The 70809-nt window shown below is 36.6% G+C and overlaps 8 protein-coding genes across 13 annotated transcripts in view; 3 read left to right on the top strand and 5 right to left on the bottom strand.

Moving 5' to 3' along the window:
- Positions 1-7836: 7836 nt before the first annotated feature.
- Positions 7837-9483, top strand: LOC116201633 (SWR1 complex subunit 6). The gene is made up of 4 exons (XM_031532923.1): positions 7837-8098; positions 8196-8301; positions 8842-8945; positions 9032-9483. The coding sequence occupies exons 1-4, from the start codon at positions 7994-7996 to the stop codon at positions 9233-9235; spliced, it is 519 nt and encodes a 172-aa protein (XP_031388783.1). The 5' UTR covers positions 7837-7993; the 3' UTR covers positions 9236-9483.
- A 31-nt stretch (positions 9484-9514) lies between these two features.
- On the bottom strand, positions 9515-12781 carry LOC116201632 (laccase-13). The gene is made up of 6 exons (XM_031532922.1): positions 12559-12781; positions 12187-12338; positions 11453-11697; positions 11137-11265; positions 9995-10951; positions 9515-9887 (listed from the first exon to the last, which is right to left on the bottom strand). The coding sequence occupies exons 1-6, from the start codon at positions 12697-12699 to the stop codon at positions 9757-9759; spliced, it is 1755 nt and encodes a 584-aa protein (XP_031388782.1). The 5' UTR covers positions 12700-12781; the 3' UTR covers positions 9515-9756.
- Positions 12782-16461: 3680 nt separating this feature from the next.
- Positions 16462-26005, bottom strand: LOC116201182 (N-terminal acetyltransferase B complex auxiliary subunit NAA25). The gene is made up of 19 exons (XM_031532317.1): positions 25571-26005; positions 25179-25335; positions 24957-25075; positions 24749-24823; positions 23431-23524; positions 23228-23346; positions 22804-22874; positions 22120-22261; positions 21825-22000; positions 21342-21541; positions 20907-21037; positions 20154-20230; positions 19719-19793; positions 19376-19568; positions 18856-18975; positions 18630-18768; positions 18363-18403; positions 17762-18013; positions 16462-17610 (listed from the first exon to the last, which is right to left on the bottom strand). Exons 1-19 carry the CDS (start codon positions 25715-25717, stop codon positions 16915-16917), a joined length of 3024 nt encoding a protein of 1007 aa, XP_031388177.1. The 5' UTR covers positions 25718-26005; the 3' UTR covers positions 16462-16914.
- Positions 26006-26229: 224 nt separating this feature from the next.
- LOC116201183 (sorting nexin 2B) lies at positions 26230-29664 on the top strand. The gene is made up of 5 exons (XM_031532318.1): positions 26230-27756; positions 27911-28120; positions 28385-28645; positions 28970-29056; positions 29332-29664. The coding sequence occupies exons 1-5, from the start codon at positions 26650-26652 to the stop codon at positions 29410-29412; spliced, it is 1746 nt and encodes a 581-aa protein (XP_031388178.1). The 5' UTR covers positions 26230-26649; the 3' UTR covers positions 29413-29664.
- A 631-nt stretch (positions 29665-30295) lies between these two features.
- On the bottom strand, positions 30296-31873 carry LOC116201184 (GDSL esterase/lipase At2g30310-like). Of its 2 annotated transcripts, none has more exons than XM_031532319.1 (3): positions 31162-31871; positions 30779-31040; positions 30296-30664 (listed from the first exon to the last, which is right to left on the bottom strand). In XM_031532319.1, exons 1-3 carry the CDS (start codon positions 31795-31797, stop codon positions 30453-30455), a joined length of 1110 nt encoding a protein of 369 aa, XP_031388179.1. In that variant the 5' UTR covers positions 31798-31871; the 3' UTR covers positions 30296-30452. The 2 variants fall into 2 exon arrangements, with proteins under 2 accessions (XP_031388179.1, XP_031388180.1); XM_031532320.1 differs by having other exon boundaries at positions 30499-30664; positions 30784-31040; positions 31162-31873.
- Positions 31874-51782: 19909 nt separating this feature from the next.
- Positions 51783-52969, top strand: LOC116201362. Its single transcript, XM_031532583.1, has one exon. The coding sequence runs from the start codon at positions 51971-51973 to the stop codon at positions 52475-52477; it is 507 nt and encodes a 168-aa protein (XP_031388443.1). The 5' UTR covers positions 51783-51970; the 3' UTR covers positions 52478-52969.
- Positions 52970-60663: 7694 nt separating this feature from the next.
- Positions 60664-68280, bottom strand: LOC116198587 (cation/H(+) antiporter 4-like). 5 transcript variants are annotated; one of them, XR_004155348.1, is made up of 3 exons: positions 66292-68280; positions 64252-66123; positions 60664-61104 (listed from the first exon to the last, which is right to left on the bottom strand). XR_004155348.1 is itself a non-coding variant. In XM_031528772.1 (2 exons), exons 1-2 carry the CDS (start codon positions 67225-67227, stop codon positions 65029-65031), a joined length of 2031 nt encoding a protein of 676 aa, XP_031384632.1. In that variant the 5' UTR covers positions 67228-68280; the 3' UTR covers positions 63767-65028. The 5 variants fall into 5 exon arrangements, 1 of the variants encoding a protein (XP_031384632.1); XR_004155349.1 differs by lacking the exon at positions 60664-61104 and adding an exon at positions 61814-62134; XR_004155350.1 differs by lacking the exon at positions 60664-61104 and adding an exon at positions 62733-62884.
- A 654-nt stretch (positions 68281-68934) lies between these two features.
- Positions 68935-70809, bottom strand: part of LOC116200650 (cation/H(+) antiporter 14) — a 2784-nt gene continuing 909 nt past the window's right edge. Inside the window, exons 2-3 of the mRNA XM_031531475.1 lie at positions 70274-70809; positions 68935-70101 (exon numbers count right to left, since the gene is read on the bottom strand). The exon at positions 70274-70809 is cut by the window's right edge and continues 460 nt beyond it. Of these exons, the coding sequence (XP_031387335.1) occupies positions 68935-70101; positions 70274-70809 (1703 nt within the window). The remainder of the gene's footprint in view (positions 70102-70273) is intronic.

A 70809-nucleotide genomic window follows, 5' to 3' on the forward strand; every position in this document is an offset into this window, starting at 1 on the left:
AGTTTCCATAAACTATGTAGGACAACAATATACAAATAATTACGTCGTCATTTTATACATAAATTAATTTATTTGTTATATATAATATAAATTTTATTTGCTATAATAAAATTTTCAACATAAATTTAAAATCATAGGAGATTTGTATTGTAATAGTCTAATAATGTATTGAACTCTATACTTATAAGTTTTAGTTCGTTTATAAATTGTACAGTTAGCCTATCACTTGAAAATTAATTTTTTTACAAATAAAAATTTTTAGATTGAGGGTAAAAGTACCTACATAAACTAATTTTTATTTTTAAATACAAATAAAATTTTTTATATTGAGGGCAAAAATACTTAGATAAATTAACTCAAGTAAATTTTCTTTTCTAATTTGATTATTTTTAAATTTAATTTAATTTAAATTAGATATAGAAGTAATTATTATTTAGATATTGACATTTCTAGCCCTATATCAATAAATATTTACCTTTTTAATCCTACTAGTAGAAAGACGCGTGTGTTGCACGCGAGACTTTAGAATTTAATTGTAAAAATACTTTTTGTTTTTTGCTAAGCTAATGAACTAAGAGTAGAAAATGTTGGAAAATTAGTTATGACAAGATTATTATGATTAATGGTGTTAATAAAAATGCACTATAGTATTGTATATATATAAAAAAGCTGAAACTTTTCACATGATTTCAATTGTTACTATTCTCAAATTCTTGTTAACCACCAAAGTGAAAAAAACAATACATATGGTCAAATAACTAGAATAATGAGAATAGCCTCTCACAAATTGTTTATAAGATTATGCTATTGATATTGCCTCATTTAGTCGATCCGTATTGTTCATAGTCATCATGCTCTATAATCTCTCCGTAAGTACGATTCCTTCAATTTGCCTTGTTAAGACGGCGAATGTGTAAGTTTTTCTTACCAAGTCATACAAATATTAATACCTTGTCCATGCATATATGAATTATGTGCCAAACATAAATATTTTTTAATTGAAAAATCATGTGTTTAGTCCAGGTACTCATGCATGTTATATTGCTTTGGTTCTGGAACTTATCATGCTTACATCTAAAGTAAACAACATAGAATGACTCATTGAAGATTCTTGTATGATGGAACTATGTAGATCATTATCCATTGATTATGGTTGTAAACAAAAAAGGTACTTGACGCATGCACAAATAACATTTGCTACCTTTGATTATACTAGTCAGAAGGCCACGTGCTTTGCACGTAGGAGCATCTATAGGAAACATTCATATATGTGGTTTCTTTAAACATGAAAATGACATTAAGATACTTTCATAAATTTAATAAGGTAAAATTACATTTTTATTTTACATTGCAAAATTTATTACAATTATTAAGGACCAGGTTCTGGACCGAGTATTCTATGGGCCGAATAGGCCCGCGTAGCCTGTTGAGTTGGGCTCACTTGGGTAGGCCCTGGTCTGCCCAGCAAAGCGGGTGGTTGGCTCAACATGGATGGGAGAGTTTATTGGTAACTTCCTAATTTACTTCGATATGGTATTTGCTGAACATATAGAGAATCCCACAAGTTAAGGTAATTGATATTCTTATGATCATCCATAAATGTCAAGGTACACCCATTTTTAAAGAGATTAGATACTCCTTATTCTCGTGAAACCCTAATTGACTTGAGCGTCGGAGAGGAAATCGGGCCACCACCCCGATCTGCCCCTTTGTGCAGGCTAATCGAGAGCACGAGGATTGCACTTGGATTCAAACCGATTCACAAGTCTGTAACAACCACCATGTTTCTTATCTATTATTGAAGTGTCATATATTTAAATTGGTGTATGCTATCCTTATTTTTTACTTAACAGAGAGCTTTTTGTAAAAATATAATGCTGGCTAGACACTTGAGGAGAGAAGTTAGCAAATACGGAATAACAATGCAAAGTAAACATAGGAAATTGAGTTATTAAAACATTCTACTTATTCCGTCAAGGATCTTTAAAGATATCACGTCATTGTCCTATAGTCCACTCTCGTTGCAACCCCAACATAGCTTGAGGAGAGAAGTTTGGGAATGCAAACCATTTTTATCCTGAATTGAGTCCAAGCAGCCTTGGATGGGAAAGTTGACCAATTGGTACCTCTCAAAACAACCCCTGCAGGATTGATATTATAAAGCGACCAAGATAATTTGGAACTATGAACCACTATCAATAGAATATTGAACGAGGAAAGAATTTTGGACAATTTTCGGTGCTCGAATCATAACCTCTTCCCCAATATTTTGTTGGGATTCAACATCGACCCTTCACTTTCACTCTTCAAGAAACAATAATTCCAGTTGGAACACCGGCCATAAGAGCAAGCAATCAATGCCAGAGTGGCAAACCTCAAACCATCCAATATCACTAATTGAAGAGGCCACTGACATTCACCCTAATCCCTGTAATAATAAAGAAGAAAGTTATCTATGAGGCTTCTTGCCTCATGCTCCTTGTTCATAAGAGCAGTGGATTTTCTTCAGAAAAAAGGTCTTCATTTCTATGTCATTTATTCTCATCTTTTATATAGCAACTGTCAGAAAGTATTAGATATCAAGAAGAATTTTCATGCACTTCACGAGAGAGAGAGAACTTTATTATGAAACCAATAACAATGCTATGGGAAGCATCGCATGAGTCTAATCACCAGTAAATGCCAGTCATTCCAAAATAAATATCCAACCATAAAAGGGAAAGGGAGAATAGCTATTTCAACTCATATTACACATATATAAGATAATATAAATCTTTTACTTTGATGATCAGCTAAAAAATTCCTCTTTGAATGCAATTTGTTAGGGTTGCTAGTTCAATGTAACATATTCTTACCAAGAAAATACTGTCTTTTTTATCTTTGAGATATATGTAACTTCACCTTTTGGATAGATTTTTGAAATGGGTGATGTTCCAAAAAGAATTATAAAAAAAAAAAGGAGAAGAGAAGTTTAATTGAAAGAGGGGCAGTTGCTTCTTTAGGCTGCCACCGTTGTCAGCCTGTTAAAATAAGCAAGCTCACTGAAAAATGGCACTCAAAGTGCAGCTATAAAATGGAAATTTCATTCCATATGGAATAGATGGTCAGGGCAAGATCATCTGATCAAGTCCGTACCTTCAAGTGATGAAACAAAAGAAAAGCAAGGTAGCTTTTCCAGATCATTAGGGTCGTAGATGTAAAGTCATCTTGCGGAGAGCCATAAGCAGGCAATAGGAATTCAATGCTTTTAATTCTGATCGCAAACTCTCGAGCAAGCTTAATACAAAAGTGCTTAATTAGCAGAGATGAATGTGGCACGGATATATTAATGACCACAAAACATGAGATCATGAATCGCTCAGAACCCCGAAGAATGTGAAAGAACACCCAATTGTTATCTTAATCAGGGAGGAAAGGACAAAATATTTATTATTTCAGCAATCTTTGAACAAATTTGCGGGGGTGAAATATTTATATAATAAAAATGAAGTGAGATAATTCCTATGTTCATAAGTCCTTGTCAGTTTTCCAACTTGTGGTTTATTCTACTTAGAAAATATATATTGAGACAACAATAGCAATACAATTTGTTAAGTATGTACAGATAACTTTGAAATGCACTGCAAGTAATGGTACTACTCAACTTACCTTTTGAGCTTGATAAAGCCACTGAGAATCACTGAAGAGTAGCTTTTTGGCAAAAATATCCTCAATCCAGTCAAAATGTTCTGCAATCAAATAAGATTCTGACGATAATAGGATATAAAGGATTACATGTTAGAGCTTTACTGACTTTGGCATAATCCCACAATGCTTTTAGAGCTGTAGAGCTGGTTTGAACATCAGCAACGACATTCAAGTTGAGAAACCTGATCTCATCACAAGAATTGACAGTTTCCAATTTTCAGTTGCATTCGTGAGAGAGCTTCTACTTTTTAGGAGGAAATTTCTCCACGATATTGGTATATAAATTCCTCGATGTTTCAACATACCTTGATTCGTTCACAAGAAAAAGCACTCTTCTATACTTTTTAAAACGAGCAGCTGAAAAACAGTTCAAACATTGGGAAGTGCCTATATGAAAGTACAAGGATAATAACATAATATCATGCCTTGACAAGATGAGTTCCGAATTTGATTATTATGGACAGCTCATATCCAAGGTGTTTCTCAAAAAGAGTGCATCTCTGATATATGACGACCGCCCCTAGTCTCTATATCCCCGGTGTCAGGATGATCAGTAAATCCTATGCAATATAGTGAAAACAAAACCGAACCAAATAATTTATCGAAAAAAATGAAACCAAAGAAAGAATATCTTCAACTCACTAATTATAAAACTAAAAATCGCATGCTGAGTGTTTATTTACGTATATAATCATGCATTTAGTTTTTCCTTCATAGTAGCTACACAAGGAGACAAAGGCTGAAGTGGTTTATCTTTCAGATCTAAAATATATATCTATCTTTGGCAGGCCTAGGGTCTATATCTGTGGCAATATATGATAAGTGCCCGTGAACGGAAGCAAGGCAACTGTTGGAGGCGTTTTTAGACCAATTTGTATGCGTAAGAAAGGAAATAAATGTGAAAGAAGAATAACAAAGAACAGGGCGTTATATGTGTGTGCATAGTTTTCATGCTACAAGAAGGATAGGCCATGTAAGAGTTCTTCCAATTTTGAGAGGAAAAGAGAAGAAATTCTTAGAACTGTATGATCTTATCCTCAAATTTTTTTTTAAAATTTTTTTGTTCTGATAAAACAAACACCATGTGCCACGGTTCACAGTGGAACAATGCATTATAGGCTTTATAACACGATATTAATTCATGGAGAAACACGACGCATCTGTGATGAAGTTTGAGAATGCTCCAAGGATACAAAGTAGTATTGTGTAAGCAAATTTAAAGTGCATAGGAGGTTTTCAATATCCCAGCCATGCGTTTAGTTTCATACATGAGGAATAATTTGAGCATTTAACGGAACACAAGCATGGTAAGGACAATCACATCAACTTCATACGCAGTCTTCAGAAAAGCACGAACTGAACATAAGGCGATCTTCAATGGAAGTGAGCACGCACAAGAAGCAAAGAGGAACCAAACCCGAGGAACTCCTTCAAATGCTGCAACACGATGTCTACCAGGCTGCAGCGATTGGCGGTGATCGGTGTCATTGAAAAGAAAACAAAGGTGCACCGGCATTTGAACAAACAGTTTGAAGGCGCACGAACCGGGATGAAATGCATAAGAGTGAGGGAAAAGGCATGGTGATATGGGACCACAGTCAATGTCTGTTCGTAGAGGTAGCAATATGTGTCGTGTCTAAACAGGTTCGTGTCAGAAAACTCTAAACTCGAATACTACACGTTTAATAAAAGTGTCGAGATTTTCAAACACGAACACGACTCGTCCAAAATTACGTAATTGTACAAACAAAACCCTTACTTATTACCAAGAGACATAGTAGAGAGAGAAAGCATGTGTATAATATCACACTCTTGAAGTTTTACATAACATATTTTTATTTTAATTCTCATTAATACTTATTGAATTTTTGTTGTAAATATAAACTATGCCTTTTGTTCGTAATTTTTAATAATAATTAACCTAAACATTATTTTAGTATTTACTATTCTAACCTCATTTATTAGGGTGTGATACAACTTTATATATATAAATTAAACATAATTAAATGTAGCATTACAAGAAACTAAATCCTTAATATTATAATAAACTTAAAAACAAAGAATGATAATTAAAAATATTTAACAAGAAATAAATAAATGAAAATCATTATATGTAGTAGAATCGACAATATTTTGTAGTAAATACTATTAAAAATGCACTGTTTATACTTAATTTTTTTAAACGACAAAGGATCTGATAAATAAAATAAAAATACATATTAGAAAAATTCATATTTGAAAAATAATTAATTAAGTATATGAATAAGTTATCAGAGCCGGACTGGACTGACCGGTTCGATCGGTTGGACCGAAAACCAGCGCTTTCGCTGACTCAAAGTGTTTGAATGAACCCATGAATTGAAAGAAACGGGTGATTTTTTAAGGAAACTCATGTGAACCAACTGGTTCTATGGGTTCTCTTTATTTTTAAAAATTGTCAAAATACCTATGCTTAGAGAAAGAATCGAACCTTAGACCTCCAACCTATTACTTCACCTACTAATCCATTGAGCTATCAACTTTTTATTGTGCACATTTTACCATTCCTTTGTGATTTATCTCAATGACATTCCTAAATGTTTATTTATAACCATATTTTAATTGTTTTTCTTAGTAATATTGTAATTATTGTATATTTATCAAGTTATAATTATTTTCATCGGTAATATTATTATTTATTTAATTTTTAATTAAACGTGCGGTCCGACCCATCGAATCCCTGGTTAAATCCATAAACCCGTGAACCCATGTCTCGACCAGTTTGATATTCGGTCAGGTTCTGATAACACTGATCAGAACATAATTAATTGGATACAAGCATATGGAAAAGTAAAATTTAACATGTGAAATAATGATTTAAATAGTATGTACAAAATGAAGTTTGTATATTTGAAAGAAATGTTTTAATATATCTTTAGGGTTAATTGTAACGGTGGTCCAAAAAATTTCATGAATGTTTCAGGTTGGTCCAAAAAAATTTTTTGGTAACTTGTTGGTATAAAAAGTTCCAAACCGTTTCAATGTAGTGCATTCTATCAATTGCCCTTAATGTCGTTAACATTTTACCGACGTGACACGTCCTATGTGTCACTTTTATTACGTGGAACCAATCATAGTGTACCATGTCATTTAAGAGAACATAAAATCTAAAAAAGTCCAATAAAAATACAGAAAATAATAAAAAATACTAAAAATATAGATAAAAAATTTAAAAATTTAAAAATTAAAATAAAATTATTTAAAAATTAAAATTAAAAATAATAAAAAATATTTTTAAAATTTAAAAGTTTTTAATTTTTTTAAAATTAAAAAATTAAAAATAATTTTCTAAAATTTTATATTTTTTGTATTTTTATTGGACTTTTTTTTAGATTTTATGTCCTATTAAATGAAGTGGCACACTATGATTGGTTCCACGTAATAAAAGTGACACATAGGACGCGCCACATCAGCAAAATGTTAACGGCGTCAGAGGCAATTGACGGAATGTACTACATTGAAACGATTTAGAAACTTTTTGTACCAAGTTACCAAAAAAACATTTTGGACCAACTTAAAACATTCATGAAACTTTTTGGACCACCGATGTAATTGACCCTATATTTTTATACTATATTACTAGTTAAATAAATATCCTACGTATATTACATAAAATAACTAGTTATATACATACATGATTTCTAGGAAAAAAATCAATTTTAGACACCAATTATGCGATATAAAGGGTCACATAAAAAAGTAAAAAAAAATATAAAATATAAAATAAATTTAATATCAATATAATTTAAATAAGAGAATCAGTAGTAAGTTGTCACTAAACTATTTAAAATGAGTCTAATAAAGATTATTTTGTAGAATTTTTAGCTACAGTTAAGAATTCTAAAATTATGAATAATTACCATTAAAAACAAACATGTGCAATACACGAGTTAGAGCACTAGTAATAAATAAGTAAAAAGGAATTCATGGATAATGGGAATTCAGTTCACAGCCGGGGAAGATTATAACCAATAGGCTGGGCTGATCTGTTCTGAAACACAGAGTGCCCAATTAACAGAGCTCCAATCCATGCAATTGGCCCAATACTCAGGCCCACAAAAAGAGGGACACTTTCCTTGGGCCCGATCCCTCTTCATCTTCTCCGACCTTCTCAAACTCGGTCGGTCAGTCAGACGGTCGGTAGCTCCTGTCCCTTTTGTCTTCGCCGTCGGAGTTTGAGCTGCCGTTGAGCGACCCACTACTGCTACTCCGACCGAGAGGCGAGAGAGAGCGGCCGCCGAGCAAGCCCGCGAGAGCTGCCGGAGTCATGGACGAGGATAGTTCCAACCCGCTCCGTCGGATGTCGAGCCGGACTCGTAAGGTTGCTCCGAAGATGGCTGCTGCCCTCGCCAGCAGCGATAATCGAGCTCAGGTTTCTTCTCTCTCTTTCCAATTTTATTTTTTGCTTGCGTGTCTGAATTAGGATAAAATTTTGAATGAGACGTACATTTTCATGATTGATGGTATAGGCCGCCCTCGCTCGCCTTGAAGCTCTGGAAAATGATTATACGGGGATTGAGACAGAGAATCTTAACGATGATGACGAGGCTTCTCTCGACGACGACGATGATCAAGGTCCATTTCATCTTTTATAAATCTTAATCTCCAATTTCTCTCCCTTTATCCATGTTTCTCGGCAACTCTTCATCTTGGCATCATTCAGTCAATTACCTGTCACTTGTCAGTCACGCTGATGGTCTGTTGGGTTCGTGATTTTGCCTAGGTCGGGTCTGTGTTCGCATTGTCGTTTAAATGTAGCTTTGATACTGGAAAAAGTAGACAAGATATCATTCCTCAAGCATTACTTCTTCTGCTGGTAATTGTTGTCCGGTGATTTGGGAAGCTTATAGCTTGGATGCCCATAAATAATGACATCATCCGGTTTAGAACTTGAGTTGAATCCTGATATGATCGGACCTGATTTTCCATCGGGTACTTACACGATATGCCCATCTCCTTCCTGCGTAACATTGTCTGTGTGATGTTCACTAATACACCGCAAAAACAATGAAGTCTCTCTTTATTGTAAATCCGGATGAAGCATAAAGTAGTTGTTCCACACTGTGCAGTAGAAGCAATAAATAAGGGTTTCTATTTGACCTTGATGGGCTGCAGCTTATATCCAGAAGAAGCAATCAAAGAGCACCAAGCGTAAAACCCGACAGGCAAAGGCTCTTGAAAATGCCAGGAAGGCGACGTTCCTTGAGCTCCTGCACGAGGTGAAAACGACAATGCCAGTTGTTCTGATCTTTTCCCTTAATTGGTGTCATAACTGAGGTCTACCGTTGCCCCTTTGTGCTTACAGGCGAACCTGGAGTCCTTACCTCCACATGTACCGTCATACTTGCGAGCAGCAGTTGGGCCTCCAAGCTCCACCTCTCGCCGCCATTTCTGCACTGTCTGTGGATGTACTGCCAACTACACGTGTGTGAGGTGTGGAATGCGCTTCTGTTCATGCCGATGCCAGAATATTCACAACGATACTCGATGTTTGAAATTCGTAGCCTGAGTTGTAACAAACGAATTCAAGTTGTTTAACATGTGCATATCTTGTGAAAAGTCAAATTAGTCTTGCTCTAGGAGTGCTGATATTCCGCTACAAGGTCCCATCCCATGTACTGTTTCTCTTAATGTAGTACCGTTGGAAGTTAAATCCAATGGACTCTTTCATGACAAGGTCCAGCAACATTGTTGGCTAATTCAGTTTGATCTGTATGTGGAGAATTCAGGGGCCATATGGTGCTCTGTTTCACTTAATGGTTGATCATATATCATGCAATGCATTCACTTTGAGGGTATAAGCACAGAGTCGCGAAATCAATTGTATATCTAGAATCACATTCTTAGTTTCAAATGGCACTATTCTCCCGTCGAAATGGATCGAGAGTTTTTACAAATATGAAGTAAATGCTGGAAATGGAAGGAAGAAACACAACTGATCAAGCAAACAATGGGACCATATTTGGTTGAACAATCACTACAATCACTCATAATAAATCTACTTATTTTTGGGATTCTGCTGATGATGCTTTAACAGCGTGGAAGATCCAATGGCGGAGGCTGTACTGTCTGCAACTCCCCGACCCCGTTCTCCACCAAGAAAGACATAGCGAGACCCCATATTAGATGCGAATCAAGATGACAATGCATCAACCACACTCCTGTTTTTCGCACATAAAAATGGATCAAAACGTTATCAATCCGATTGCCTTTTTCAGATATAAATTTGGACGGAAACTTGCTGGAAATAGTAATCAAATATACTTACCGGGGTTATCGGCCACGAATCGGATGGCCACCCATCCGCCAGGAGGGGTGCCGATGGTGTTTCTCATTGGCGGGTCCACGAGATTGAACTTGGGAGTGTCCCTCCTTGCATCGAAGTTCCCAAATCCCATCCCGACCACTGCAAATTGGTATCCATGGAGATGCATTGGGTGGTCTTCAGTAGTTACGATGCTCGTGTCCTGCATCACAATTTGTACTTGGGACCCGTACTTCAACTTGTACAGCTTAGTCGCTTTCACGGGTTGCCACAGCCCTCGGCTCACGTTTCCAGTGTAATCAAACTTGATTGGGGGTGACGGAGGGAAATCAGTTGTGAAGACTCCTGGCATGTTCTGATAGTAGGCCTGCATCAAGGAATTGGCTCTTGGCAACACAAAGGAAACGTTGTTTATGCTGGTGGTAAATCGGGTCCCATTGGGTCCTTGGCACCGGGGGCTAGGCCGGGAGCAGTTGATCAGCCCAAGCCCAACGGTGAAGAATAGGTTCTCGTCAACCTGTAAGGGCACTTTGACCTTCCAAGGGCTTCGGAATTGCGCGGTGAAGGCTGTTGCAGTGGCTGTGTCATTGAAGGCGGGTAGGCTCGGGAGGATTGGGGTGGAGGCGGGTTGGCCTTTCTTGCCACCGCAAGGGGCAGACTTGTATTGGAGGATAGCGGTGGTGGTGGTGTTATCGAAGGCAGCATTCTGAGCTGTTTGGTAGGCCCGTGCAGCCATGTAGTAGCGGCCGGGAGCCTGATTGGCCGTGAGGAGGACATTCGTGGTCTGGCCAGGAGAGATCATGATGACGTTTGTGGTGAAGGGCTTGGTGTAGGCTGCGTCGGCTGCGACTACTGTCAGCATGTGATTGGCCACAGAGAAGAAGAGCTCTTGTTCGAGTGCAGCATTGATGATTCTGAGGAGAATCGTCTCCCCTGCTCCCACTGGGAAAACTGTGGTTTCTGCATAATATGAAATGAAAGTAGAAGAATTATATATGGGCAGATAGTCTTTTAAGTTATGTATGACCATCTCAAAGAGGAAGTTAATTCGCACAAGGACTCGAATTACTTAGTGAGCGAATAATACATATATATATATATATATATATATATATATATATACACACACACACACACACACACACCTTTGCTGGAGCACCGGTAGAGATCTCCGGGTTGGCCGTTGATGGTGTATGCATCAGAGACATTGGGAGCAGCACCTGTGAAGAGTGCAAGCTTCAGCACGTCCATCGGGTTCCGGTCCCACCATTCCCCTGTTTCATTTCAGCACCAAAACAAGAGAGAAGAGAAGTTTGTATCATTCTTTGCTGGCGAATCAAATCAAATCAAATCCTGCATGAAATGCAAACTGGCTTGGCTGACTGCATTAATTTTTATTTTACTTGGGTCTGGGCTGGGCGTTTTAAAGACGAACGATAGTGTGCCTGTGTTGGCTCTTACCTAGGAGGACTGGGAACTCGCGCTTGGGCATGGGGAAGGGGTAAGGTTTGCCCAACCTAGGATAGATGATGAGGGCTCCATAGACGGTAGCTCGGAGCCACTGGCTGTGAGCGTGCCACCATAGAGTCCCCTCCTGATTCTGGATGGTGAAGCGGTAGGTATAAGTTGCACCAGGTTGGATTGGGCACTGGGTCACGTATACGGGGCCATCTGCCCATGGGTTGCGCAACTGGCGAACACCGTGCCTAGTTGTTCATAAAAAACATTAACCAACCAAAGTAAGAAAATCAGCCATTCATTCATTTGCTTCTGTCTTTATAAAATCAATCATTCATTCATTCATTTGCTTCTGTCTTTATCATTTTACAAAATGTAAAGGGGGCTGATATTTGTGTATTTGGTATCAAGTAGTATAACAGAACAGACATCTTAATTCTACAAATTAACTCCCTATAGTGTCTTCTAGCTAGAAGTCACACCAAGCCCCCTTTTTTTCCGCATTTCTTGAAGGGTAAGCTTCTCCGCAGGAGAGTCATACCAAAACGTTATAAGACATTAAAAAAAAAAAAGTGTTGCATAAAAATAAATAAAAGCAGAGACTCGACAGTTTGGAAAAGCCAAAGTCTTACTTGCCATTAGAACTTGGAAATGGAAATGCATTTGATAATTAGAGGACATTTTAGAAATTATTATTCTGGTTTTAGTCATGGGGGTGGTGGTGGTGGTTTTATTACCAATGAAGGGTGATGTTATAACGAGCTTGGTTGATGGCTTTGATGACGAGGGAATCTCCGTCCCTCACTTCCAAGGTTGGGCCAGGGAACTGCCCATTCACGGTGATGGTACTATGAGTCCTGCACAGCCTCTTCACTGGAGTTGCTTGAATCTGTATCAAAATGCTTATTTGTTGTTAAGTCATTCGATCAATTGACCGATCACATCTCTTATTATTATTATTATTATTATTATTATTATTATTACTACTACTAATACTATATTACTATTACTAGCATAGACGATAATAATAAGGAAGGAAAAAAAAAAAAAAAAAGGAATGTAGAGGAAGGTCGGGATGGGAGTCTCGATCAGGAAGGAACATAACATACCACAAATTCATGATAGTGAGTTTCAGCGTCTGAGAAGGAAGCTAAAGAAAGAATCACCACCACAAAGAGAAGGCCGAGTAAGGAGTGAGCAGAGCTCCTCCACGGCCGATTCGAGAGCTTATGATGATGAGCAGCCTCCATTGCTCGATTGCGCTCCCCTTCCTCTTCTCTCTATGCTTTTGCTTTGGAGTAGTAATGTAATGAGTTGGGAGTTGATGGTGTTTAAGCGGGCAATCAAGCTGCTCTATTTATATGTAAAGCTCAGTGCACGGAAAAACGGAGGGAAAAAATAATCTTTTAATTAATACTAATTTCATATATATATATATAATATTAGTAACCCTAATACAAATTCCCTTCTTTTAATCACCTCACACAGCAAAGAAGAGGGATGCCTATATTATGATTATATATATATATATAAAATATAAGTATAATGTACTATGTTTTCGGTAGATATGTTAAGAACGTACTGTGTTTAATTTAATTTACTTTATTTATTTATATTTTAATATTTTGCTTGCTCTGGGGGCAAGTTCAGTTCCACACCACCCACAGCACAGAGCAGAGGGGGATTTGTTGCACCCACACCCACTACACAGTGGCCAAAGGCCCAAAGCCCCAACCCATATTATCCTAAAGAAAGGGAACTAACTAATCATCACAGTCAGTGTAAATTGCCATTGGAGAAATAAGTAAACCCAAAAAAAACGAAGATATGCACCAAATTTTTAATTTTTGCTTGTATTTTTGTGTGTTTTCCTTCTGGTTTTGATCTGCCCTAGCTTAGCTAGTTAAGCTTCAATGGGGTTATATATATGGAACCAAAATCTTCTTCTTTCCCCATTCCCGCAGCAATCAACTCATCCCCGTCGCCGCATTTATCTCTCTCTCACTATTTACCTAGCAAAAAGGATCATTAAGTTAGACACGAAATTAAATTGTATGAAATAGTTTTAATTCTTTTTTAAAGAGTCTCATCGTACATTCTATATGGTGTCAACAATAGGAGACACGTCTCCTAAAACATCTCATTTGATAGAAAATGAGCTCGTATTCGGATCTAATATAATTTTTCAGGAGGACATTGAATTACAGCTTGCAGGACAACGGAGCCATTGCTTTTTGATGATCTTGCAAACTAAACGGAACGATTCAACCTTCCTTTTTTTCTTTTTTTTTTAATTTCCTTTTAAATGTTTGCGTAGTCGTCATCATCTATATAAAATATTTATATGCAAAGCTCCATTTATTTCACGTAAATGGTTTTTCGGGGGACAATGATTTCCGGGAAAGTAATTTGTTTTCGGGTGTTTTGAACGATATTGAAAAAAATTGATTTTATATGTTCGGGTACACTATGAAAATGAACTCCCGGAAAAGGACCTGCACCGAAGAAAATAAAAGAAAAAGAAATAGAGAGATTACCTATGTGTGAGAAATGATTTACCTTTTGCGCTTCGTTAGTAGCTAGACACTATACCACGCATGCATGGGATTATTACTTAATTATGATGCAAAAAATCTTTTTAATAATTAATTTGATTTAAAAAATACTAACACATTGAATTTTATTTTTATTTGTGATTATATCATATTGGTATTAAGATGGCTCATTTAAAAAAAAAATTAGAAACCTTTTTCCATTTTTTTCTCAAAATTAATTTTTAACTTTTAAAGTAAAAATTTCTATGGGAATTAAAATCCGTTATTAAATAATAAATATTTAGAGTTAATTCATGATAAAATTTTCTTGAAATTAAAAAATATTAGTGGGTAACGTAAATTTGTGATTAATTAATGTTAAATTCAAGTATATGTAAATATTTTAACTTCAAAATTTGTATTTCTTTTATTTATTTATGTAATTAAGATTTGATTATAATTTTATAACACTTATATTTATGTTTAACTTAAATTTATTCATTAGAATTTTTTTGCGACCAAAAGGTCGGTTAATGAGAAATCCATTATACTAACAAAACATTTTAGTTATTAGATATACTGCATAGAGATTATTAGGTGACAATTTTATTGGATTTATCATGCGTTAATTGATATTATAAAGATAATTTACTTAAGTTATTTATTGAAAGTCCTTGATGTCGTGACTTAATTAATGTTAAGTTAGAAATGTGGAAAGCCGGAGATTGAAAAACTGAGGATTTGAGCTTTTAAGACAAATGGAGACTACCGGCGAATTGTCCAGGCATTACATATTATATATAATATATATATTTTTTTAAGGGTCTGTGAGATACTAATTAATTAGTTATTAGTCAAAGCAGCTGAAATCATGTTAGCTAAACGATCAGAGGGGAATGTGGACCTAGCATATTCTTTCCTCTGTATGATGGAGGAGATCTCTTTCTTGTGTAGCCAAGATTAGTGCTTCGGATGATCCTTCTTTGATTTCGGTTCTGAAGGTTACTAATTAATTAAAGCTTATGTTATATAATTTTATTATAATGATGATGATGATGTTGGTGGTGGTGCCGGTCATAAGCGATTACGGGGAGGGGAGAAGAATGACGAGTGTTTCAGTTAGGAGTAAGTAGAGGGTTGAATTGTGGGTTGGGGTTGGGTAAACGAAGAAACGATCCACTCTATTATTTTTATATATTATATATGTCTTCGTCATGTGTATAATCTAATCTAATAAAGATAAAACCTATCAAAAAAAATATTCTAATATATATTTATATAAGATTAGTTTGATGGATTTCTGTTAAGTGTTTTGAAGTCAGACAACTGTTCCAAGTACTATGACATTTTATTTTCGACCATTGACGACGTTGTTAACATATAATACATATACATCTTCATAACTACACGCCACTCCACAACTCTATTACTATCATCCTTAATATAAATAATCAATAATAAGGTATAGCTCAGTTGGTAACGCCTAGTATTCCAATCCAAGCATTGAGCAAATAAGGTGGGAAGAGTCCAAGGAAAGTCCCCTTATTTATTGTTGAATTCGCTTACGCTATTAGTACTCTGACTATAGACTTGCAGATGGGTGTTGTTATCTCTATACCTCCTCATTATGGTTGTGATGATGAGTTTAGGCTCTCAAATTCTAGTGTAATTATGACTCAAAAGGAACATTTCATAGGGAGATTTGGACCCATATAATTACTTCCCATGGGAGTTACTAGTTACTATGCCGGTTGTGTCCGACTCCTTTTTCTCATAGAGGAAAAAAAAAAAAAAAGAGAGAATAGGATAATCAGCTCCAAGTCCCAAAAAAGGCCTGATGAGATGACATTATACCCATATTCATCCATCAAACCATCCGAGGTCTGTTGGGCTGAACTTTTCGTTCCTTCATTAAGAGCACACGAGATGTCTTTTATTCATAGGTTGAGACTAATAGGCATTGTCGTGGTGACTTTTATCTTAGGTTCGGAGGTTGAAAGAAGGCATTTATTTAAGATAATTTGCAGAGATTCGAAGTCACTCTCATCATCGATCAAGGCACTGATTAGTAATTGCAGCTGTACTTTTTTATTAGGCGTTTGAAAGGGTAATGAAGGAAGGAAAAGAAGCAGAGCAGGTTTGTTCGAGTCCTCCGTCGAATTGAATTTGAATTGAAAGTCAAGGCTTACCATGAAAACCATTTTCATTTTTCTCTTTTCTTAAGAATTGATTGATGAAAATGGTGGGGAACGGAACGAATTAGAAGTAGGAGTGGTTAAAGGTCAGGTGCGTTGTTGGCTCGCTCACATTCAATCTCTCATTGATATATTATTATCATTAATAAGATTTCCATCACAACGCAACACCGTTTAACAATCACAACACTTAACTAAACATCCCCGTTCACTAATTCATACTATCACGCCAGCAATTAACGATATCTGTCATGTCCTGTCCTCCTCCATCAGCCTTAGCATAGAATGAAATTTCTCTCTGTTGTTGAATAAGCGGCGTACTACTGCTATGCTTTGATGTTTCGGTGCAATCAAATCGGAGTCCACAACACTTTCCAAAATTCATGATACAAAGAATTATGCGATTCATCTGCTGATCACAAAACAAAAATCCCCACCCTGAATAAATAAAGAAAACCCACACCCACATTAGACGGAGCAGCAGCAGAACAGTTTCGGGTTTTATGTCCGTCTACACAACACACCTCACAAAAACGTCACGCGTGCGAATTCCACTTCTGCTCATCGACCAACTTCTCACTCCGATGTTTTACCGGAAGAAGACCCCGCCTGACATCCTCCATACAAGGACATACATTCGGCGTCTTGTCGACTTTCCAGCTCAACTCCCAGGATCTCGGGATCCTTCTCCATCCCATTAACGCAGAAATCCTCCCCCACAGCCACCTTCCCAGGCTCAGGAGTTCTGCTTCCTCAGCGTCTCGAATGTCTTGTGTTTTGACTCGCAGATGGAAAGGAATTCACGCAGCATTCTCCGCTGCCCTGCAACTATTTTCCGGGAGACCTCAGCAGGGCTCCATGACTTCAAAGCCTCAGTGATCCTATCACCGAGTTCCACATTGCTAGCGGAAGATACTGTACTCTCTAGAACCCTGAAAACTCGCCCAGGGCCACCATCTCGCCCTTCCTTCGTAAGAGAAGACAGTAACTCTTCCAAATTTTCTTCCTCCAACTTCTTCATCTGATCTTTTAACTGCTTTATAACTTCTTCTACAGCAGCGCACAGAAGCTGCACAGAATCCCTAACTGCAGCCAACAGTGGAGAGGATGACTGATCGGCAGGGCCACCCTTCTTCTTCTTTTTTCCCGACGGAAGAGACACTCGAAGAAGACGTTGTATTATAAGACCATGCCAAGCTAATGGTTCTGTTACTAGCTGCACCAAAATTGGCATCTCTTTACGGGGAAAATCTACCCGAGAATCTACAGGCCTAATTCTCTCCAATATACATTTCTCAAGAAGAGAATCCACAAGCCAGCCGCCACCTTTCAATTCCTCTCCACTATGCAGGCTAAATTCAGTTGAGGTCAGCTTCCACGCATTACAGAACACAGCTAAGTTTACCCAGTCTATCAAGTGTGAACCAAAGACCTGCCAAAGCAGAAGATTTTCAGATGAAGCTAGGGGAAACTGTCAGTGAAATGCTCCTAACTTCATTTCACGAGAATATACTAGCACCATATTTCAATGAAAGGTCCACAAAGAAAAGCAGCGGATGGATCAATTCAGTAACCAAACTTACCTCGGAGCTTCTAAGTCCCCGACAGACTTCCCCAATCAGCTGAATTGCATGTGATAGAGAATAGCCCAAGATCTTTGCATAGCGTTCAAGCAAAGATTTCAGTTCCAATGAAGTTTTAGGCTCATCACAACCGTTGGCTTCGGGACTTTCCTTGACCGCTGCTGAAGCATTCTGGATAGAGAGGTAGATCAATCGTGGAAGAAGGGATCTTTTCTCTATGACTGTCCGTGCACGTGCTTCCCTTTCTTTCATCTATTAAAGAAAAGGGGTAATTGAGTTAATAATTGCATCACGCCCACATGCATGATTTAAGAAACAGAGGAAGCGACAAGCAGATCAGCTTCCAGCCACATGAGGGAGAGTGAAGGCAAGCAATATAACGAAACCAAATTTGAGAAAACACCCTCAACAAAAGAAAAGCTCGGAACAGGAGAAATCAAGACTAACGTCACACTAACAAAAGTTTTGTCGACCAGATATATTGCTCATAAGTGTCATGCTTCACGTCAGATGCATCATTGATATACAGAAGGAATTTGCACATCACTTAATAAAACACAAGAGGCGAAAAAACTCATAATGAATTATGAAAGTTAAATACCAAGTCATCTCTAGGAAAGTGGGAGAGCTCTTCAAATGGCCCTGCAAAACAGAATTTCATCATACAGTAATCAGTCGCAGGGCTCAACAGACTTGATATCAGTTTGTTATCATTGATCAAAAGGAAGATGTCAAATGCCTAATACTACTCTGGCTGTATAACAAAGTTACAGAACAGAGCTACAGGCACAGAAAGATTCCTCCAAACTCCTGACCAATATTACACTCCCCAACCAACAAAGGAACTACTAATGCATCTCATACCAACCTAAGAGACGATTCTTCTCTGCAGTTGGTGTCCACCAAGGTCGTGACTGCAAATCTTCGTTAAAGGTCAGGGATTTTGATCGAATCTCATTAGAAAGATCAAGGAGATCCAAGCCATATTTCAAGCTATCAAGAATCACCTGAAATAACATTTAATAGACAATGAAATCAAAGCATCTATGCTAAAACCATGCCTCCACATGGTGTCCTGAGAAGGGAAGTTTTACCTCTTCTTCTGCAAGGTTGCCCGCATTCTGTTTCAACTTCAATAGGGATACTTCGATCCCAGCAATTGTGTGTTGATTAGAGCGCTGCAACCTGTCCTTGAACTGAACAAATTCAATAACCTGAAAATTCATTCCAACTAATGGTAAGTTGAGAATTGACATATTCTCAATGCATAAAGAATCCACATAGGAAGTATATCAGCATAAGTGCAACGAACATAGCATAGTTTTTGGTTGTTTAGTGTCTGGGATCATGCCTGATGCATCACAATCACTCCATTATATGGTGGAGACTGATGAGAGGTTTGGAATGAATAAGAAGGGATTACAATATACATCATATTATAGCATTCGCACGTATCCAAGCATATATAATGTGCTTTGGCATTTTTTTTTGTTTATATGCAGTGATAATTTTCATGAACCATTGAAATTCTTTGGAGAGAGCATAGAAAAAGAAATATCTCAATTATAGCAGAAATGCCGGAGAAGTAAAACTTATTAAGCAAGAATGGCATACTTTGGAATAGTTTCTGTGGCGATATGCAACAAAAGTAAGATCTGCAGACTCTCTAAAGTGGTCATCCATAAACTTGAGATATTCCTTAAGCAGATTATTCAGTTCAGGCCAAAGTGGGGACACCAACATCTGTGGAAAAATGTGGTGGGAAACAGTTTCCAACAAGATGTTCTTCACTTCCAACGATTTATACCTAGATAGGAGAATAAAGCACTTCTATGAGGAAGATGTTAAAAAGCTGCTCAATAGGATGATTAACAACATGCCTCATACAGAATCCCTCAGCTATTTGTCTTAATTAAGGAACAGACAGACACCTTGGGAAAAAAAAGGGGGTACTTACCAGTCATAGGCCAATGATATGATGCCTAAGTGAGAATACAAGTGCAACAATAGAACCTTGTATTGCCAAACATGCCTGCGAGAACCATGAATGCCCAGTAAATGTTAGGTTGATTGCAAGCAACTTTTTTTTTTTTAAATCAACGAATGCTTTTTCATAAAGAAGATATATTTAGGCGACAAAATAAGTATTGGATTTAGACAACTTTCTGAGTTTCTAATTGTAACTCTTTCACAAATTCCAAATTATTCATCGTCTAAGTACTTTGTAATCTATCTTTCAGCCAACAGTTCTCGGTATTTTGAGTTTTGCATGAAAGGAAAATCACCAAGTTACAAAAGAAAACAACATAGTGTACATACTATGTAAGAGAGTTGCATGCTTTGAAGCATGTAGATCAATCATAAAAGGCATATGAAGTCAAAACAGTTGCACCTTCTGATATTCAATCCAAACTCCAAAACCATAATTGCCTCCAACATATAGCCAAGATTGCCCGTATGCCAGTATAACTGCAATGAATACCATAAATGAGATGTTTGAAATAACCACCCAACAAACATGAAAAAGCAAAGGCAGAAACACCAGAGAGCATGTGTGCCCAAACAGAAGCGGCTCAAAAGAGACCTTTCAGACATGCTATGAACATTTCCATAAGCATTAGGTTATTACTACATTGGAGGCCTCTATCGACTATCAATTACCAAAAGCCAATATCAGACCCTCCAAAGTCACAAGTTTTTCAGCGAAGAAAAGACTCTACTTTTCACGCTTATCAAAACAAGTTTTTCCTCAATATGACAAGCAACGAACAGCAAGCAAGAGTCCAATCTACCGCTTTCGCCACTGAACAGGACAACAATAAGATGGCTTAAGAAAGAGCCCGTAATATAACAGAAAAGAAATTATTTTCTCTCTAAGATATTCCATCAGAAAGAATACATCTTGCAGGACAAGTTTAAGTAGCCAACTCACGGGAAAAAAAAAAGAAAAAAAAAGAAAAAAGAAAGAGATAAAAGAAAAGAAAGGGAGCAAAAAAGAACTTCGGGACAGAGCTGAATTTTCCTAGGCTTCCCCTTCTAATGCCTCCTAGTACCGACCTTGACAAGAAAAGCAGTTACTTCTAATCAAATACAACATCTGTACCAGCAAAAGACATGCTTGCAAATGCATGCAGAGTCTCATTACCTGAACCAGCACATTGCTTGACATGGATAAAAGCTCTTCTCCAGGCATACTCTCTTGTGGATCCAGGTCCTTGGAAAGAGTAAGGTTATTGCAATACATCTCCACCATTTGCCGGGAAGAATCCTCAAGTCCTGGGAATGAGCACAATTAAATCACTGACAGTCTCTCTTTTCCATTTTCCTGCTAACTCCCCATATAATCTAACCGACACTCACAGACAACTCAGCACATTTGTTTGTGCAAAACAATAATATTTATTAAACATTTCAAATAACCAAGTATTGTGTAATGTTTGTAAAGAATAGCAGCAAATATACTTCAAATATATCAAATATAAATCAATCACAATTACCAGATAAACTTGCTATGAAGTTTCTTCAAGATCTTATGTAACAAATTAGCATAAGTACAGGCGGTTTGTACATATTGGCGTACCATCCACGGGAAGCCTGTACATGCTTCCAGTCAATTCTTGAATTTTTAAAATGGTAATTGACTGGCCAAGTGCTTTTATTGGTGTGGGAGAAATATATTCTGAACTTTTCATCAACTTCATAGTGAACTCCTGTTGGTCAAAAGATAAGACCAGAAGAAACTCCTCAACATCGGAAGCGAAGCAAGCTAAGTGACCAAACCTGCCTCGAAACAAAGAAAGAAACAGGCAAATGAAAATCAGGATCCTGCATCCAAATAACTTCTAAGATGATTTACCAACAAAATTGTCTTAAATATTCATATAAATAAGAGCTAATGAAACAATTGGCTAGCAGAAGATGCTGATGCCATGAGAAGCATGAGTAATAAAATGTCATTTGATTAAGCTTTCTCAAAGTATCACCAAATAAGTGGAAAGGATATAGAACAGAAAAAGGTCAAAGCAGATTATTGCAATATCAAACTGGCAAGATTGTATCATACCTTAAAAAGTATTTTACGAGAAGCTCTATCAAATTGTCAATGTTTCCCTTTCCATATAACTGCTTCCTTCTTTCAAGCTCAAGGTTAGCCAGGTAGGGGCACCGTATGAGGTTATCACCAGTATGTTCCAGTAACTTTTGCACAAAGCTCGATGCTCTTGCAATACGAGAATTAAACTGGAACAAAACTAATCCAATCAAACTCCACACGAAATATTGTGGCAAATGATAATGATAAGAATTACAAACAATGAGATCATGTAACTATCAGAAATTTAAAAGACATAGGCATGCACCACTTCATCTGCCAATGGTAATGAATGGTGCTCCGCACGTCCTGAAGCATGTGATCTATCCTCAGCAGGCCCATTGCTCAAGCTTCTGCCATCCTCCATGAGACAATCTAGATAATGTTGAAAACACTCCCAATCATCAGGGCTGCCAGATAGATGAAAGAGAATTAACCCAGAAGTTCACGAGTAAAAACTCTTGAGATAATTATTCCAAGTAAAGAGGCTAGGGCATTTTCACAATGATCGGAACATTCAAGACAAGAGGCTGTTTCAGTACAGAGCTTTAAGTAGTGCTACCTTAATAAGTCTAAACATCATGAGGCAAGGAAAGTACATCTGACCAGTTAAGATAAAAAGAATAGGCAAGAGCAGATGACTAAGAGTTGGCAACTACCCCAAGATAAAAAGAAAATAGACAATTATTTCCTTGGATATGCAACTCATTTCAGCAGTCTAATACCATGCAATCATATTAACTTACATCATTGCATATGGTTATGCATTTATTTACATGCAGCAGGAAAATATCACAAGATAACAATTCTGATTCATATTCCTGTGATCCATGAGACAAAAAATAATTTGTCGAAGAGGTTTACCAAATCATATACAAAGACCAGCAATTTGCAAGAAGTTCGCTTTACAAAATGTATCAACTAATATCTACTCCGAGCTTAATGAGCATACCACAATTCCAAGATTTTCTCATAAACACCAGCAGCAGCATCATAGTCAGCAGACCGAGCAAGAAGTCTCCCCTGTCAACTTAGATACAATGGAGCAGATTTATAAGTAGGCAAACAATAATCACAACCGACAATTTTTACACCACAGAGTTGAAACTATTTCTAATCCTCAAAATATCAACTGTCAAGGTAGGATTTCTCAAACTATTTCAATTCTTTAGCAGAAAAGCTAATTCCATTTACACTGGATCTACATGCTGCAGGTATTCCGCTTTAAATTTCCAAAGGGGATTCATTTTATGTCCCTCAGAGTGGAAAAAACACAGAACATTTGAAAGGCATTATGAGAAATAAGCAATCCACTCTAATAGTCAGCTGACTACACAAGATCAATATGTGGGGAAAAACAAAGGTATAGAAGGTACCAGTATCCGTAGCTTATCAACTTCAACCATTAAAAGTGACCCCAAATTTCCAGTGAGAATTTCCAGAGCATCACCATACTTTTCTTGCTGTTCCAATATGGATATGTAGACCATAACAGCTGCCAAAGGTCTCAATTTAGCAGAAAATCATTATTAATAGTAGAGCAACATCATTTCTTGTAATCCCAATTCACAAATAATACCCTCTGGTTCATGCAAACTATGGGCTGCAACATGCTTCCTAAGCAAACCTTCAGCTAACAGTAACAGCTTCTCCCCTCCATTGCCACAGAGAACCTAGAAAAGGACCCACCATAAATAATAAATAAAACAACGCATACCTAATTTTCTTTTGCCTAAATCACCACATTCATATTTCCAGCTCATATTAGTTTACAAAAAAAAAAATTGATAAAAGGAATGCCACATTCTATAAAACTTGTTGGTAAATTTGCAGATGAAAAAGAGTTAGAAGATGCATTCGAGATATTACTGCAGACGACATCACTTATAACTTATAATTCCCGCATTAAATCCAAAAACTGAGGATTACCCAGATTTATGAACTAACCGATCATAACCTATGACAGAATCTAATTCCACAGTCTCTACAATGTGCTTAACTAAAAGGAATTACCTAATCAGACAGCCATATCAGCAGGTATAACATATTGCGAAGGATACATGACAAAAAAAATCTGTTATATCAGCAGATACAACAGATTTATGTTGTAACCTTTTTTATTAGGGTCTTATCGGACGTGTGCCTGTGTGCCTTTGTTTGGTCTGTAATTTTGTATGTCTGTTTTGGAGCCCAGGTGATATGTGGGCTCTAGAGTTTTGATATCAATAAGAGCATTTACTGATTCTGATTTTAAAAAGAAAAAAAAAAGTTTAAGTAGCTTTCCTCTGCCAAGAAAAAAGAAAAAAGATAAGCAGCTGATCTCCAAATTTGATTTGTTAAAAATACAAGTTCACATGCAAAAGATATTTCTATAATTTACAGTGGAGGCCATATCGGGATTAAGAGTCATGTTTTCTTTCTGTCTCTCTTCTTTCTTCGTTCCTTAGAGGCAAAGAATTTTAACAGCTTAATTAGCCATAGCACTGGATCCTACATATGTATGAAACTTTTTTTTTCCTTTTAATTTTAATAAGTAGAGAGATTTAACTACGTGAGCCACCAATGCTGTACCAACCTCTATAAAGGTAAGGAAGGAGACAGAAGGTATATGAAAGGACCTCAAGAACATAAGAGATTGAGTGAGCTAATAATATATGATAGGATAAGTATATCCAATCTATCCCATCTAATCAAGCGGAAGTTTACACTTAATATGCCCATCTGAGAATGAAGAAAGGATCTGAAGATCAATGCCAGGAAAAGCATCCATATTTTCTCCCTCTATGTAATGTGAAGGAATCGAATTGCATGGAGCAGCATCAGCTCAGAAAGCAAAATGGGGAAAAGTTAGAAAAGGAGAACTTAAAGCAGGATGCTTTTTGGTAATCAAACGATACCTGCAATTGGATGCTACAAACTGCCCAGAGCAAAAATCTCTCTTCCCCAGCGACCTTGTACATCTTAATGGCTGTCTGGCCCAAAATAAAATGGATGGATTTAGGAAAGGTTACCTTACATTTATAATTAAAAAATGAGGAGGCCGTTGAACCTCGCAAGTTGGGGTGTAAGGGTTAGGGGAAAAGAGAGAGAAAGAAAGGAACCAACCTGTTGCTGCTTCACGAAAGAGTATTCCCGAACGTAACAATTGAAGAGCCCCATCATTAGGTCCAAATTGTTGGGGAACTTCCCACAGGCATGCTCATAGCAGCTAGTGGCCAAATCCACTGATAGGAATGAATGAATGAATGAGTGGATGGCAAAGTTAAAAAGGATGAGCATAAGCAGGACAGTAGGCGACATTCATTCCAAATACGGGGATGAACTCACAGTGATTAAGCCGCTCGAAGACTATCTGCAGTGTACTGAGAGTGAGATCATCCACCAATACAGAGTCATCGGAGTAGAGCAGTTCTTTAGCATTCAAGCACGCAGTCGATGCCTCGTCCGATTTTCCCATTCTCTCCAAAATGAGAGCTTTGAGCGCCTGCAAAAATAAATAAATAAATAAATAAAAAATGCATCATCATCAACTGAAATTCAGCTCCTTTCAAGTTGGAAAGGAATAAAAGCTCAATGAAAAGGGTGCGCGTTCCCGTCGGGTAGGGTAAGGGAGGGTGTCTCAGGAAATGGATATCATATTAGCAAGTGGGACGTGCCATTGCGTTCCCGTCGGGAGGGAGCTGGAAATAAAGGAGGATCTTTATGCTGTCTAGTCTTACAAGAATGTAAGGGGAAGTGGGGTACTTCCCCAGGAGGGAGGTGACGTGCTTGAGGGCGTTCTTGAATTGGCGAGAATCGATGGCGTCCCAAATCGGCCGCACCCGCCGCTCCGGTATCCCACCGGCCAGCCCGAACTTCGAAGCCATAGGTATCAGCTGCCCGGTTTTGAATGAGAGGTTCAAAAGGTAGAGCGCTTCACTTCAATGTGTCCTCCTCCTCTCGTCACTGCGCTGCTCCTCGTTTTTCAGAGTCCCACAGCTAAACTTCACTGCACTACCCCGCCCCGCCCTGCCCTGCCCTTTGTTTCTGTCAGTGATGTCTACTAGTCGGGGAGTTGGGGGGGGGGAGACCGACGACGGTAAACGGAACGGGAACAAGTCTGAGGCAAACGCAAACCTAACCTAGCAGACTGTTTGGATGCAGGAGCCATTCTGTCCCTGACTAACTCGGCTTTTCTTTATTATATTACTTACTATTATATTATTAATTAATTAATTAATTAATTAATATAGGTGCTGGGCTCAGTGGGCTTCGGCCCAGGTAAGAAAAGCCCATGACTCTATCCATCTGTCCGTCCATCCAAATCCAAATCCAAATCCAAATCTAAATCTAATAAAAAGACCTTGACCTTTCACTTTTAATCAAAGACAGGAGGAAGAGAGTAAAATGTAAAACAAAACCGGACCGGACGTTCCCATCCCATCCCATCCCATCCCATCTGATATCTCCACGCAAAGGCAGGGGAAAGAAGCGTAGACTAGACTCTTTGTTGTCTGTCTTCCCTTCCCTCGATCAACGAGAAGCCCTCCGACGACACGTCGCAGCGCCTCCTCCTGCGGACCACCTCTTCCCTCCCCTTACCATAGCATGAATGATCCCTCCTCCTAGTCCTCCGTGGTCGTCGTCATCATCTCACTTTCACTGCCTTCAGATTGATGGATCGATTGATTGATTGATTGATTTCCCATCAGTCAGTCAGTCAGTCAGTCAAGTCCACCTCTTCCTCTGCTTTCTCGAGGCTCGGCCCCGCTCCGCTTGAGCTCCCTCCGCCAACGCCAACCCCAACCCCAACCCCAAGATGATGGGCGCCGAGAACCAGGGTTTCGAGGAAGCACACCTCTACGCTTCCAAGGAAGAGATGGAGTCTCTCGTCCTCGATGAGCCCCCGTCTCCCAACGCCAACGGCAACGGAAACGCCAACAGCAAATCCTTCTCCAATTACCGCAGCGCCATGTCCTCCCTCCCCGATTCCCACCACCCTCTCTCCGCTTCCGCTTCCACTTCCGCTTCCACTTCCGCCCTGGCGATCCCTGCCGACTCAGATCCATTGCTCGCCCCCCCTCCCTATCCCGAGGAGCTCCATAGCCCTACCTCCCACGACAACTCCTCCTACATCGAGCCCCCCTCCTACGCCGACGTAATCTTCAGCCCTTTCGATGGGGAAGACATCAACGGCCTGGAGAGCCCTAGCAGGACCTCCGACATTACTCCCGCGAGCTTCTCTCGATCTTCGTCCTCCACCGGCGAGTACATCAGAATCACCGTCTCCAACCCCCAGAAGGAGCAGGAGACCTCCAATTCCATCGTCCCTGGGGGTAACACGTACGTCACCTATCTGATCACTACTAGGACCAACATACCCGAGTTCGAGGCCACCGAATTTAGTGTCAGGAGGCGATTTAGAGATGTGGTCACGCTATCCGATAGGTTGGCAGAGTCGTACAGGGGATTCTTCGTCCCGCCGCGCCCTGATAAGAATGTCGTGGAGAGTCAGGTGATGCAAAAGCAGGAATTCGTGGAGCAGAGAAGGGTGGCGCTGGAGAAGTACTTGATGAGATTATCGGAGCATCCCATGATTCTGAAGAGCGATGAATTCAAAGTGTTTCTGCAGGTTCAGGGTAAATTACCGCTCCCAACGAGCACAGATGTTGCTTCGAGGATGCTCGATGGAGCAGTCAAGCTTCCAAAGCAGCTGCTGGGGGAGACCGTGGTGGCACCCCATGAGGTCGTGCAGCCGGCTAAAGGGGGGAGAGATCTGCTGAGACTGTTCAAGGAGCTCAAGCAATCGGTGGTTAATGATTGGAGCGGTTCAAAACCACCCCTTGTCGAAGAGGATAAGGAGTTCCTGGAGAGGAAGGATAGGGTGCACGATCTGGAGCAGCAACTCAGCAACTCTTCTCAACAGGTTGGTGATCTGCAGTTGACTTCTCTGAGCAATAATCAGCATATGCGTGTTCGGGTTTTTTCATGGCTTTGTGCTTTTAACTTTTAACTTTTACCTTCTTCTGTGCTGATCATGGTTTGGCCTTGTTGTCTTGTCACTTGTAAATTGTGCTCAGGCTGAATCACTTGTTAAGGCTCAGCAAGACATGGGAGAAACGATGGGAGAGTTGGGTTTAGCTTTCATCAAGTTGACTAAGTTCGAAAATGAGGAGGCAGTATTCAATTCTCAGAGGGCGAGGGCAGTGGACATGAAGAATTTTGCCACTGCTGCTGTTAAAGCGAGCAGATTTTATCGGGAATTGAATTTGCATATGGTTAAGCACTTGGTAATTGCTCTACCATTAATAAGTTTGCGCTATCTAGATGAAAACCCAGCCATGAAATGAAATGAGCTAGCTAATTGGAGATTCTATATCGATGTTCCTTCTTCCAATTGTCGTTTTTTTTTTTTTTCGGGTCCATCATGGAACAATTTAGATGTTGTTCAGTTTTCCAACTGAAGCTGACTTTGTTGACTTTACGCCATGATGCTTGTGACTTAGATATCATGGAATCATGATCAGTTCCTGTTGTGAATATGTACATTTCAGGATACGCTCCACGAGTACTTGGGGCTCATGCTTGCTGTTCACAGTGCCTTTTCGGATCGCTCTAGTGCCTTGTTGACCGTCCAGACTCTTTTGACAGAATTATCTTCACTACAATCAAGGTCAGAAAAACTGGAAGCAGCTTCATCGAAGATATTTGGTGGTGACAAGACGAGAATTCGCAAGATGGAGGAGTTAAAAGAAACTTTAAGAGTCACCGAGGATGCTAAAAATGTGGCGATCAGAGAATATGAACGCATCAAGGTAGTTCATGGTTACCTAGAATGTGGAGTCTTGAAATTTACAGATCGTAAAAAAGTATGTGGAGGTTTGATCATGTGCACTGTAATTATTCCGTATCCTTGCTTCTGGTGTATTTTCATGCATGCTGGCTTATTCTCGAAGTTTTCGATATCTTGTCTAGACAAAATGACCTCTCTATTTCGGATTCTTCTGCCAGTTTCACCAAGGGTACAGTGGCATCTTCTGATACTACTACATGAGCTGAAAATTGAGCAAAAGCATATTATCATTGTGGGTTTCGCACTTTCACTCATAGCTGCCTTCACGTTAACATATTTACTGCAGGAAAATAATAGGACTGAACTTGAAAGGCTCGACAAGGAAAGGCACGCTGACTTTTTGAATATGTTGAAGGGATTTGTGGTTAACCAGGTACTCTCTCTTCTCATATGGATGCACTATTGTATGATGTGTTGCTCTACTCTCAAGGATTGCCACATATTCTGTGTAAGCACTCATCAGTGAAGCTGGATGTGTTTTTTTGTATTAGTTGAGATTAGTGTTGATTTTACGTTTGCGTGTGAAAGATGAGTTGCTTGTGCAAAGCCTGCCCATGGGTGCCTCACATGCCACCCTAACTGAAGTAAAATGATGCCGCTGTGGATAGATATGTTCATTCGCTAACGATAACGTGCTGTACCTAACAGGTGGGATATGCTGAAAAGATTGCAAATGTTTGGGGGAAGGTCGCAGAGGAGACAAGTGGGTATGTGAAAGAGAGCATCTGAACTGTAAATTCGATCTTAAAACCTTTTCACCCTCTTTACTTGTAATTCTATTCGTGTACTCCTTAGGGATCTGCTCAGGACATTTTGTCATTAATAATGTTTAACACTAGAAATTTAGGCATCCTCTTTTCTGAGAAACGGAACAAAGAAATGGAGATGAAAATTTGTATTTGCAACAAAGGCTGTTACATGAACCTGGCGCTCATTGAAGTTGAGTTGGTATATGTATACATTTTTTGATGTTTTGGGACAGTCAGTTATGTGGATTTAAACTGCATTGGTCACTTGAGATGGTGGCCTTGTTTGAGTTGCCAGAGCTCCTCTTTTCTTGTGGCTTGGTTAGTAAATTGCTCCTGTTCATGTCAATTAGGATAATTTTCCTACTGATAGTAACTTGAGGGAAAGCCGGGGATACAGTTAATTCTGTTGGGCTATAAGATAAGGTTCTTGATTGAGAGGATTACTACTGCTGCTTATACTGACTTGAGAACAAAAAGTGGGGAGGTTCAAATGGAATTCAAGACTCTGATATAAGGGGGGGGGGGGGGGGGGGGGGGGGGGGGGGGGGGGGGGGCAATTTTAGGTGTGGAATCTGATGTAATATTTGGTGGGGATGTGAATGGAGGAGAGAAGGCTGGAATGTCATGGGAAGAACTGCATGTAGGTAGGGGTTATCCATTTGCTAGTAGTTGCTTGTTGCTTGTTGAGCCTGTAGCGTGCCACAGGGATTGCCACATATTCTGCGTAAGCATTCATCGGTGTAGCATGATGTGTATGGAACTGGATTTGTCATGAATGATTGTGAACAGGCTCCTGAGTTCGAATCTATGCAGCATGATGTTATAGAATTGTATTGTACTCTACTGTACTGTGTTATAGGAGCTAGCCATCTAATCGTGTTACTTCTGATTTCTGAATTCTCATATGCACGTGAAGCTAAGCGAGTAGAGCATTGATTGGATAGATTGCATAATTCTTTTACAAAGCAATGGAGCTCATCATGAAGTTGTTTGTTTATCGGGTGTGTGCGAGCCAACAAATCACGTTTGGGATGTTGGATGAAACAACAGCTGAGGAAGGACCTGCTTCTCCAGGTACTTTATCAGGTAATAGTAGGCTGATTCGGTGGGATGGATGGCATCCCAGAATAGGTACTCCGATGCATTTTCACACGTCCGGGTGATTCCATTACACAGGGGACCCACCTCAATGTATCCCTTCCCGCAGCACCCCCTATCTGTGTCGACAAACCCTGTATCATAATCACTTTCTCTTGTTTAATGCCGTGAGTAGAGTTACTTTCCGGAAAGCCTTATATAATCTATATACACGCATATGTGGACTGGGACCAAGATTATGGGCTTACCGTACTTCTGGGGATGGTGGATCATATCAATGAGAGGCTCGTAGGCATCAGCATATACAATCTTGCTCTGCAGCAGCTCTGCTTGTCTCTCTGACAAGAGCTTTGCCAGCTTCCGATTGTAGATTTGAGCATCCATGTTTTCATCCTCAACGCACTTCCGATCCTTGATTTCTGCAAATCTCAACGTCATTTGAATGGGCAGACACCCCATCGGTGGCAACCCGGCTATCACCAACTTCCGGCATCCCAGCTTGTACAGCTCCTGCAGGAAACATACACACCCGTATTGAAGCAGTTAGGATGATACATGTTGAACTGATTATCAAATACATGACTATCGAGCAAAGAAATAAACAGACGGTCAATTATCCGGTTTTATATACCGATACAAAGTCTGAGATTCTTGCTAGCAGAAAATCTTGATACTGGCTGATGTTGAACTCCAACCTCCTCGTAGGGATGTCGTAGAAATTCAATATGAAGTCATTGGTTCCTGCGCTGATGATCACCAGCGCACCTGCAATTATCTTCTCAGCATCCTTATCCCCTACGGCATTCCTCAGCCTTTGAATATACTCCTTGAAGTACTTGAGCTGCTGGGAGACCGGGATCGCGCCAGAAACCACTGTCGTCAGATCATCATACCCTGACCCACCGGACGCAAAGGCCACCCCTGTTTTCAGGTCCTTGTTTGATAGGCCGGGCTCTAGGAATGGGGGGACCGTGTCTTTGATCCCAAGGAACGATGCTATGAAATCGGGAACTAATTTCCCATTGGAGAACCTTCCCGTGGGAATGTGGCCGGGGAAATCACGACCATAAGGTGGGTGGTCGCCCTTGGCAACGGTCACAATGTAGTTGTTGTTGCCAGTATCGACGGTGGAGTCCCCAAATACCAGGACTGCTGTGAACTTTGAGTTTTTTCCCGAGGTTAGTATCGAACCACAGCAACCGGCAGGGATGAATATGATAACGCATAGATGGATTAAGATGATGAGAAACACCAAAACGGGAGCCATTGCATATATTTCCGTTCCAGGGGCAGAGGCATAGGCATAGGCTTTAACGTATCGTTAATTAGTAAGTATGAATCCTGGTGGTGGTTAACACGTTAAATATATAGTGTAGTAAATATGTCCGATTGAAGCTTCCGGTGAAAACAACATGAGGAATTGATGTTGTCTGGACTTGATGGAATTTGAGATTTACTTGACCTAGATGTAAAGGCATTCCAGCTCCTCACTTTTTATCTTAAAATTAGATTAGATGTTATTATTGAGACACTGCATGTAGTATTAGACTTAAATTGTGGCTCAAAAATTGGACCTTATTCATCATGAATTTTTTAGAGTGGAGTAACCTTAAATTTTTATGGCAATGGTTGTGTCACTGTCTTCAACTCCCAAGTGATGTATGCTTTAGACCCAACAGAAGTCTATCTGTTTGGATTGAATTTCAATTAACACATATAGGGTGTGCCTTGGTTCTCAAGGCATTTAATTGCATATGCTTCAACTGATTAATTCTAATTCTAGCTAGGTTAGAGTTATAAGCATATGAATGTCCTACCTAATCAAAGCTAAAGCTATTTCGACGAAAAATTTCAAATCATGTCGATCGATCATGCCGTGACTCGTGATGGAATTTTGCATATCAATCATATCCTGGATAGTTGTGCTCGTGCATTGCATTATATGATATACAGCGCTCGAGCTCCGAGCCAATTAACTAATTAGTAGCTAGAATTAACTGGCAACTGAGAGATGTTTTTAGTGTGAACGTTATCAGCATGCACATCCCCATATCGATATCAAACATCTTCAGATTATTAATGAAACTAAATATTTATACATGATCACACGCGTGGATATGTATCAATCTTGTTCTGCGGATGGCATACGAGTTTTTTATATGGTGATGAGTTGTAGGTACGTGGTAATAATAAGTACATTGGGTCTGTAGGTACAGGAGATCTTAATAATCAGCAGTCATCATAAATAAAAAAAATTGTACACTAGCTCGCTAGTCACATACAAAAGATTCTACTTCGTGTCGGGAGACATGAAACGCGGAAGAAAATATATTATATAGAGTTGGATTTAAGATCGGAATTAAGTGAAAACAATATACATGCATGCATTGCAGGTAGTAATGATATATATATATATACACACAGACACAGACACATATTAATATTTGTATATTATTCTGATCCTCCTTGATCGAATTATCGTGTATCTCACCGATTCTCTGATTTTCTTTCAAATATATATATATATATATCAATGCATGGTTCTAATAAGTACTGTGGCCATAGCTTCACATGATTCTCTCTTTGTTCTGTTATAGTTGAGATTTAAAGAGGATATATCACCAACGTCTTGGTTCAAATATGGTATACTAACTAGTTTTTTTATCCATGCGTTGCACGGAACTTTTACTACAAATATAACATGTACTTACTTATTTTTATTTTTATTTTTTTAGTTAAATTTCAAAATTTTCACAAAGAATTATTTCTTTTTTATATGATATATATAACATCTAATAGTTATGTTCAAGTATCTCAAGACATAATGATTAATTCATATATTACTATTATATTAGAGAAGGAGTATTGATGTAACTTTTTCAAAATTATCATTTCTTTGATTCAATCAAAAATTAGTATGCCAAAAGTTTTAAAGATAAATTTATAATAATTAAAAATAATATATTTCACGTCTAAATATATTTATGTATATATCAAATTATTAAAGTATTTTTGTTTATAAACTCTTAATCTATATGCATTTTATTAATTTAATGCTTTTTAGTTTTAATTGTATTAAATCATTGTAATTATAGATGAACTTATTTATTATTTTAATAATATATAAAATGATGTTTACATGAATTAATTGTATATTTAATTACCATTAAACCCCTATTTACATGTACAAATTTACCAATTTGAACTTATTTATTTGATTGCAGTCAAGTTTATATATATATATATATATATATATATTATCATAAGTTTTGTGAATATATTAAAAATTAGGGGTTTTTACCTAAAATGGCTTATGATTTACCCGTTTTGTCAAGTCTATCCCATGTTTTTTTTGTCAAATTTATCCCATAGTTTACTTTTTGCATCAAATCTATCCCGGCGTTATCTTTTCCATCAACATTTAATTTTCGACGGAAAATATAACGCCGGGATAGATTTGATGCAAAAAGTAAATCATCTAATAGATTTGACAAAAAAAAGCATGGGATAGATTTGACAAAACGAGTAAACCATAGGTCATTTTAGGTAAATTCCCCTAAAAATTATATGTTTCACATCCAAATATATTTATGCACATATATATATTAAAATTATTAAGTATTTTTATTTACAAAACTCTTAATTTATATGCATTTACTAATTTAATCATATTTAGTCCTAACCATATATAATTTATAATTATGCCACTATTTATTACATTGTATCCAATTTATTATATATATATAAAGTTGTATCCTACAATTAATAGGGGTATAAAGGTAATTTCATAAATAATATAAGATCATAAATGTAAGTATCTAAATAATATTAAGATTTAAAAAATACTATGTTGAAGAAAATAAGTACTATGTTAATGACGTATGTACATGAATTAAATACAAATTAATAGTGACACAATTATAAATATTTATAAAATTAATTCACTTTAATACAATATTTGTCAAAAATAAATTATTATTTATAGATCTACATATTTATATATATACTTCTCTCACTCTATTAAATTAGATTAAAATGACAAATTTATATTGATTAATACTTTATTTCTCAAAATATTTAATAATTTTAATTGATACAAACATATATATATGACATTTAAGAAAATAATATTTGATATTACAATTGTCCTTTGAATTGTCTTTAATTTATTATTGCCAACATTTTAACAGTTTTACTTTAAAAGATATCTCTCATTAAACATTTTTATTTGGGATGTCAAATTTTTAGAATTACAATTAAAAATAAACACTAGCTAAAATTCGTGCATCACATAGGTAAAAAGCTAGTTATATATATATATTGTAACTATAGAACATATTTCATATTTTTAAATTAATATATAAACATTTTTTAAGTAATATATGAAATGATATTTATACGAATTAATTGTTCACTTAATTATCATTAAACCCCTCTTTACATGTACAAATTTACCAATTCGACCCAATTTATTAGATTGTTATCAAGTTTATATATATAGAGAGAGATTATCAAGTACATCGTGAATCAAGATTCTAAGCAACCAAGTCAATTGTGTTGTTTCTTGGAGAGCATGATACAAATTGATCATGTATACCTTCTTTTTGTAAATCTTCATAAAATTGATAATTGAAAATATGCTATGAGAAACTTAAAAAAAATATATTTTAATTCATAATTATTATTATTATTGAATCTAATTTCTTATTTTACATTCATAAATTTAATTCTTTATTATGATTTTTTTGTTTATAAACTTGTGGATTGTACGGATCTAAAAATTTAGTATGATAAAAAAAATGAGTAGTAATTGATGCATTAATTAGGAAACTTGGCAGGCAAGTACGTACGAACTTTTTGTACATATATGGAGCTTCATGTATGCCCTACTACATATATGCCATTGCGCGGCACTTAAAAACTGCATCTAGATCTTCAAAAATTGCCACAATATGCATTTGCGGCAGTTTTGAAGGGTGCCGGCGAGTTTGTTGTCAAGAAATATCAATGGCGGCACATTTATGCGGCAATTCATTTTTTTGCCATGGGATGCTATATTTGACAACAGATTTCGAACTGCCGCAAACTATCTATAGCGGCAGATTGGATACTTCTCGCGGCTATTCCTAATTGCCACCTATGATAAATGAACTGTAAAATTAGAATTGCCAAGATGCTCTCCTTCCATGTAACGTTTCACATAAATTAACATGTTCAATTAAGATTTGTGAAGATGCCCTTTAATATCATCTTCAAAGATGTATTTGCCATAAAACGAAAATTACAAATCTCCAAAATATATTAAAATGTTAACTTGTTTTTGAAATATCCATTATATTTGGAGTTCACTAATACTTTGATCCTCCAATTTTTCAATTGCCAACACTTGACTACCTGAATTTTCAAAATTGAGAATTTGGTCCCCGAATTTGTAAAAACCATAACAAAATGGTCCTTTAGTCATTTTTTGGCCAACAGTTTGGTCCATAAAAGGACCGTTTTGTTATGGTTTTTGAAAATTCGGGGACCAAATTCTTGATTTTGAAAATTCAAATAGTCAAGTGCTGGCAATTGAAAAATTGGAGGACCAAAGTGTTAGTGGACTCTTATATTTGAATTGAATCAACGGAATGTTGACCAAAAACACACATTTCTATCTCTCGTAAATATTCAACTTTTTTTATTTAATTATCTAAGTGAGAGAGAGAGAGAGAGAATTCCATATATCTAGCTCGTCAAGGGTTTCTAATGCTACATTAGTTACAAAGAGAAATATCGATCAAACAGTTATAATTTTAATACAAATTACAGATGGGCGTGTCTTGCGTAACCATGTAGGGGGGTGGATCTAGGGATTTTGTGGATTGCTGGGATGTCATGGTGTTGCTGATATTAATCCTACATAGAAAAGATGAATTAAAATTCGTTGGTTTATATGAGACTTGGGTATCACCACTTATCAACTTGAGCTTTTAAGTGGAAATGGACCCAAGCATGTATAAGCTCAATGGAAATTTAATATAAACCAATGGATTTTGATTCATATGTGGGATTAATATCCTCAACACCCGCTCTCACGTGCAACGTGGGGTTTATTTTTTACTACACATTGTCACGTGCCCTTAAACACCCGCCCCTCAATAATTGACCTCGAGTCAGGCTCTTCTTCCATGCTCGGGCGAGGAGGGACTAACACGAGGCGCACTTTGGCTGCACTCGACATACTGGGCCTAGCGTGGTATGGGTGCGCACATGCGCGTAGGCACGCATACGCGTAACATAATCTTTGATACCATATTAAATTTCCATTGAGCTTATACGGATCTAAGCTCATATCCACTTAAAAGCTCAAGCTGATAAGTGGTGGTACCAATGTCTCATATAAACCAATGGATTTTGATTCATCTTTTCTGCTTGGAATTAATATTCTCAACACATGGCTTGCTCGCGGAATGTTGGGCTCTCCCTGGTGGACTCATCATGGCAAGGGATCTAGGCATCTAATCTCTGCTCGTGGTGATCGATGCCAAGATAATTAATGATCTAATTGAGGGATCTTCATACGAGAACCTATATCACTAATTATCTCATTCAGCAATTCGCCGGTTTTGGGATGCAACACAACTATCGGGAGGCTAATATGGTGGCTGACAGTTTAGCTAGCTATCACTAATTAATGCCATGCCTCCCCGTTGCTAGGCTTCTTGTTTCCTTTCGGCTGACTTCGCGGGTGTATGTTACACCTGGGAAAGTTTGTAGCGATGCCTCGATTAGGGCAGAAACTGATGTTCTTTAATTGCTAATCTATATATTTCCTTTCATACCAGAAGAAGGAAAAATGCAAATTAACCAAGAAATGATTACAGTTCCGTCCTTAGGAGAGGGCGAGTGGCAGCTACATTCATAAACGTGCGCATATGTTTTCACCTCCCTTATAGTTCTTTTATTTATTTATTTATTAACACCGATGGTCTAATGGAATACTCCACCTCCATAATGCTTTTATTTTCTTTTGCTAAATTGTCCAACTTCTTCTACCTCTCTCCTTATTAAAATCCACAGCCTTTTATTTTTCTTCAAATAGATAATGTAATATCTCATAAAATCACCATCCTCCTCTTCTCCCTTACTTCATCAAATATTTTCACTAATTAAATAATTCTAAAGTAGCATCATAGAATTTTCACATTCACATATACAACTAGGAATGCCCAAATTATGTTTATTTTTGTATATAGATTGTTTGCTACTCTATCTTAAAAAGTACAAAACTTCTTCTTTTTTTTGATGAAGAAACTTCTTTAGTTCATCTTTCTTTATATTAATCCTTCTTCAATTAATGTTTCCTTTAATTGATGTGAACGATAAGTAGATTAAAATAGAGTTATAATCTGATTTAATTTAAAAGTTTTTTTTTGTCTTTTAAAATTTATAATATATACTGTACTTTTTATGTATACCAAAAATTTTAATACTAGATCATTTACAAAGGTCGACAGATTTCCAAGAATCATATTCTAGAATTCAAATTTTTCTTTTCAATAATTGCATACAATTTAAAAATAATTTATATATTATTGGATTATGTCATATCCCAGAAATAAAATTAAAAATTTCACCCCAATTAATAGTCAAATGGCCCGCTTTACCCCTTCAAGGCCCGGGCCATATTACCTAGTTACAGATTAAATGTAAATATTTTAGTCGGAATACAATAAGTACTTGTTTGTGGAAGAAATAAAATAAGTACTTTTTTTTAATAGTTACAATAAGTACTTGTTGACTCCCTCTTAAGTTTTAACGTAGATCCAGCTCACATATATTGATCACCATCAACACGGGTATCTCGTGTCTCCTCTATCGCCAATATGATCAGCAAGCACTGCCCATGAATGTCAGACGTGATAAGTCCTGTTAGCTAGACAAATCATGCAGACTTTTGAGATCGAGCATATGGTAATTAAAATTTCTTAAAATTAGTTAATATGGATGATGGCGAAATACTTTTGCTTGATTGCTTGATTGATCGTCGGGCGGAGAGAGAGAGAGAGAGAGAGAGAGAGAAATAGGGCACGTCATGTGAAGACATTGATAAGGGCTACCTCCAAAACTTAGTCCGGTCAAGTCCAATCCAATCCAACCATGCACTTCATAAATGCCAAATGATCTATCCAATAAAAAATTAGATTCATTTTATGTACTTATGTGTGCGGCCGGGGAGTGGGTTGGGGCCTTTTTTTAATAAAAATTAATAGATGAGCCGATGGAAGGGGGCCCACTGACACGTTGGCCTGAAAGAGAGACCGACACAGACGCTTGCTGACGTTCAATTTTGGCAATTTTTAATGGTGGGATCCGAATTTTTCCAGTACGTCCTAAGTATTTGAAAGCTGATGAGTTTGGATTAATCTAATTTGAATTATATCGATTCATTAAAAGTATAAACTCTTTCAATCAGAATTTTTTTATTTATGAGATTTAAATTTAAAATTTCACTTAAAAAGCTACGTATCGACCAATTTGAATTAACCATATTTAAAATTTAAATTCAAAAAATCTTTCACTTTGGAATCTAATCCCCTATCACACTCTCTCTCTTCTCAGTACCCTCATATATTAATTACATGAACACACACACACATATATATATGTATAGCTCACCTCGTCCGCGCTTCTTTTGGAGAATAGTTGGGAATACCAAATACTCTATTTCTGGGTTTTCTTATTGATATATTCAAGAATAATTACATATATAATAATTAGCTTTTTGATAATTTTATAGTGTAATTAATGGTTTATTCCGTTTTGTACTATATAAGCTTTTATATGTGTGTCTGCGGTGGTCGGTGCCCGAAACCTCCGTGCTACGAAGCTTCCCTCCGTGTGAGTAGCATTTGCCCGAGGCGAATTTTATTTTTCGGTAGTTGCCTAAGGCAATTTTTATATCTTAAAACCAACGTGAGAAAGTGCCCGCGAGAAAACTAAGGGGCATGGGGCGCCCACACCATCGACCACCACCACTCTTGACAATGGCGCCGGTCAGTGTGGTGATGGTCGGACTTTGGACCCAACCACCGTCGACCTCATTTTGGTAGTGCTCGTGGTCTCCTACAATGTCCCTCTACCTCCCACACTTTTTTTTTTTTACGTGAGAGATAGAGGTAGACAAACGATCGCAATCCATAGGGTTTGGTCGTGACTACCATTGGTGACCTCACTGTAAGTGGTGATTGGTGGTGGTGGACCCTATCTCACTTAAAAAGTTATCAAAAATTACTTTAAGTTAGAAATAATATAAATTTAGATATTCATATTTAAATTTGAAGAAACTTTCAATTTTGCCTGTAAATAGAAAACAATCCACAAATTTGTGCTTTAAAAAAAAACTAATTTGCCCTTTGCCTAATTACCCGTAAGACATCATTTTGAAAGTTCCTCATCATCGATTATCTTATATATATATATATATATATATATATATATATAATTGGAACAATTAATTAAAACAGAGAATCAATTCTAATAATTTTTAGAGTACATTACTCAGTTCATACAAAAAATTTTATTAATGCATCATTACTTTAGTAAAAAGTTTTTAAAAAGATATAACAATTCGGTAAGTTATTTATTTTGTAACAGTCGACTCCAAACTGTCAACTTGGAGCTGGCACTTTCAACTTTTGACGGAGGGAGGAGGTAGAGAAGGTGAAGCCACCTAAAGGAGGAGCCACCTGAAGCCAATCAAAATTTAAGAAATGAATTTTTGTATAGTATTATTTGCCACGTCAGACACTCATAAGACAAGTAGGATGCCATGTTAGTGAGAGCTGATGACATCAGTAGGTAATTGACGGAATGTAGTTGACTGTAATATTTTAGAATGTTTTGTACTAAATTATTAAAAAAAAATATTTTGTATTAAATTGTAACATTCAGAAAAAATTTTGTGTCCCCCAAAACTTTTTACCCATCAAATTTATCCTTCTATCTTAACATCATAACATGGAAGAAAGCCGAAAATTAGTACATGAAAAAAACTTTTTACATATATGCATACGTCGATGTACGTAATGGCTACTCGTGGAAAGAAGAAGTGCATATGGAATGTAAATATGAGTTAGACAAATATCCTGAAAGACTTAAAAATATCCATTTTAATTGGAATAATCATAGAGATATATATATAACATTCCTTATGCACGTATATAAGTAGCTTGAGATTTAAGATTTTATAATTATCTAATTTAAGAAGTTAATTACGTGGAATTAATTAAATGAGAGGCATAGGCGTGCATAATATATCAAATCTACATTTCAACTGAAAAAAATATATCAAATCAATACTCTAATAATATGTGAGATTTTCACATCATATAACTGTATAATGTAAAAGATTAACCGTCCATTTAGTAATAGAGTTAAATTTCAAAATTTAATTCTATTTTCATTGAAATAGGTGAAAGAAAAATAAATATCTTGGTGAAAAAAATATTTATATGTATATTTAAGTAGGATTGTAATAATGAAGTTGTAAAAGATTATAAAAAAGTAATAATTATGTTGTTAAATTGTGAAAAAAGTAATGAATAGTTGAGAGAATTTAGTATTAAAAAATTAAAAATAATATAAGATAAAAAATTAAAAAAATAAAGAAAAATAATGATTATTAGATTGATGGGGGAGATCAATATACGAAATTAATATACAACTAAAACTCGATCCGTAAAATTCAAAATGCCTTCACCTGTACAGTCTATATCATGCAAATAAAGCTGATGGACGATATTCTTCCGTTCTTTCTCTTTAATTTCTTATACTTTTGTTGGTTTTTATTTCTGAGTTGTTTCATATTATATATATAATATGAAAGACATACGCGTCTGGTTGAAGCACCAGCAGTCTAGAGTGCCAAAAGAATTGTTCTTTTCTAATTTTTCAGGCAGAAAGAAAATAAAGAAATATGAGAAACAAAATGATGATGATGATGATGATAATTAATAAATAAATAAATATGGAGGGGCGGGGGAGAAGTGAAACGAAAAGAAATTGAAAACGCGCAAATAAGAAAAAAAAAGACAATTAATAAATCTTATTTTGCCATGTCATGCAACGCCATGCCACCCCACGCCATGCCATGCCTTACAGTTTGGGTGACCCGAATGAATGATGGGGTCCATGTTCCTGTTGGTTAATTTAATTAAGATAAAACATTCAATTTCATCTTCAAAAAATCATTTTACCAACAATTTGGTATCTCAATGAATTTTATCAAAAAATTGATTCTTAAAAGATTAGTTGACCAACAATTTGATCCTCAAAAAATTAATTTTGTCAATAATTTGGTCCCTTAATGAATATTGCCAACAATTTGATTATCGAAAGATTAATTTTACCAATAATTTGATCCTTGAAAAATCAGTTGGCTAACTATTTGGTCCTCGAAAGATCGCTTGGGTAGACAATTTAGTCTTTACGTCCATTAACCATCGACGCCGTGACGATAATCTGACTTGGAAGCTGATATGGTGTATCCTTAACTAACAACATATCAGCTTTCAGGTCAAATTATCGTCACGGTGTCAATGGTCAATTAATATCGAGATTAAATTATCTATCGGAGCGGTCTTTCAAGGATCAAATTATTGACAAAATTTATTGAAAAATCAAATATTGGCAAAATTAATCTTTTGAGAACTAAATTGTTGGCCAACTAATCTTTTGAGGATCAAATTATTGACAAAATTCATTGACGGATGAAATTATTGGCAAATTGAATGTTTTCTTATTAATTAATTAGTCGAAATTAAAAATTTGCTCATTGATCGTGGCCGTGGGCGCCCTCTCTCTCTCTCTCTCTCTGGTACGTACGTACGTACGTCTGCCTGCCCGCTTCCTTTTAATTTCTTTTCTTTCCTTCACGAGTATTAGATTACTTATAAACAAAATTTGGGCGAATTGAGCTGATAACTTATTCGATCATTTCTCTTATTAGTTAATTATTCTTAAATTGAAATGTAGTCAATGTTAAATAATATATGTTGTTCTCATTACATTCTCAGAAAATTCTATTACTACATGTATGTATACGCGTCAAAATTAAAGAACCTAATTAAATTGTTGTAGCACATACATATTCGTAAATATTCTAACGCAATATATATTATATGTTACTAATAATTCACGTTGCTACCCGGGCCCCGTTCCCCTTAATTGTATATATAATTGGTCCATCAATAAAGTACGTATTTGCATATATATATATATATATATATATAATGCACTATTTAGTATGCATTCGATCGACATGCCTAGCTGACTACTTAATTAAGAACTAACTGGCAACCCTACATATTGGCCTTTATCCTGCATCTTAATCAGTTCTTGCATCTCCTCCTGCCCCTTCATATATAATGTTTCATCTTAATTTCTTCGACTTTTCTTTTTTGGGTTTCAGTAATTTATTCACAATCTTGTATATCATCTATCTCAGTTAATTTATACTGCACACATTCACCCAAAAAAAAATTCATCCAAAAAAAATTTATACTGCACACGATAAAGAAGACGCGATGCAATAAATAATAATATCGCCAGTATGAAACCAAAAGATTTCGATTTCATTATTTTTAGTGGGAATTCTTGCACCCGTTTTATTTATCTTTCTTTTTCATTTACGTCCTATAAACTCATCGGAACTGTTATAACTGGGAAAGAAAAAGCTACGCCACATACAATATATATATATATATATATGTGCGTAATATATACACAATATATATAATTTCGAAAATACATACCAAAATGTGGCATCCATAGTTATTTTTCAAGAGCATGCAGATCTTATTAAATAAATCCGACTGATTCCACTCGTCTATTTTAAGGATCAAACTGCTGATTTACTTTTTTTTTTTTTTAAATATGTTCAAATGACAACCCGGCCTGTTTGCCCTTCCATGGAATATATCAATAGTATAGTAGGTTGCACATGATCGATTCTTGCTAGCTAACACACACACTCACATATATATAAATGTATATATAAAGAACACGTTACGGATCGTCAGTTCATGTCAATATATACAAGGGAAAATAGCTCCATACAATACATTTTTTTTTCACGTTATAGCACAAATTCAAATCATTTTCTTATACAGCACGAGATTTTTTTTTCACTGCACAACATGCCGTTCATATTCTGTCAAGAAAGTGGCGGGATGCTGACAAACAACTTGTTTGAGGGCGATTTTCCAACAAATAAGAATTTATGGTGATAAATAAAGAAAATAAAATTTAAAAAAAAAAAGAAAGAAAAATGTCATTTCGATTGGAGGAGCCGGTGGGGGCAGCCCGCCTGGCTGCCCACCCCTGATCGGGGTTGCCAAGGGTCCCTCAAATAGGGAGGGGGCGCCCCGCCGGCCGTCCATCCCTCGATTGGGGTTGCCGGCGTGGTTGGGGGTGTCACCAGCGTGGTTGAGGGCGGCCCCATCGGTGGCTGGATTTTTTTTTCAATTTTTTCTTTTATTTTTGCCTTTAAGTTCTTATTTGTTACAAAACTCCCCCCAAAACAATCATGTTAGCATTCCATTCATACCCGTCATTTTTTTGACGGAATGTTATGCGGTGAAAACAATAAAATTTTTTGTATTGTATGGAGAAATGATTTGAATTTGTGGTGCAGGTGAAAAAAAAAACGCGCTGTAGAGTACTATCCTCCCTATATAATTTAGACAGACGGATTCCTTCATTAGGCTTCAAAGGCAAATGTTTAATTTATATAAAGCAACTACCGAAAAAAAAAACTATATAAAGCAACTCATCAGTTTCAGTTACCACCGCTGCACTGCAATATATATTATAATATGGGAACTGATCGATTTCTATTATATTCTCAAAACATATATATATATATATACACACACACACTGTTGATTGCTTAGTTCCGCTCCGTAGCAAATCACTAATAAGAACAGTCCAAAGCCAATTTTTTTTAGTGTGTTGATGATTCGTACAGTCTCATCGGCGAGAGTGTGGCTCTGCCTCCACTACACATCACTCGCCATGATGAGCAGATCAGCTGTAAGCGGTCCGATGCGACACAACTACAACGTTTTAATTAGTCATGGAAAGGAAGATGATGTCCCGCATTAACCGGACTCCTTGCATGTCATCTGGATCCTCCTAACTCGAGATCAGAGGGAGGAACAAGAGAGAGGAAAAACAGAATAACTTGGACCAAAAAGAAATATTGTTTCCAATATCTCCCTCTCAATATATATACATATATATTGTATTTGATCGATCACTTGGAAGGGTTTTGCTGAATCAAGTTTCACTTTTTATTTTTATCTATTATTACCATTGTTATCAGAACCGGACCGGACCGGCCGGTTCGACCGGTCGGACCGGGAACCGGCACCATGTCCGGTCCGGTTCGCCTAAACCGAAATGTCAGCTTTGAACCGCCGGACCCATTGAACCGGCCGGTTTTAAGCAAAATTTCATTAAACCGGCCGATTCTATGGGTTTTTATGGGTTTCCTATTTAATATAAAAATTGGTTGGTTGTGTAAAGATTTGAACTCATGACCTCTTACTTCTCATATTAGCATACTACCAACCAAGCCACCACCACTTTTTTGTTCTTTTAACTCTACTTTTAAGTACTTATTAAAATAAAATATTTATTTTGAAGTAAGAAATATTAAATATATAGATACTTTCTTATACTATTATTATATTTCTTTAAAATCATCATACTTTTATCTTAATTATCATAATTTTTTTAATAATATGAATATTTATTTTATTTTAAATAAACGAGCGGTCCGACCCATCGAACCCCCGGTTGGACCCATAAACCCATGACCCCGTATCCCTTCCGGTTCATCATCCGGTCCGGTTCTGATAACACTGATTATTACTATATGAGAGAAGAAAACTAGTTTGTCTAATTTTCCTTCTCCAAAAAATGTCCATAATAAAATAACTTTAATTAATGCAAGTGATCAAAAAACAAATGTCGTAATTATAAATTAAAGAAATAACTACCAATTACTCACCCATTTTCTTCACTCTCAAACTATCTTTCTGTCTCTTACCTCCCACACAAACCGTCCTCCCCTCGTTTTAATAATTAAAATTCATGTGTAGAAAAAATTAATCAAGAAATTGGAGTATTATTCATTTACTTTAATATACTTACATGTTTCAATCAGTATCATAATCAATCCATATAATTAATTCTGTGCCTAGCACGAATTTTCGTTTTTTTTTTGGGCAAGATGACTAAAAAAACATAAACTTTGCCTTATTTTTCAGTTTTCCCAAGAACTTTTATTTTTGGCAAAACAAGACATAAACTTTGGAGAGTTAGCCCCATCCACCTTCTATCACGATTTCCGTTAAGAAATCTGACCTGGCAAACAGAGCAATTCGATGTGGCAAACGGCTGAGGACTTGTCACTGTTTGAAGACGAAATGTCCAGAGCATCCTCCATTCCTCTTCTTCCTTAGGGTAATTGAGGTGGATGTTTGATCATTTCACTATTGGGGCATATTTGTGAGGGAAAATTCCCGATTTTGCTCAAATTAGGGCGAGGAAAGATGGTGAAGGGTTAGGGTTGTGAGCGGGCTAAAAATTGGTGAAATTGGGTTTAGGTTAAGCGAAATTGGAGCAAAATTTGGCGAGATTGGGGTGATTTTGCTCCAATTAGGTGGGAGATTGAGGGATTAGGATTGTGCTCGATTGTGGTCCGATTCTAATTTCGAAATCAACCAATGGCGGTGACTTCGGGACCAATTGATGTGGAAGAAGCAATCAGTTCTTCACAACCTGTTACTTGTAAGCTTTGTCATCACCATTGCAAAGCATTACTTTTGATGTCTTGGAGCTACAACAACCTGGGAAGAAGATTTTGGAGATGCTAGTTTTGGATGGTATTATGGAGTATGTGTACTATAATGCTTATTCTGTCCAAATTGGGTTTAAGTTTTCGTAAGATTTAATGTTATTTAATGGCAACACAAATATGAGGTTCATTTGATTTGTGTATTTATGGAACATGAAGATGATTGCAAATTCTTCGAGTGGCATGATCTGGAAGAAAACTTACGCACAAAGCAAGTTCTGAGGTCCCTGATCAATGAGAAAAAAAGCTTTCCTTGAGCACGCAAAACTATTGGAGGAGAAGAATGAAGTTAGTGTCATGAAGGTCTCAACTTTGGACATTAAAGTTGAAACACTAGAGTGGAGGAACAAGGCTCTAGAAAATGATATATAGGCACTAAGGTTGAAGTTATTGTTGAATGTTGGGAAAGATGGAAAAAAATGTTTGCAAGATGAATGGTTGTATGTGGTCGTTGTTGATCTTGATCATATTGGTTGTTCTTGCTAGTTTTATGGTTGGTGGTAGGGCAAAAATTAAAAAGGAATATGGTTGCCTTGATAATTGGATGGCACATTTAACAGGAGGTGATATGTCAGTTGTTTTAGATAGTACTGTGTAATGGTTTATGTACTTTGAAATGGTCAATGTAATGAATATAATGTATATTTTTGCTATATTTATCTTCTATATAATGTTGATATACAATGATGTAAATATATGTAATGGACAAAATAAATGAATGATAATGGACCAAATAAATGAATGGCAATTGACAAAATATTGTTGTTGACATATGTAATGAACTTGCATTACTGATAAGAGCAGTAGCTAGACAACTTTACTAAACATTTGCATAAATCTATCATATTGAATTACCAATAAACTTGGCTAATCCGAGCTCTACACCAAATACATACAAATTTCCACCATAGTCATCAGATAAAAACCATCATCACAGAGTCTGCTTCACAATCATGTTCACTATAAGACTGCACAAAAACTATCATATCCAGCAAAAGACTACACAAAAACTATCATATCCACCAAATGCCCAACCATCAGACAATAGGGTTGCTCTTGGAGTTGAGGCGCTACTTCTCCTTAGAGGTGGTGCTTGCTCTTGGAATGGAGTTGCTGCTTCTCTTTGGAGTTGCTTGTGCTCTTCATGGTTGCTGCTCACACTTGCAAATTGCCCTTCATGTCTCTCATAATAAGAGGTTCGAATCTTTTGACTAGGCATCTATGGGAGAAATTAGAAATCAACATCTCGTTATCATTGAATATCAGTTATACAATCAATTAGAGATCCCAAATACCTTAATACTTACATGGATATATGTCATTCTTGTTTGTGTACCGAATAACCCCAACACATTTTCGTGCATGGTTCATTTCTTTATGTATAAGTGCTTTAAGAGACTGACCATTAGTGACACCCACCTGAGATTGTCCTTCCCTCTTAAACTAGCAAGCACATGAAAATACATGTTAATCTTAAAGAATAAGTATTATATAGGAAAAATTATGACATCAACTTCCTAGGAGCTTTGGTGGTCTCTGTGGTGTTTGTGCTGGAGATGTCTGTTCACTGACATGAGTTGCTCCCGCTTGAGCATTTGCAGAAAGACTGACCAAAGCTGCTTCCAACCTCAGCATTTGTGAACCATGGGGTTCTAGCCTGTTAACAACATTAACAAATATAGAAGTAATTGACATGTTGAGATTCTCTTCAATGCTAAATAGATGGATCAACTACAATACTACCTTTGATGGTCTCTCCATGGGAATTTCTTGGACAATTCTCTGAGCTTTTGTTGCTTCTGCTTCTTCATTTGATGGTCCCTTAATCTTAGGAGGCCTTCCCCTCCCCCCTTTCTTGACTTATGCAACATTTAATTGTAAATAAGAAAGTTTAAAATATAAATGTTAATTTGAAATTGTATGTAACTATTTCAAAGCTTACTTGTTTCACAAAGCTTGCAGGTTCTTCTTGGATATCCACCACTTTCTTGTATGTTTTTTTTGTTGTGACCATACTCATAGCATCTATTGCAACTCATCCTCACTGCTTTCTTAGAAAGTCTTAGAGGGCCTGCAGGTTTCTCCATCTCACTCTTATCCTTCTTCATAGTTTTCTTAGGCCTGCCAGGTTGTGTTTTGAAGGGTGGTGGCAATATATGTTCAGATTGTACTCTCGGCCACATCTTTGGCCCATTAATTTAATAAATAAACCCTTCATATGCCTTCAAGTAATATGATTTAGTTAGGAAATTCACCACATATATACAATTGCATGTGGGCAAGGAATACCTAATAGATTCCAAACCTTACATGTACAACTTCTTTCCAGTATGTCCACAACATATAGTTAGCCATGTATGCAACCTCAAACGCATACCTACCTGAATATGTTACCTTGCAGGAAGCACTGGTCACCTTGTTCTGTTCTAATTTCTTCCTACTCCTTGGTGGAAGAAAATCATTAGATTTCTTTATCATTTCCCTCTTCTCAAATCTCACCTATCCTCCTCATCACAAACTTCCTTATTTTCTCCAACATGTCAATGATGGGCTTGCTTTTTGCCTTTAGTATATACCCATTGAAGCACTCTGACATGTTGTGATCTACCACTTCACATTTGGTCCCAATGTTAATCTTGCTTCTAGAGAACTTCTCCATTCCAATGGTCGTGAAACCATCATAAGCAACCTCTAATGTGGCATTTCTTCCATACGTTTGCTATTGTGGTGCTCTTCACTACCCTCCAAAAAATATTCTTCAAAACATAGCCGTTGTGGTTCTTCTTCCAATTGGCATATATATGCCTAGCGCAGTTCATGTGCTCTGCATTTGGCATTAATGCATTCACAGCATTTTGAAGCCCCTAATAGAACATAAAGCAATCCTATAAGTGTAATAATTAACATGCGATAAGCATAAATGTCCAACCATATGAGAAAGGCAAAGAATGATATAACTGTTAAATAGCTTACCTTTTGTTGGTCACTAATTACCATCCAGCCAAATTCAATTATTATGTTCAAATCATCGCAAAGTCCGATGAGAAACTAGGTTCGAGAAGCCTCATTATCCCCTTCTACAACTACCAAGGCATTTGGGAACATTTAGTTGTTCCCATCTCTACCAACAACTGATAGAAGTTGTCCCCAAAATGTGTCTTTAAGAAGCACCCATTAATGTTGATACCTGTCTGCAACCTTGTAAACATTCATATGTCAAACCTTCAAATCTCATATATAATCTCTTAAATATAACTGCTCCCTCAGGACCATTTCTCCAAATATAAAGATCAAACAGACTTTCCTTGTTTACCCTCCTCAATTTAGCAAAAATATTATTATATAAGGTTGTAATGATCATCTAATAACCCTTAAATAAGTTTATGTACTTTTCTCCTGGCTCTGTAGCATGTGTTTTTACTCACCTTAATGGCAAAACTCTTCTCAATTTTAGTCATCATGTCATCTACATCCCATTTAGGATTGACCCCAAACTTCTCTAAATAGTGATGGAAAAGCCAATCAGATGTGGCTTGGTTGTTCCTTGCAGCTCTAGAGCACTTATGCACATTCACATACCTCTTCACAACAAAAGCATCATTCTCTTGCATCCAATCAACCATAATTGTCCATGGACAGTTCTTGCCACATACAGCTGTCATCCTCTCCTGTTCACTTCTTTTTCACGTGAGACACTTGCCATGTTTCACTTTATAAGTTTGCATAGCAAACTTGAATTGTTTGCGTCCTTCAAATCTCATACCAATGCAGAAAAGATCTTCTCCATTACTGACTTTGGAATTGTATGCCTTGCCCTTTTCTTTTCTCTTTCTGTTTCCACCTTTAGTATCACTGCTATGTGATATTATTACTTCATCACTAGATTATGCATACTTACTACTCTGCTTTGATCCTTCTTCTCCTGAATCTTGAGCATGTTCTATATTATCCTGCTCCACACGTAGCTCATCATCCACAAACAACTGCTCCTCCTCCCAATCTTCATCAGAATGCCCTTGAGGGGACTTCAAATTCTCATATTCCCTTCTAATTCTCTTTACTGTCCTCAAACTTCTCTTGTTCCTCATAGTTTCAGTGTATTCTTCATTAGAAGCTTTACTTGCGTTATCACTATTATCTAATCCATCATCAGTCTTATCTTCATTAGGAAGGGTCATAATCAGAATATTTCGACTCATCATCAGATTTTCTGATGGAAATTATGACAGAAGGCAATAGGACTGACTTACTAAAGTTTGTGTATTGTTTTGCCAAAAAAAAAATTCATGGGAAAATTGAAAAAGAAGGGAAAGTTTATGTATTTTAGTTATTTAGCCCTTATATATATATATATATATATATATATATATATATTTAATGGGGGATTGGGTGGGCACGCATCGAAGCGCTAGCTAATAGTACTAGAGATAAGATGATATATATATATATATATATATATATAATTACTAGAAGTTAATTAATGTGTCAATATTTAGCTAAAGAAGCGCAGTCATTCAATATCTTTTTTTTTCCGGTTACAAGAGTGGTCAATGATCTACTATAATAAAATAAAAATTTTAATATATAATAAATGAACACGGATAGTTACACTGAAACCTAAAACCTCTTAATTACTAGACGGGACTGTGCGCCACTACCTACACCTCACTCAATATCATTATTAGCTAGCTAGCTAGCTAAATACATATCAAATTGATGAGTTCGTGGCTTATTCCTTATAAGGGTTTGTTTATGTATATAGATGCACACAAAATGCTCTTCATATAATAACCATATAAATATATGGATATAAACATGTATGTATACATACCTATAATACGTAAAAGAATAATAATAATCCACCTTGGCTTTGAGGGGCGCCCCACAATAATGGCGGGTGAACCACGACCCAAAAAGACTTCGTTTGGTCTTTGAATAATATATCCGACTCTACTCAACTCAACTCTATCATTCCTCAAATTCAACAATATAATATTACTGATTAGTTTTTTTCTTCAATTTAATCATAATTTCTCACTTATACTTTTTCATAACTATTTTCAAAATTAATTTTTTAATAATAAATTCTTCATTAACTTTCACATCTCTATATACATACATATATATTCACACACATTAATATATTTGTCAACATGCAATCATTACACAAAATCAAGTTAAATTTGATAATTTATCCAACTCGAAAACCAAATACAAGCTAAATAATTTCTCGAGGAATAAAATATATAACCAACACAATTCAAAAGAATATATAGTAAATCACATCTCCCATATAATACACATTATTATACATTAATACTTTCCACTTCCCCACCCCTTCATTACTTTCCATTGATTGTTGCTAGAAAAAGAGCGGGGTAATAACACACACACCTCCCTACTTACAACTCATATATAAGCTGACGATCCACGTACGCTCCGAGCTATCTCTCGATCGATCCGACCGCGTGTTCCTTGTGCTGCTCTTAGTGAATTAATAGCTGATCTGATCATCAGTTGAGATCAATTAACAATGGGGAACAGCCTAAGGTGTTTTTTGGCGTGTGTCCTTCCCTGCGGTGCTCTAGACCTCATTCGGATTGTCCACTTGAACGGCTTCGTCGAGGAGATCACTGGCCCCATCACCGCAGGCGAGGTCCTCAAGGCCAACCCCAATCACATTCTCAGCAAGCCCTGCGCTCAGGGCATTGCCCGCCGCATCCTCATCCTTTCCCCGGAGTCTGAGCTCAAGAGAGGCAGCATCTACTTCCTCATCCCGGCGACCTCCCTGACCCTGCCTGCCGACAAGAAAAGGGCTGCCGTCACTGGCCACAAGGTCAAACCCTCCAAAGTAGACATCAAAAGCCTGATGAGCCTGAGCACCTCACACGTCGTGGGCTCCGATACTTATGATGATGATAATCGGCATTTCAACCTCCACAAATTGGAGAAAAGATCATCATCGCGCAGGGAGAGGAGGAGAGGCGGCGGCCGTGTTGGCGTTTGGCGCCCACATCTCCGGAGCATATCCGAGGACTGACAACTATATATATAAGATATATCATATATCTTATGACTAGAAAAAAGATCAACTGACTAGACCAAATCGGCCGGTCGATTGATCAATGTATCTCGGTTTCAGCTGGAAGAGTAAATCTGATCAGCCTCCTCCGGTGTTGGATGCGGCGGTGGTTCATGCGAGCTCTGCGCATGGCTTCTTGTCTTTTTTTTTTCCTTTTTTTTTAAAGTGCGGGTTATTGATTTTGTGGATACACTGTGTAGATTTTTTTTTTCCGTTTGGTCTAATTTCCATCTGCGTGTAATAATGGCAGATTTGGAAATAAAATCTCGTGAAATTATAATTGGAGAGGTATGAGTAGTCCTATTAAGTATCAGACCTGCGACCTCTAAATTAACAGGTGAAGGCGCGCACCATTGCGCTACATCGTTTATATATATATATATATGGATAATTTGTCTTCTCCCATAGCTAGCAAAAAATACATAATCATATACATTTTTCGCCCGTTGGCCTCATTTCTTACTGAATTATAAATATACGTACGTACATATGTGCTTTGCTGGAGGAAATTACGCAGCTTAATTAGTTACTGAAAATAATAGCATTTGCTTTTAGAGGTCCTATGCAAAAAAAATCAGTTACATTACCACTGTAATTAATTAATGGTCATATATATACAGTAAAACTAGGTTATTGAACTCCCGTGCATTGCACGATTTTTGCGAAAAAAATTTATACTAAGAAGTTAACTATGAAAATAATAAATAATATGAAGTTATAATTTATATTGATATATGCAAAAGGCTTATTTTCTATTTAATTCATAATTAAAGATATTATGTATAAATTCATATACATCATATCAATTATCAAATTTATATTATGAAAACAATTTTAAATTCCTAAAACTTCAAAACCTTTAGCTTTTATTTGATGAAAGAATTATAATTATGAAATACTCAAAATTTTATAATTTTAATATTTGCTTGTACTTTATTCTTATAATGTTATGTAAATTAATGGAAGATTTACTTAATTAAGATTTAATAAGATTAGCTATATAATATTTTTAAATTTTTTTAATATAATGCAATCAGTGTTAAAAAATTAAAAATAATGTACATTTAATAATATTAATCTATATGTACATTAACTTGGTTTTTATAAATATACTTATTTTCATAAGAATAATTTGTATTACGTTTATTTATCATACTGAAAATTATCAATGTAAAATATATTTATATTAATTAATTGGGTAGATCCTTACAATTCCATTTATTGGGTAGAATTAACATATTTATAATTAATTATGAACTTATTGAAATTATCATAGTTATTTTTATATGAATTAATTATGTAAATATTTATATTAAATTAATTTCAAACATTTCATTATTTGGCCATAACAGATCACTTATTTTATGATTCTACATCTATTTATTAGCTTGTAGTGAAGTTTATATATATACTTGTTATTTTCCTGTGCTTGACATGGGTTGATTAGATAACATTTTTTTCACATGGCCAAGTTAAATTTTTATTTAAATGCATCCATAAAGGTGAGCAAGGTACATATTTTTCAGAATGTATTTAACTAAAAACAATTAAAAGGAAGAGATGTATGACATATTTGACTTCATAATAAACCAACTATAACACTATGTAAAATAAAAAGTTCATATCCCACATTTAATAAACCAAAAAATTAGAAAAAGAATCTTGATGTAATTATTTGTTATAAATCATGATTTTTTTATGAGTAAAATAAATATGAGAAATAAGTGTTTTATTAATTACAGCAACCAATGAAAAAGATGATAAAAATCAATAATAAAAAATTAAGCACCTAATCACTATAAGAAAAAAGAGGACAATCTTGTTTCTAAATAATTCATCCTTATTAAAAATAAGATCATTATGTTTATTTTCGATTCTAAATAAATCTTGCGAAAAGTTAAAAAAAAAAAAGAAGCTTGATTTCATTATTAGTTATAAATCAAGATTTTTTATGAGTTAAAATAAATATGAGAAATAAGTATTTTATTATTTCCAAAAACCCAATAAAGAAGATGATAAAAATAAATAATAAAAAATTAAGCACCTAACCACTATAAGAAAAAAAAGAGGACAATCTTGTTATTAAATAAGTCATGCATATTAAAAAAGTTCATTATGTTTTATTTTCTATGCTAAATAAAAATTACATAAATTCATCTTTCGACCAAAATAGTTTTCCTTTCGAAATTAATTCCCACAATAGTCTTCCCCAAAATCTATTTTCCAAAGTAGAGTTATATTATTTTCTTAATTATTCTTCTAGTCCCTTAACTTTTAGATTTGTTTAATTTACATTCCTTTTGAAATATGCTCTGTTATTTATTAGCATCAATGAATTATCTACAAAGTTTGTCATTATACATACTCTTAAATTATATTACTATGAACCGAAATTTAAATTTTATGAAAAAACTATTAGAGTTTAAGTTTCGTGCTAAGATTAAAATTTTAAACATATATATTAAAAATATTTAATATTGTACTTATTAATTGTTTAAAATATATTTAATAACAACCAACATATATGTTATTAGCTTAAGTTGCATGCTAAGAGTCTTTCGTTCATTTGACGAGTTGCTTGTGCGGAGTCTTCTAAAAAGTAAGAATTTTGGGTATATGCTTAACTGTGATTGGCTGTGATTGACTTCCTATCATTAAAGTAAAGTAGAATTAATACAATTTACATGTCATCAAACCATCTATAGATAGATACATATAGTAAAGTAGAATTTATCCATTTATATGCATTAAATGAACCGATTTAAATATTTAATATTATATTTTACAAAGATTCATGAATTTGTTTTTTAATTCTTAGGAAATACTTCGTATAAGGATCTTGTGCTTTTCTACCTTGAATAGTATATCTTTTCATAATAGAAGTTCATGCTTAAAATTTTTTAAATAGATATTGTATGTAGGTCTTTTACTCTTATCTTAGAATTGCTGTCAATTTAGGTATACTTACTTATATATTTCACACTAATAATGTACAAATGAAGAACTTCTTGGGTATTAAAATTTATTGACTGTATTTATTAATTCACATTGTAGAAAAATTAAGACGTTTAGTAATTTCATTATAGCCATCGAGTCTTAAATTTCTAGAAAAATATATGTGTCAAAATTATATAATGTAAACATTGATGGAATAAGTTCATTCCAAAAATACTAATTATGTATCTATCTTTTATCTAATCTAATTGAAAAATGGATAAATTTATTTTCAAATTTTTATCTATATTTTTTGTACAAGATGAAATGCTTCAACTCTAATAATTATTGTCCATAAAATTAAAATTTTGGTTCATTTTAATGTATTTAAGAATAACTCTAGTGTCAATCATTACAAATAATTCATTTATGCTAATAGATAAAAGAGTTGATTTCAAAAAGGATTTATATAAAACAATTTAAAAAGTTAAGGAACTGGAATAATAACTGAAAAATAATATAAGTCTATTTTGAGAAATAGATTTTAATAAAGTCTATTGTGGAAATTAATTTTGAACAGAAATCCAAAGTTCTGATCAGATGAGGACAACTCCACGCTGCACATATTAAATTTATTATCATATAAAGTTAAACAATAGAGTTGTAAACAAGCTGGCAAGCCCATTTTAATAATGTTGTCAATACCCTTAAATTGCAATAGTCACATGGACATTGATTCCTATTACTCAAATTTCTTTTTCTTTCCTCATTTTTTCTTTTAATAATAGGAATCCTCATCATAACTTAGTTATATATATATATATATATGAGACATTTAGCTAGCTAGCAAGCCTCTACATTCGTGTCGTTATCTCGAAATTCCACAGCACACATCCTGAAATGCGCCACGGACACAGGCAGTTAATTGTTCTATACTATGTGTATGGTATGAGTATATTTGAAACATTTGCCTGGTCGATGAATTAATTTCCATCTCTAATCTATATATTAATTACTGTAATTAATTGACTGTGGATAAATACCTGCGTGGTAAATCTTATGATTAGTACATCGATTCCATATATGGATATATATATATATGTTGATTGTTTTTGGGCTTTTTTATTCTAATCATATACTTGCCCAAAAAAAAGGGCTTGCTAATTATATACAACTTAAAAATGATTCTTTGTATTGATCTTCCAATCGCTGACATTAATATAAGGGATGCATATATAGTGATATTTACAAATCCGGAAAACTGTATTTCTAACATGAACACCTTATAAAATCCTTGGATCAGATAAATGCGTTTTCTTTTCTTGCAGTAAAAAATAAAAAGAAGACCAAAGGTATGAGAAGTAAACCATATTAAAAGATGATAGGTAGAAAGCCGTGTCTCTCCATCTCTACTTAAATAAATTATAACATATAAAATTCAACAGACGCAATGAAGATGCACCACATCTATCTTCTGCTATTCGACCATAAAAACCAGAATTAATTAATATATTTAAAAATGAAATAGACTTCTTAATTCATGAATAAATATCAAATATTTTTTAAAAAATAAAAAATTTCCAATTGCGAATAAATATTTTAAAATAAAAATCTTAAATTGTAGTTATGTTTTTAATTTGTTTTAAATGAATCTAGATCAATATCGAATTATTTATATTTTATTAAATTTCTACATACCCGCTCAACATATGTGTCTAATAATCCTCCTAATATTCACATATATTTTACTAGCTCTTTTACGTTTTATAAACTACGACTCACGCCATTGTGAATGAGATTATTATTGAACTAGGAGAATTTTTTAATTGATTATTAGGAGGATATAACAAATATATATATATAATTAAAGCGAGGGCTAGGCTTCTAGTTAATGCAAGGTCGAATTGTCAACAGAAATTAGAGATCGGGGCGGAGCAGGACGGCAAGGGCCCAGCCCATCAGAACCTATACTTATATGCATGTACGCATTTGCAAACAATGGGCCCATAGAACCTATGTGCTTGCTTTTGCCCGGCAAGAGTCCACAATTAATAATTAAAAATGAGTAAATAACTATTTCGTCCCTGAAAATGGACTTTACATCAATTTGGTCCTTCACCCATTTTTTACGTCAATTGGGTCCCCGAGTCAGTGGATTTGGCTCAATTGAATCCTTTATATATCAATTTAGTCCTTTTATTATATCAATTTAGTCCTTTTATAATCAATATAGTCATTTTATGTATCAATCTCGTCCCCGACTTAAATTTACATCGATTAGGTTTTCCGTCCTCATATTGTTAAGGGGCCAAATGTCAAAACTTCAAATAGGTACTTTTTTTCCCCCCTTTTTATTCACATTTCCCCTGTTCCCTTCTCGCAATGACACCCATAACTCGAAAATTTAGAAAAAAAAAACGACCCAAATCAATAAAAAAAATCTAAAAATTAAAGACCCTAAAGGTCGGGTTTAAGTTTAAAAGAAATAAAATTAGAAGGAAGTTAATCGGACCCAATTTTATATATGTATAAATTTGTTTTAGTAAGTCATATTATATATCATAACTTATACTTAATCAATAATATAAAAAACAAACAATACGCTTTATATCCCACCTAGGGCACAAGAGTAAATTTATTTTTAGTTGAAAATTGATAAGTTATATTGACAATCGATATTAGATTTACATTGGAAGCAACTAATCTCTCCATTGTTACCCAAATACCCAAGAATGAAAATGTACCTAGAGCGCGTGAAGGGAGAATATTGACAGCATGAAAACTCTAAGCTTATGCAACATTATCAGTAGGTGGTTGTGGCAGGCACTACAATGGCAATGGATAAAACGGTAATCAATGTCTGTGGACATAAGAAAAATAAGAGAATAAAAATAGAGAGAGAAGAAGAAACCTGAGATTAGAGAAATTAAATTAAATTAAATTAAATTAAAAATTAATGATATATTATCTCTTTTCTTTAAAACTCTTCTTCTCTTTCTTTTTTATTCTCCCAAATGCATACTTTTATACCCATATGGAATCCCATAAAAATTTGATTGGGACTTTGAAAGCAAATTACAGACGACATAATGTCTTAAATAATTTTTTAAATAAATTAATATAAATTTTGAAAAATTCCTCGAAAAATTGTTTGAATTTGTTTGGTATTTTCAAAAGGAATTCTTCACAAGGCACATGCTAGTAACTCATCATAAAATATCCATCTATAAATTAATTTTTTTAAAAATTCTTAATATAAATTTTGAAAATCCATTGATACAAATGTAAATGGGAATGAGAAGAGAGGAATTGTGAACATTGAATGGATAAGTTATTTCATATTTGATACGTTCGTTATAGTGAATAATTATGATAAAGAACATGCTAGTTAGTTTTTAATAGTGAAAAAGTATGAAAGTGTAACTTGAAATCAAAATGTCATGAGAAAGAACAGGTACAAGTTGGTTGTTGAAGCTTGAAAAAAAAAAAGATTGGTAGAAGAAAGAGAATGGGGGAAAAAATTTTCCAACGATTTGCAATGTCAAATAATAAGAATAATTAAAAGAAAAAGTAATTAAAAGTCAAAATAGGAAATAGATAAGATATAAATGCAAATAGGAAAAGGGAGAGAAGAATCGTTAAAGTTGAATGGAGAAATTATTTCATGTATGATGCATTTGTTAAAGTGAATAATTATGATAAAAAGCATGATATGTAGTTTTTATAGTGAAAAAGTATAAAATGGTGCCTTGAAATCGAGAGGTCATGAGAAATAATACGTATAAGTTAGTTTTTCTATCAAAACAAATGAAAGGATGCCATGTTATTGAAAATATATATGCTGCGTTTGGTTTTGAAATAAAAATAATTTTGATTTTGATTGTGAAAAAAGACAAATGAAATGAGATTATAAATTTGACTTATGAAACGTGTATTTTTATTGTATAATGTGTTGAGTTAAAATTAAAGTTAAAATTTTTTACTTGGAAAATGTGTATTTTTGTTGTGTAGTATGTTGAGTTAAAGTTAAAGTTAAAATTTTTGTGATTTTAACTCTGAAACCAAATAAAGTGATGATGTTTAGCAAAATTTGTATTATTTGACTAAATGGTAAAATGGTTATATTACTAATTTACTAAGGACAAAGGGGCAAAAAAAGTTAGAGAAACACTTTGGGAATGGTTGTACTTTTAAAAAAATATACAAAGTTTAATTCAGTTGAGACAATATATGATAGAACATGTGAAGTAATAAATGTTGAGAATGAACAATGAATAGAAAGTAGAAAGTGTGAGAAAAAGTCATACTAACAGAGCACATCAATAGCATGTCAATAAAATATATTAAAAGAAACGTAGAAATTCACAAAGGAGATGAGTATTTTTTTGAACTAAAATTGAGGAAACATGAAGTTTTGAACAAAAACCACGTGATTCATGACGATGAGATAGAATGTATGAATATGTTGAAACAACAGACGTTGAAAATAAACATATATTGCAACGAAATTTTGAAACTATAAATGATTATGAAATAACAAATATACTTGTGATGAAGGGGTAACTCAATTGAGAGAAATGCGAAGCAATAAAACGTCGAAAATGAGCAATGAATAGAAATAGTATATATATATATATATACTGAAAATGTACGAGCAAAAATCACGAGCTGAAAATGTATAAGAAAAAGTCACAAGGTATACGGCCATTTTTGAAATATTAAAAATTAGAAACTTGTCATACTTTTATATCATAGTGTAACAGCACGTGCAACGTGTTGTTCTATTATCAATGTAATACTATTTATAGCAAGTATGTCAATCGTATTGTTAACCTCAAAAGCAGACATAATAGAGTAAACTGTAAAAAACTGCAGTGCATGTATCATAAATAAGCACATTTCTTCCCGTACATAATATAGCTTTTCTCATTGGATACCGTGGACAATAATACAAATGAAAATTACTAATCAGTGAGACTGAGTTCTTGTTCTCACCACTGATGTCTTATTCTATCCAAGAGTTTTTTAAGTTATCAGCACTATATTTCTCTATTCCATTAGCCCTGGCAGAGCTTGAGAAGCTCCGGAGACGATGGAAACCAATTTCATTTTGAAGTGGAACCAAGCGATGCCACATTGAACTGGTAAATAGACAATCAGCAGCTCTACTATTTTTACCATAAAATGACCTTTTAGCCAACCCCAATGAAAATCAAATAAACTTGGGATTTTGTAATTGAGATGATCACTATCGTCCATTGTTGACAGAAGCTTAAATAACATATCTAATTTTGCACAATTACGTGCTACAACCACAGGATCTATTTCCCCATACTGATTTATAAGGCCCATTCTCTTAGTACTTTTAATAAGTCCTCCAAATGCAAACTCTCCTTCATCTAGGACGGGCACAAGCCCACATTTTCCCATCATGTGACAATGGAGTAGACCAACGAAAATTAGGGGAATAAATAACCGTGGAGTAAATATTCCAATAAAAATAGAGGTCTTGTTAGACCTGTAGGAAGAAACAAGAGTCGAACACAAAGCAAAGAAGAGCAATTGAACTAACATTTCCATGTATTTTGGACAAACAACAAAATCAAATGTCAGCAGTGTTGCACTTTGAGAGAGCGAATTCCGCTTATGACCTATAACAATTTGGGAAAAAAAAAAGATAAAAAAATATTAGCATGTGCTAATTTATCTACACATTCGGAAAAAAAAAAAGAAGAAGCTAGAGTAGCCAAAAAAATGCTCAAGTAGATCAAGAAACACTAACTGAAAATTAATAAAGACTACAACTCATACGAATCTACATTTCCAGATTATCCGTGAATTTAGAACAAAGGAATTGGCACAAAATCAGAAAGAATTGGCAGAGAGATTTCACGGTTCATCCAATTCCAGAATGAAAACGAACTTTCAAAGCACTATTGAACCTCATTCTCTACTTTCATGAGATTGAGTGAGAAATATTTCACATCATATTTTTCTTACAACTGACAATGTACCAGAGGATAGTGCAAGACGATTCGAATTCTCTCCATGGCAGAGGCAGAAAATCACTATAAATGAATATGATGCGAGCTATCATAAACATATATTCTAGAATATCCATATAAATGAATATACAGTGGTAAATTTAATTATGAAGTGTGTTTTCTGTCCTAGGAAGTAGTTTAAATTTACTTTCAGAATAATGTATATGAAGTCATTACACTGTTGAGCTAACTCGCTACGAGCAATGCATTTTTGGAACTTAACACCAAAAGCTAAGTGCAATTTATTGCGGTGAGTGCCTATTATTAGAGTAGGAAGTCTGATAGTAGACTATATACAACTTGAGCTCTCCAGAAGTCAAGAAATACCCCTTATACCATGATATATTTGTTCGACCATAGATATTCCTTCAACCATAGGATAGACGATTATCTCAGAAAGGGCAAGCTTCCAATTCCAAAGGGTTAATATACAAGTTATCAAGACATGATTCTACTGTCTTACATAAAGGTATCTGAGTCTTGTCTTGAAGGCTAAAGAATAAACTTGACATTTCTCCTATGCCTCACTTCTAGCTTCTCATTAGGAGTTGAGCCATTATCGTTGACCGAATGAGTCCAAAATATGCTTAGTTCCACCAACAGAGTCCAAAAATTGCTGCCTCAGCCTACCTCAGTTCTACAATAAAGTTTCAACATTGATATAGAAAAGTAGAGTGACAAACTAAAAAATAAAAAATCCTGGTTCATGATTAAGTTTTGTTAACACTAAGCAGACAAAATTAAAATGCTTAATATTCTAGCAGAAAGGTAATGAGATTTATTATTTAAGGTTATCACCTTATTATGGAGGGATCAAGTCGTATAACGTATAGTACTGATTAGGTCTTATGTTTTTACTTTATATTGTGGAGGGAATGGACCAGGTCACATAATGGAGAGTATTGATTAAGCCTTACGCACTACTAAGAAAACAAATTTGTATATTAAAAATAATAATTAAAGTTAGATTACTATAAGAGTACAAAAAATCATTAAAAAAAATCACTTACACAAAAAATGAGTAAAAATAATCATGAAAAAGAAGTTGATGGTGAATAATTTCAAGGGAACTAAAAGAGAGTAAAAATAGCTTTAATTTTCTCGACAAGTACTTGCTTTTGAGATATTGGCTAATGCTTCAAAAAATGCCCAAGGAAAACCCGCTGACCACTTAATTTTGCACGATCATTAGGTCTAAGTCAAGGCCAAAAGATCCAGAGTATACGCATTAAGGAAAAGATAAACAGCTTATTGATCCGATTGAGCAAGAAAACGAGTGCTTAAAAACAAAAGAGAGCTTACTATGAGTAACCGTTCAATTTTTTGCCTACAATGAATAAACCGAGATCGACAACAACTTTTGAGAATGTAAAACAGGCAGGTGTAACTGCACAGGCAATATAAATGTGTCAGCCTCATCTAATTTAAAAATAAATAAAAGCATCAAAAGGAAAAATAAAAATCAAATTGAGTATGATGAAATGCATCATTTTTGCAAATCACCAAATAAACAGTCATAATACAACCAATTACATGGTGGAAGGTTTAAATATGTCTCGAGCCTTGCAGCGAACATTACACAAGGAATTATGGTTAACCAAAGGAACATATCTGCCTTGAGTCATATAGAACACTATAGAAGTAGATATCTTTCTTAGGAGATGGATCATGCTAGCAAGATAAACAATACATAGAGTAATTGGTATCATATGAAGAAACATGAATATTAGCATATTAACGATGAAGAAAAACATGAATAAAAGTACATTAGCAAGTCTTGGTTGAGCAATTCCTAAATTTGTCTCTTATAAACTAATAATATCCATTTTCTTTGTCTTAAAGGATCCATGTATTGACATCTGAGGACAGTCACTACTCATTAAATTCCCGGTGTTAATCCCATTGATAAATCCTGCCTGATACAATAAAAAATAAACCAAGACCACAGTCACCAAATATAAAATTGAAAATCACGTGTCTATGTGTGCATGTATCTGAACAGGCAACATTTACCATTTTATCTATTTCATCTTTTAGTTATTGTATATTTAACCTTCATTTTTTTTTACCAGACCTAGAGTCTCTAATCCATGACGATTAATGACAAAGTTCCCACGAACACAAAGCAATGGATAGAGCCCATTCACAGTCCACTTCATAGGCATGAGATGGGATAACAAAGAAAAAGCACATTTCCCTTCGTTACATAGTTTGAAGCAACAGGTAAAGGTGATACATACATATGCATATACAATATAAAAAGAAAGCGTTAGTAAAATTGTGTGATCTTATTCTCTCACTTCACTGAAAGGCGAAAAAGAAAAAAACACAATATTATTGATAATAATGCAATTATCACGAGTTTTAGAACATGTTTAATCCTAGAGAGAGAGAGAGAGAGAGAGAGAAAAAAGAAGGGGGGGCCTATCTATTGAAAAGATTCAGAATATCACAAGGACAGGATTGAATGTCGGTAAGCATATGTCAAAAGCGTATAAGAGAGGCTGCACATACAAGAGGACAGTTTCATATATGACATCATACAAGCATTTTATCGAGCACTTACTATACATAGTGGCAAGAGGATAATTACATCAAACTACATGAAGGAATCATCGAAAAAGCAGAGGGCACACATTACATACGATCGAGTGCAATATGGGTAACAAAGGACGGCAGAAATTGGTAGGATGCCAAAAGGAAGAGAATTAAATAAATTGGGAGGAAAATACAGAGAGAGTTTCCTGAACGTACATTCGTGGGCTGCTTGTATATATTAGGTAGATTGGTCCTCCAGCAATTAGCAGACAGAGATGATTTGGGTACCAAACAAGAAAGAGAGAGCGGAAGAAGGGAGATTGGGCGGTCAATGTGTGTAGAGCCACGATTAGGAAGTCGGTGAATAGGCACAAACGGTTGAATGGGGTCAGTGTGGGGCAGCAGTTTGACGGGTCAGCATAGGGCCAAGCAGGCAGTGGCGGAGTCGGCAAGAAGGGCGTTTGGCCATGGGAGAAGTCCGTTGGGCAGGACGCAGGAGTAATCTGCGCAAAGCAACGGATTTTGAAGGAAGGGGCGCGGGAAGGGAAAGTGGTAAAACGGTGAAACAGTGGAAGCGAAGGGGGAAAGGCTGGCTGGCAGAGACTCCTTTTTTTTTTTTTTTTTTTGGTTGCTTGCTTGGAAGACTGGCAGAGGCGTTTCGATGTGTTGAAACAGGGGTTTCTATATATAGATATATATATATATATAGAGAGAGAGAGAGAGAAATGGTTAAGGGTATTTTGGGGATTATGAAAGTATTGAAAACACCTCACATTTATTTATATATATATATGTATAGAGATAGCATAGATATGTACATCCAGTACTTTCGTATGTATATATTTTTAAAAAAGTGGCTATCTATGTACATATATATATATATATATATATATTAATTAACCTATTCGATCGTTTTATGCTAAAAAGAAAAGAAATGAAAAGAAAAGAATTTAGAAGTAACATTCCATTAATCTCCTATATATTATTACGATGCTAGTGCCTCTGTTGTCGTTGAACAACTAAGAGGGACGCATCCGTGTGGAGATCCGCCGAGGCTAATAGATCTCCCAGCACCCCCAGTTCGTCCACCTCGTTCCAGTCGCCTAGCCCCGATGTCTGCGTGCATTCCATCCCGTACCTCCGCCCCACCATGATCAGGTCAAACTCGTCCACCATGGACCGTATGAGCAGCGCCGACTGCGGCCCGTCCCGCACCACCTCCCTCTTGTACATCACGTTAGGCCCCGCTGCGTTCTCCCTCACATCCCTCAACACCTCATCCTCCATCACCTCATCCAGTCTGATGGACCTCCCTCCCTCCTCCTCGCACAGGTGTACCACCGTCAACACCAGCCCCGGGCCCCGAGCCATCCTCTTTGCCAGGGCCAGCGCCTCCCTGTCGTCATCCCCCCCTATGTAGAACATCCCCACTTGGAAGTGCGGCTTCGTGGCAGCCTGCCCCAGGTTGCCCCGGTCTACGAGTATGGCCGCTGAGCATGGAGCCCGCTGCAGCACTGCCATGTTCATGGCCCGTACGGCGCTGTCCTCCGACTCCAATTCACCGTCAACGCAGGACCACTTGCAGTGGAACGGGAGGATGATCAGGGAGGTCAGCTTGTCGAGTGCAATATAGCACACGTCCTCATGCATCAGCTTGGCCGGGGAGATGGCTGTGAACAAGTTCACATGAACCGCACCCATGTTGTTGCGCGCGTAGTTGGTGAAGGCCAGGATCATGTCCTCGGAATAGGACTTGCTCTCGATTCTCTTCTGCTGCTGGTGGGATATCAGCACCGGGGTGGCCTGGCCCACCAGCTTCACCAGGTGGATGGCATTGACCGCGATTGGGCTCTCCGCTGCTGGGCTGAGGCAGCCGAGCATGCCTATGACAGACGAAATGTTGTCGGGGGTGTGAATACAGGTGACCACAGGGAGCTCCATGTCCGGCTTCAGGTGCATGACGTCCCTTGTCTGGTATCCCCCATACTTCCTTGAGCTATCGAAGAGCCACCTGACTAGGATCGGGGTGAGAGTCGCAGAGATAAAGACGGATACAATCGCCAGAGAGTAAATCCTGTCAGCGAGGCCCTGCCAAGAGTCCAATCGAGAGGAATTCTTGTCAAATTAGTACGTGCGGTACGAGAGAGGACGTAGAGCACGTATTAAGTTTACTACGTAACACTAACAAGAACAACAACAACGTCCATGATTCCATAACATAACAACAGTATATAATTAATTAATTAATTAAATTACCTCCTGGCCGTGTAGGAACCTGTAAGTGCCCAGTTCCACAACGCCTTTGCAGCTCAGGATCGCGGCAAGTGCTAGGGAATCATTGAACGGCATCTTGCAGATCAATGGGGGAAGAATAGATCCCACCATTTTGGCCACGAAAACGATGAAGATTACGGCAGCCTCAATCGGGATTCTCTTTATCTCCAACACAAGCACATCGAGGTCTGTGTTTGCAACTGTGGAGGTCACGTAGACAGGCAGGAGGATCCCCGTGAAGAAGGACTCCAGCCTGTTCACTAGGGCAGACCCCAGCGGCGGTCCGTCTGGCACGGCCAGCCCCAGCAGAAGAGGGCCAAGGAGGATGGTCTGGCCAGCGAAGTTGGAGTACAGGGCAGAGGAGATAGCGAGGAACAGGATGCCTTGTAGGTAAATTTCCTTGACGGGACGTCCCTCCGGGGTATGCCTGACAATCCATTTCATGGCTGCTCGGAGTACAAACACGGTCATGAGCAGGAAAATGATCGTCAGTAAGATGTCCCTGAAGGCCCTGCTCGGTGCCATTCTGGTAGTGGAGGTCGAGAACACGAGCAGGATCCCAAGGATATTGCTGACCAAGGAGGAGGACAGGGCAAGCCGTCCCAGCTCCGTGTTACTGAGCTTGAGGTCGCTGAGGAGGCAGGATATGACGGGGAAGGACGTGAGCGACTGCTCGATGGAGATGAAGGAGAGCTCTTCGAAGTCCTTCTTGGCAGGCTTATGCATCCTCGAGTAGGCTGTGAGGGTGGCCGTGGCCACCAGGATTGGGGCGATGAGCGAGGTGACCCCAATGGCCCACGACTTCCGTCCCACACGTTGGAGCATGCCCATGTCCATCTTCACCGCGATCAGGAACAGGAAGAGCGTGTAGCCAAACATCTCCATTGCATCGGAGATCTCCTGCGCGTGCGACCCCATCTCATTGAACTTTGGGAACAGAAACTTCCTCACCAGATCGTGTCTCCCCAATATACTCGGGCCTAGAATAAATCCACTCTGCTCAATCAGAGACGAAACGAGAAGCACGCTGATTAGTCGGTGACGTGTTGGGCAAGAAAGGGCAGAGTGAGTAATTATATTATACGAGTAAAATTGGTTAGATTAATGTAATTTTTCATTCGCAGCGTGCAAACATACAGGCGTAGGGAAGGATACTTAGAGTAGTGGAAGAGAAGAGACTACTTACGAGTAGCTGGGAGACGAAGACGGGTAAGCGGAAAGGTTTGAGGATGAAATGACAGACGTGTGTGAGGACGAAGATGGTGATCATCTGGAGCTCCAACTGTGGTAACCCGTATTGCAGCACATGGCCCTTCAGATACCCGGGCACCCCGATACCCTTGGAACTGATTTTCGGGGGCAAAGCCACGCAATAGCTGTTGTTTGTGATATTAACGCTGCCGTTCATCTTCCCTCAACTGCCTTCCACGCGAGCGGATGCACGGCAGGGTTAGATTTGTTTTGCTTGATTTCAAGAAAGCTAAGGGATATGCAAAATACTACTTGTACGAGGATCCATTCAAGAGAAGGGACGGATGCTTATAAATGATTAGGTGCACCCCTAAGGCTGGAAGGAGATGTTGTGGTTGGTTGGTTGGTTTGTTTGTTTGTTCCCAAGTTTTCGGTGATAATTAAGATAGAATTCATTTGCAGTTTCTCCAGCAGAGCAGAGCAGAGCGGAGCGGAGCAGAGAGCCCGTTAAGTCTTTGTCTAGGAATAGTTGTTTTTGCATTTTCCTTTTCTTTTCTTTTTTTTTGGGTGAAGTGAAAGAACCATATTAATTCGGTCCTAACAAAAACAAACAACACTACACAACACAATACAAAGTTTGTTACGATTTATTTATTCAATTTTTTTTCTTTTTTCTCTTTTATAAAAAGTATAAAAGAAGTATCGCAAAAGTCTGTCGCATCACATGCTACTTTAGGAAATGATTAATGTACGAGGATTGATAATTACACACAAGTCTTGTTTATTATACGTACTCGGAGCAACTTTGGCACTTGTCCCTTGCCAAAGTCAGGAACATATATACATGATGTCACATGCATTGATTAACCTTCCGAATGAAGGCGTCTCCTCTCGTCACGGTTGTTGTTTTGTCATAGTTGATTGGGAAAACAATTAACACCATATGAGCCTATTCCCGATACCATAACTTGGGATTGGCATTTGGCGGTCGATCTCAAGGTATTATTTGATATACTATACAGGTCATAATCACGAACATGAATATCATCTTAATTCCACGTCATCCGTTTGAGGAAAAGCAAAGCTTTACACTTACTGGAGACATATGTATATGTTGTTCCTGGAAGGTATTTCAAATGAATGCCGAACCTGTAAGGTATGGTACAGTTATCTGTAACGTGCTTATGTCAATATATGTACGTTCTATCCTGCTACAATCAGGAGCATTATGTGCCGATGATTCGGTCTCCTATCCTATACAATCTCATGTGCAAACAAGCCAGAGATGCATGCCTTCTCAATGTATAAGCCATATAAATTTTGACCTGTGCAATAGTCAGGCATGGCTCGCCGAAATTCCCTATCTAGTTCCTGTTACTAACTGTATAGTGTAGAAGCTGCATTCCCTTGGAATAAGATTATCAATCTAGTCAGCTAGCTACTGCTTCTATGGCTCGATAGATGTCTCAGAGACGACTGGCTCCCCATTAATGGTTCTTGCTGCACCACCAAAACTGAAAATCGAAAGTTTGAGGCAGCTAGCATGTCCCCGACAACCCCTAGCTCAGGGCACTCGCTCCAATCTGTTAAACCAAGCAAGACAGGGGAGCTCGGGTCTTGATGTTTCCCAACAATAACCATATCGAACTTATCTCCCATCGATCGAATAACATGAGTTGTCTGCAACCCGTCTCTCACGGCCTCCTCCATGTAGGTGATGGACATTTTGTTCCTGATCTTACACCCATTTATCAGATTGCTCATTACGTCGATACCATCACACTTGCCGTGGAGCACACATGGCTCAGAATAGTCTCCCTCGGGTTTGAATTGGACAACTGTGAGACTAATACTTGGGTGCTCGGACATTCTTTTGCTATAAGCCAGTGCCTCGCTATCATCGGGGCCCCCAAAGAAGAGCATACCAACATTATAAGGAGATTGACCGTCAAAACCCGACTTTGTCCCATGTATATAGCTCCGATCCACAAGGACCCCTATGGAGCAAGGGGACTTCTCCAGAACGTTTCTATTTACGTTCCTGATGGAAGGGGAGGAAGTCTCGATTCCTTCTGAGGTCCACTGCTTATGGAATGGGAGGATAATGATGCTCACCTTCTTATCAAGCGCGAGGGTGCAAATGTCATTGTGCATACTTGAGTAGGGGGCGGACGCAGTGAAATGCTGCATTGACACATGCCCTCTTTCTTGCTTCTCGTAATGGTTAAAGGCACTCACGATCTTTTCAGACCGGACTATCTGAAACGGTTTCTTCATAAATTGATAGTGTGAGGTCATGGTAAGCACAGACAATGCGCTCCCACTGAGCTCCAGGAGATGAAGAACGAGAACGGAAAGCGGCTTGTTTCTTGTTGGATTAGAGGCTCTGAGGAGACTTATCATAGGGTATACATGATCTTCGTCATGGATGCATATCAATACCCGTAGATCAAGGTTTTGATTTGTGGACTTAATGGCCCTACGGTTAAAGGCTCTGTATCTTTCCGAAGGGTCATAGAGGTAGCTCACAGTAAATGTTGCGAGCCCCGTCACGACCACCATATTAACCATCAAAAGGGTGAACAGTTGAGTGTTTATCACCTGAAAAAGGTAAAACCGGCAGATTAATAAACATATGGATCATAAAATAAGGAAGAGTGATAATGGAGCACGTGAAACTTTGAAGCTCCACGACGCCATTATCCGATATGTAAGCGTAGTAGTGATGTGTATCACATTACTAGTACTCGCTTTAATTTGCACAAGTGATTACCTTCATGTCCCTCCAGAGGTTATAAATTGCAATCTCCATGATGCCTTTGCAGCAAAGGATCAAAGCGACGCAGAGAGAGTCTCTGAATTTAATATGGAAGCAGAGGAGTGACGGGAAAATGATGCCAGCAAATTTTCCTATATAACCCGCCATTATGAGAAGCTCAAGTTTCAGAGTCGTGCCTGTGGCTAGAGAATGGAGATCGGTCCTTAATCCGCTGAGTGTGCAGTATACTGGTAGGATGAAAGTGGAAGCAAAAGTTTCGAGCTTTTGCACCAAAACTGGGCCTAAGGGTGGCCCGTCCGGTAAAATTAAGCCCAAGAAGAAGGCTCCATGGCTAGAATGTTGACCGAGGCATTCAGCGAGGAAGCACGAGGCTGCGACTATGCATAGGATGAAGACGAAGTGGGTTTCATGCATCGGTTTCTCACCCTCGGATTGCTTCGTGAGCCAGATTATGAAGGGTCGGACTAGGAAGAATAGTACGCAGTAGTAAGAAAGTGTGATGAAGATTGGAAATAAAGGTTCCATTGTCG

This window comes from Punica granatum, chromosome 3 (assembly GCF_007655135.1).
Source record: "Punica granatum isolate Tunisia-2019 chromosome 3, ASM765513v2, whole genome shotgun sequence".
Classification (NCBI taxonomy): Eukaryota; Viridiplantae; Streptophyta; class Magnoliopsida; order Myrtales; family Lythraceae; genus Punica; species Punica granatum.

Bases quoted from the DNA above. Each gene is read 5' to 3' on its own strand.
- LOC116201633 (XM_031532923.1), top strand. From the start codon at position 7,994: ATGGACGAGGATAGTTCCAACCCGCTCCGTCGGATGTCGAGCCGGACT. The intron at 8,099-8,195 runs GTTTCTTCTCTC...TTGATGGTATAG, and splicing joins GCAGCGATAATCGAGCTCAG to GCCGCCCTCGCTCGCCTTGA. The intron at 8,302-8,841 runs GTCCATTTCATC...GATGGGCTGCAG, and splicing joins CGACGACGACGATGATCAAG to CTTATATCCAGAAGAAGCAA.
- LOC116201362 (XM_031532583.1), top strand. From the start codon at position 51,971: ATGGGGAACAGCCTAAGGTGTTTTTTGGCGTGTGTCCTTCCCTGCGGT.
- LOC116201184 (XM_031532319.1), bottom strand. From the start codon at position 31,797: ATGGCTCCCGTTTTGGTGTTTCTCATCATCTTAATCCATCTATGCGTT. The intron at 31,041-31,161 runs GTATATAAAACC...TGTTTCCTGCAG, and splicing joins GAATCTCAGACTTTGTATCG to GAGCTGTACAAGCTGGGATG. The intron at 30,665-30,778 runs GTAAGCCCATAA...ATTATGATACAG, and splicing joins CCACCATCCCCAGAAGTACG to GGTTTGTCGACACAGATAGG.
- LOC116198587 (XM_031528772.1), bottom strand. From the start codon at position 67,227: ATGGGGTCGCACGCGCAGGAGATCTCCGATGCAATGGAGATGTTTGGC. The intron at 66,124-66,291 runs GTAATTTAATTA...GACTCTTGGCAG, and splicing joins GGTTCCTACACGGCCAGGAG to GGCCTCGCTGACAGGATTTA.
- LOC116201183 (XM_031532318.1), top strand. From the start codon at position 26,650: ATGATGGGCGCCGAGAACCAGGGTTTCGAGGAAGCACACCTCTACGCT. The intron at 28,121-28,384 runs GTAATTGCTCTA...TGTACATTTCAG, and splicing joins TGCATATGGTTAAGCACTTG to GATACGCTCCACGAGTACTT. The intron at 28,646-28,969 runs GTAGTTCATGGT...TATTTACTGCAG, and splicing joins GAGAATATGAACGCATCAAG to GAAAATAATAGGACTGAACT.
- LOC116201182 (XM_031532317.1), bottom strand. From the start codon at position 25,717: ATGGCTTCGAAGTTCGGGCTGGCCGGTGGGATACCGGAGCGGCGGGTG. The intron at 19,794-20,153 runs GTGCAACTGTTT...TGGTTCTCGCAG, and splicing joins TTTGGATTGAATATCAGAAG to GCATGTTTGGCAATACAAGG. The intron at 18,976-19,375 runs GTATGCCATTCT...ATGAATTTTCAG, and splicing joins GCCACAGAAACTATTCCAAA to GTTATTGAATTTGTTCAGTT.
- LOC116201632 (XM_031532922.1), bottom strand. From the start codon at position 12,699: ATGGAGGCTGCTCATCATCATAAGCTCTCGAATCGGCCGTGGAGGAGC. The intron at 12,339-12,558 runs GTATGTTATGTT...ATTTTGATACAG, and splicing joins CTCACTATCATGAATTTGTG to ATTCAAGCAACTCCAGTGAA. The intron at 11,266-11,452 runs GTAAGAGCCAAC...GAAATGAAACAG, and splicing joins CGAGTTCCCAGTCCTCCTAG to GGGAATGGTGGGACCGGAAC.